The sequence below is a fragment of the Beta vulgaris genome, chromosome 7, assembly GCF_026745355.1.
Source record: "Beta vulgaris subsp. vulgaris cultivar EL10 chromosome 7, EL10.2, whole genome shotgun sequence".
Lineage (NCBI taxonomy): Eukaryota > Viridiplantae > Streptophyta > Magnoliopsida > Caryophyllales > Amaranthaceae > Beta > Beta vulgaris.
Window position 1 is genome coordinate 18,650,688 of NC_079208.1, and position 70,525 is coordinate 18,721,212.

At 35.5% G+C, this 70,525-nt stretch overlaps 2 protein-coding genes across 2 annotated transcripts; one reads left to right on the forward strand and one right to left on the reverse strand.

The window, feature by feature from the left end:
- The first annotated feature begins 31,384 nt into the window (after positions 1–31,384).
- LOC104898822 (THO complex subunit 1) lies at positions 31,385–52,795 on the forward strand. Its single transcript, XM_010685927.4, has 21 exons — positions 31,385–31,622; positions 31,806–31,889; positions 33,618–33,692; positions 34,127–34,220; positions 34,882–35,027; positions 35,152–35,223; positions 39,480–39,552; positions 39,625–39,690; positions 39,770–39,816; positions 42,738–42,809; positions 42,929–43,054; positions 43,203–43,268; positions 44,898–44,939; positions 48,014–48,130; positions 48,403–48,479; positions 49,874–49,940; positions 50,073–50,144; positions 50,272–50,322; positions 51,530–51,589; positions 51,668–51,817; positions 52,174–52,795. Exons 1-21 carry the CDS (start codon positions 31,620–31,622, stop codon positions 52,435–52,437), a joined length of 1,824 nt encoding a protein of 607 aa, XP_010684229.1. The 5' UTR covers positions 31,385–31,619; the 3' UTR covers positions 52,438–52,795.
- A 5,649-nt stretch (positions 52,796–58,444) lies between these two features.
- Positions 58,445–59,207, reverse strand: LOC125491811 (uncharacterized mitochondrial protein AtMg00860-like). Its single transcript, XM_048633893.1, has 2 exons — positions 59,140–59,207; positions 58,445–58,811 (listed from the first exon to the last, which is right to left on the reverse strand). The coding sequence occupies exons 1-2, from the start codon at positions 59,205–59,207 to the stop codon at positions 58,445–58,447; spliced, it is 435 nt and encodes a 144-aa protein (XP_048489850.1).
- Positions 59,208–70,525: the final 11,318 nt, after the last annotated feature.

Here is a 70,525-nt window from a genome sequence, read left to right on the forward strand (position 1 = left end):
ACAATCACTACATCTACTAGCAACTCTAAAACAAATCTGCCTAAAATTAGTTACAGTATCAAGCATAAGGCCCTCATAAACTTTTGCATTTCTTTGAAGCCATATCTGATACATAGCTTCAGCAAACATCATGCAATATAATTGAGCTTTAGCTCCTCTTCTCTTACTCTTCAAGGCTACAACACTAATTTCAGCTGACAAGTCCCTTAGGGTAACCACCACTTTCAGGTGCTGCTAGCAGGCTTTCCAAATATCCCTAGAGAAGGGACAATCAAAGAACAGATGGGATATACTTTCACTAGCTTCAATGCATAGAGGGCAGAAATCATCATTTGTAATACCCCAAGAAAATAACCTATCTTTGGTAGCCAATCTACCATGAAGGATAAGCCAAGTGATAAATAAAGCTTTAGGACTAGCTTTATTGTTGCAAACAATTCTCTTCCAATTTACATGCTCATGCTCACCCTGCAGAATCAAATACAGCTTTTTAATTGAAAACTCATTAAGTTGAAGCATATGTATAGTTTGCAGATCTTGAAATATCCCTCTACTCTCCAGAACCTTCTTCAGGGACCATGACAGCCTATTAGGGACTACCATGGATAGGATGGGCTGCTGTTTAATGTAGTATTCATGTAACCATTTAATCCAAAGCCTGTCTTGTTTTAAACAAACTGCCCAAAAGTGCTTAGAAACTGCTGCTTTGTTCCAGAGAGCTAGATTTTTGATGTTTAACCCTCCACAGCTTCTAGGTAAACAAAGAGAGTCCCAAGCTATGGGAGCTTTCCTGGAGTAAGAGTCTTGTCCAGTCCATAAAAAGACTCTACAGATGCTTTGAATCTCCTTGAACACCTTCTTAGGGAGCAGAAAAATTTGGCACCAGTACAGTTGCAAACCATGAAGAATAGCTTTAATAAGTTGGACTCTGGCAGCATAGGAAAGTTTTTTGACAGACCAAGCCCTAACTCAAGACATGGTCTTCTCAATCAAAGGCTTGCACTCATTGTAAAAGAGCTTCCTGGTGGTGAGTGGAACACCTAGGTATTTGAAGGGAAAACAACCCAGGAGCATATGAACAACAGATTGCAGATCAGCTCTTTGAGTCACCTCAACCCATCCAATAGAGAGATGGCTTTTATCCAAATTTGCTTCAAGCCCAGAAGCTTGGGAGAATTCGAAAAAAAGCATCAAAAACAAGTTGCAAAGAGGTCTGATCTGCTTTAGAGAACATCAAAAGATCATCAGCAAACATCAGATGGATGATGTTTAACTTTTTACATCTAGGATGAAATTTAAATCTAGGATCAGCCTTCAGATTCCCTAGACATCTTGATAAATACTCCATCCCTAGAGCAAAAGTTTTTGGGTCATTTTTGCATACACTTAGGGAGAATCAACTGTATGCGAAGTTTTTGAAGTGTGAATTTCGTTTAGTAAAAGTGTCATTTTTGGGTCATTTCGTCTCTAAGGAAGGTGTGAAAGACTTTTCAAGAATAACAAATCCCATGACTAACTTAATGTTATGGCTGATTTTTGTAGGATGACATTTGACATAATGACACAGGGACTATGACGTTAAGACGCAACGAAGAGAACATGAAGACCAAGACGTTAGAAGTTCGTGACTGATCATCTAGAAAGGAAGGAGTTCAGCGCGACATTTATTCAGCCAAGATAGTCGTTGATGGAAATAAGTTACATAAGGAAAGGAAGAAGATTTCATCGTTGGAGTTTAATTAAGAAGATCTCCTATAATCAAGGGACCGTTATCATTGTAATAATCTAGGAATTTAATAGTGCATTCATTTGGAAAAATCCAAAGGAGAAAAATAGGGCAAAAGGCATACAAAAGAAAAACGAGTATCATTGGACTAGACTACTGGATATTTTTTTGTACGAAGAGCAAAATAGAGCTTAAGCTGTAACGATTGTCATTAACTTATAACGACAGACAACGATAGTAGATTGGTGGATCTACATCCACCAGCGGTTTTTACCCATCTTCATTGGGGTTTTCTGCGTCACCATCTTTGTGTGTTCATCCCCTTTGATCCCCATTACATTCGTTCCTTGCATTGTCATATTCATAATCTGGTTGAATTGTCCCAAACTTTAATTTTGTCGTAAGAGACAAATTTTAGCATAAACAATTTGGCGCCCACCGTGGGGCATAACCAGACCAACTACTGTTCAAAATCCATCAAATGGGAGAAACATCAAATCTCGATGAAATGCAGAGGCAATATGATCAAATGAGAGCAAAGATGCTTGAAATGAAGCAAGCTAATGAGCGGTTAGCTACCGACTTCACGACATCGCAAGAAAAGATTCAAAAATTGCAAGAAGAGTTAGCGTTGTCCGAAGCTTCAAAGGTCCGACGCCGTGCTAATATGAACGACATCCCCTATATGAGGGACCTCTCTGAGTCAAACGATGACGAGCCTGGAAATGACGAAGAGCTCGAGGATGAAGATCCCTTGAATAATGAAGAGAACGACCCTGGCGAAGGAGAAGCAAATCCTATGGCAAAGCGCATGATCCTAATCGAAATGCAGAATAGGCGTTTAATGAAGCTCATGTCGCAGCTCCCCGGAGCTCCGACGCCAAGCATTGTGGAGCATCCTGATGGCTATGCAGAGTCACCGTTCGTAGAGAGAACGTGCTCCCCAAAAAGCTCAATCTGCCCGTCCTCGCTGCCAATTACGACGGTTCGACTGATCTAGGCGAGCATGTCGCCCAGTACAAGCAGCGGATGTGGTAAGCGTCAATTCCTTGGCATCTGGTGTAAGCTTGTATGTGCAAATCTTTCGGAGCCACGCTCACTGGTCCTGCCCTCAAATGGCTTGGATCCCTCAAGCCAGGAAGCATTGGTAATTTTTCCACTCTGGTCAACAAGTTCTATGAGAAGTTTGAAGGCAGTCGTAGCCTAGAAAAGCAGACGAGTGACCTATATGGCGTCGTCCAAGGACCTAAAGAATCTTTTCGCGATTATTATAATCGCTTTAATAAAGAAATGATTAGCATTAAAGATCTTGATACTAAGACTGCTATTGAATGTTTCAGGAAAGGTCTAATTCTGCGGTCAAAACTCTACAATCGTCTGACGAAGTACCCATGTCAAACGCTCGAGGAAGTCAAATCACGAGCATTAGCGCAAATGAGGCTGGAAGAAGATGATGCCATCCTCAATACCATATCAACGCGTCGTGCACCAGAAAATCCCAACGACCGGAAGGCTTTCGTCCCCAAAAAGAATAATTGGCAAAACCACCCCTACAGTCGCTCAAATCAGGTAAACAATGTTGCTGACGTTGTCGATAGTGCAGGTAACGACGCAAGGACGGAGTCACCAACCTTCCCAGATATTGACTCTTAAGGATTCTCCGTCGATGTCGGAGGCGTCGTAAATGCCTTGACCAAAATCGGAGCACCCGTCCGTTGGCCAAAGAAGAGTGACCAACCGGAGGCTCAAAAAGTTTTGCATTACCCTCAGGAGAAGAATTGCCTTGTTCTAAGTTGTATAGGCATTTTCCTTGACTTATAACAGGAACATAATTTCCATCTAACTTAATTGAGTATGAGATGAAAGTCATAGATATCATCCTTGGGATGGATTGGCTTGAAAAATATAAGGGTCATATCAGTTGGGACAAAAGGTAATTTGATCTGACCAAACAAGGTTAGGGTGACTTACATGAGGGAAGGGAAACAAAAGGGCTTACGAAAAATTTCTATCTTGCAGCTACAGTCTTATATAAGGAAAGTGGTAGGCGTTTGCCGTGTACTCCTAACCAAATATAATTAATCTACTTTCATGCACACTAAGCAAGTATAATGGAAGTAGGGATCGTATCCACAGGGAGCAAAGGAACTTGATCGGAAATTAGCGAATTAAGAACCCTAGTATGTGCTAAGGCCAAAGTAACCGAATAGGGGGGATTTGGAACAATGTAAGTGAACTAAACTACTCACAATACTAAAACACGAAGAGATTACAATATAAAAAGGCCTTGGACTTGGTTAACATCCACCCTAACCTACTTTGTGATCACGAAACCTTAACCCTCAACCCTTCCTATGGTCACCTATCGAGAAGTCGATACCTCTATCTTCCTAGATCGTGGTTTAACACACGATCCGCGTGGTTTGAACCGCTCTTACTATGACTTAACTCAAATGAATCGCACTTAAGTCCAAACAAGTAGCATTAAAGTCGAGGAACACGATAGGATTACTAATGTTATCAAAGCAACAACATTCAAGTAATAAGCTATGCTTCTCTAAGTGTACAAGATTAATGTTCAGCATTTAATCAAACACCTAGTATGCTACATGGAGCTAGGAACACAACAATCCGATTATGCACCTAAAACTAGCATTAGATGATTCACACAACAATACTAGTAACGTTCCTAGCAAAGATTATGCAAATATCATGGAAATAAATACAAGAAGCATCACAATGACCATAAGAAAATAGAGAGTAAGAAGTTCTCACAAGTAGATTAGAGCTTCATAACTAAATCCAAGATGAAAGTTTAATTAAGCTAGCAAAGCCATAGAGTTCATTACAAATTCAATAAGAAAGAGTAGATGAAAACCTATGGAACACCCTTCTCTCTCTACCTTTCTTTCGTAGTTAGAACTCAAAATAAAAGCTAACATAACCTGCTTACCCTCCAAGGGAGGAATAGAAAATATAAGGTGCTGCGGCAGGGCTCGCGACTCGCGACAACAGGCAGTCGCGACTCGCGACACTGATCGTGGGTCGCGACGAGCTCTCTGCCTCAAAAACGCACCAAGACACAAAAATATAAGGAGAGAAGAAATAACTTGGCTTTTGAGGAAGCCATGAAGCTGTAGAACTGAAGTGTGATCAATCCTCGGGCGACGAATAACAATGAAGCTCGAACCACAGACCTCGAAACTCGAAACTCGGACAAAGCTCGGAAAACCTCGGAAGATGCACCATAAAGGACTACGAACAAGGACTCCGGGATACAAAAAGTGATCGGAGGGCTAAGATCGGCCCTCGAGTGTGCCACAATGTCAACTACTCCCTAGACTCCTCAAATCACAACATCCTCCGGCAACACCTCCTAACATCAAATCTCTCCTAAATCCCGTCACTAAGCTCGTACCGACACCAAAAACGCCTCGAAATACGCCTAAGATTGGCGGATAACTTGGACACATCAGAAAGGGTACCCATTATTTATGTGTAGTGTTCAAGAAATAAGGGAAGAGGTTGAACCTAGCAAGGTACCAATAGTGAGTGAGTTTCCATATGTTTTTTCTGACGAGATTCCAAGAATGCTGTCAGTCATAGATCTTGAATTCATCATAGACTTAGTACGCGAAACCGAACCAATCTCTAGGGCTCCATACCGAATGGCACCAGTCGAAATGAAGGAACTGAAAGTCTAACTAGATGAGCTATTGTAGAAAGGCTACATCAGGCCAAACTCTTTACAATGGGGTGCACAAGCACTGTTTGTGAAAAGGAAATATGGGAGTTTGAGGCTATGCATTGACTATTAGGAACTAAATAATGTAACTATCAAGAATAAGTACCCACTTCCGAGAATAGATGATCTGTTTAACCAACTCAAGGGGGCTGGAATCTTCTCTAAAATAGACATGAGGTCTAATTATCATCAATTAAGGATTACGGAGAATAATGTCGCAAGGAAAACCTTTAGAACTCGATATGGACACTATGAGTTCACGGTGATGCCTTTTGGTTTGACTAATGCACCTGTCGTTTTCATGGATTTGATACATACAATTTCCATAACGTTCTTGGATAAATTTTTTGTTGTTTTCATTGACGAGATTCTTGTTTACTCTAAGGATACAGGGGTGCATGAGGAGCATTTAAGACACGTTTTGTCAAAGTTAAGAGAGCATAAGTTATATGCTAAGATTTCTAAATGTGAGTTTTGGTTAGAGGAAGTTGTATTTTTGGGCCATGTGATCTCAAAAGAGGGTGTTTTAGTGGATCCCGCTAAGATTTGAGTTGTTACTGAATGGCCTACTCCGAAAAGTGTATTTGATATAAGGAGTTTCTTGGGGTTGGCCTGATATTACTGAAGATTTGTGAAGGACTTCTCTAGGATTTCGAGGCCTATGACTAACTTGATGAAAAAGGAGTGTAAACTTGTTTAAAGTTCAGAGTGTGAGGAGGCATTTCAGACCTTGAAGAATAGGTTCTTTCGCACTAGTTTTAGCATTGTTAGATGAAAGTCAACAATATGAGGTTTATAATGATGCGTTGAAATTCACATGGCTTAGGGTGCGTATCGATGCAAACAAAAGGTTGATTGCTTATGCTTCGAGGCAATTGAAACCTTATGAGGTGAATTATCCAACTCACGATTTGGAATTAGCTATAACTTGTAAGATTTATTCAGATGATAAGAGCTTGAAGTACATATTTACTCAAAAGGAGTTGAACATGAGGCAGAGGAGATGGCTAGAACTCATTTATGACTATGACTTGGATATCTAGTATCATGGAGGGAACGTTAACCTTGTGGCTGATGCTTTGAGTAGGAAAAGTAGTCATTTGATTAACGCAATAAATATTACCATATCGATGATGTGTGGAGTTTCATAAGATGAACTTGAAAGTCATGGAGCAAGGAGGCGTAACAAAACTATTAGGTGCCATATCGACTCAACCTTCTATTCTTGATGAGATCAAGGGAAGTCAAGCTGTGGATGATAAATTAGAGAAAATTAAGGAGAAAATTCAAGAGGGTCAAGCACTAGACTTAATAATATTTGGTGATGGTAGTTCGAGATTCAAAGCAAGATGGTGCATACCTCATAATCGAGGGGATCTTAAGCAGAAACTGGTGGAGGAAGCTCACAACTCACCCTACTCAATGCATCCAGCGGGAGAAAAGTTGTATAAGGATTTGAAGAAGACTTTTAGGTGGTCAAAAGGGTCATAGTCATGAATGAAGGTGATGCTCCTGATTCAAATAGAACTTTAACATCCATAGAATTAACAGAAAAAGTACCAGCTATATCACATCAGATGTGGACTCAACCTCACGATCATTTATTGCAAAGATGTTCCCCTTGGTCTGACTATTTCCATTCCTATTTCTTGGCTTAACACCTCCAAATTGTTGAGTAGGGTTTGACGGGTTAGAAGTTATGGTCTTGTTATCTTGGGCAGGAATGGATGGTTTTCCCTTAGACTTCCAGTAATATTCATACTCATGATAACCTAGCTTTTGACAATACCTACAAGTCACTGGCTTCCTTTCAAAGTCTTTTCTTATGTGGTTCTTGTTACACTTCTCTCCACCTAATTGATTCCTTGAAGTCTGGTCATTGGTCCTAACCCCAAGGTTTCTTCTATCTCTTCTTTCGCTTCCTCCCTTAACCTTTTTTCTCATTCACTCGATTTGGGTAATTGCCATTCCTTTTCCTCTTTTCTCCTGAAGAGTTCCCCTTTAGTTCTTTCCCTCTAACCCCATACAAGTTTGCAGACCTCCCATAAACCTCGTCAAAATTGTTAAAGGTGGCTCCTCCAAGCTTGCCTTGCAAAGATAGGGTCAAGCCTTGCTCAAATCTTTTAGCTTTAAGAGCCTCAGTAGGTACCACATCAGGTTCAAACCTCATTAGCTCAATGAACTTACTGTAGTACTCTAAAATGGACATGGCCCCCATCCTAAGGTTAATGAACTCCATACTTCAGTACTACAAAAATGGCTAAATAGACTACCTATAAGAGATCGGTTGGGTTCCTAACCTGTTTCGTAAATATGTGAAACCAATTATTCTCTAAAATCGGTTTCTTAAGTTCAACTAGTTGACTTATTAAAGTAGTTGTTGAGAGATAGGAAACTACTTTTAAGTAAAATCAGTTTCCTTGATTTTTTTTTTTAAAACTATTTTTTTTTCGTTATCGGAGGTAGATTTCCTTTTTCATTTTCTGTTTTTCTTTAATTTTTTTTTTTGTGTGGAAAATCCAGTCAAGGCTTAATTAGATTAGAATACTTCAAATAGATAGTTGATATTCTTTTTCGAATACTCCACTTGTGTAGAATGATACCGTCATGTGCCAACTGTTAAACCCATAAATGTTAAGCAGCCTCGTCGTTAATTCGTTCATCCGACAGTGGCGGCGGCAACGACTACAAATCTGGTATAGTTTGTTGTGACCCTCCTGATCTGTATTCTAGCCCAGGTCATTGTTCTAATGATCTTGATACTTTTTCCTTTTTATTTTTCCAGATCTAATTTTGCTCTATGGTTTTCTATTTAACCTAATCTAATTAGGATTAGTGTCTTCAACGCAACATCTGGTCTTTTTATTTTTAATGATGAAATTGGTGTTGTTTTGATCCGTGAATTTTGGATTAGGGTTTGTATGAATTTGTATTCATATTGTTTTGATGTTTAGATTAAAGTACATTGTGGTGGATTATTGTTGTCTTCATGAGTTTTCGCTTCCTCAAACACTCAAATTCAAATATTGTGTGAGAAATACAACTGGTGGTTATTGACTTTGCTACTTCAATCACATCATTTTGATCCTCCCTTTTCTAGTCTTCATCACTTTCGTTCTTATGGTGAGTTCCAATTCTTTTTATTTCTTTTTAAATTCTAATTCTTAAATCTCTATATCATTATGTCAAAAATCAAATCTCTATCAAAAAGTGGTTTTTTCCTTATTTTGGATGGGTTACACCAGATAATGATTCAACCAAGTTGTTTACCACTTACCGGGTACGATCTATATGCTAACCAACTCTATAATTTAGTTCAGAAGATCCATTAAATTATATATAATTAACTTGTTTGGCAAGATTATGTGGATTGGATGCACTGGTTTTGATTGTCTACCAAAAGTATCAATCTTCCTAGTTCTATATGATCATGAATAGAATGACTAACTCTGTGATTATTATTTCTTTAGTTTAGATTAAAATTTTGGAAGTTTGTTGATTTTTTTGGCACCATTTTATGTGTTGTTTTTAGTGTGAACCGCATCCTGCAATGGGCAACATACCACGAACATCCTAAATGTCCCCAGTGCAAAAATCCATTTGATATTAAGTGTTCTTTGAAGCCTCTATGTATTGGTAAATTACATCTACTTAGCTATTTTTTAGTTTGATTTTGCTAGCTTCTGTAGCCATCTGTCTCACTTCTTCTTATCTTATTAAATTACTTTATAGAGGCAATAAGGACTTGTGTTTGCTTGCGAAAAGGGTTGGAACCATAAAGAACTACTTTCTAAGTTAAGGCCCTTTTGATTTTCTCTTGCTGAAAACATATCAAGTTTTCTCCCATTCCCATTTTCTATTGATTACCATGACGAGTACTTATCTGTTATGTATGAGTTTGTGTTGCAGATTCTTTGAGATATACATCTACATTGTCAGTGGCACTGGCTGTTGTATTCCTCGTAATTATGGTCGAAATCTCAGGTATTAAGTTGGTGAGCAGGCATGTGATGATGCGTAGATTATTGTTCTACCTGTTCTTGTCACATCGTATATTTGTCACTACAATGGTATATGGGGGTGTTTATCGAGCGAGGCTCGGCCCAAGCTCGTTTAACTTTTCATGGGCTCGACTCGGGTCGTGAGCTCGCCGAGCTTGGGGGAGCCGAGCTCGGTTCGAGCTCGTGATTAGAATTTGTGGGTCGAGCTCGGCTTGTGAGCTCATTTAGGCTCGGCTCGTGAGTTCGTTTAGGCTCGGCTCGTGAGCTCGTTTAGACTCGGCTCGTGAGCTTGTTTAGGCTCGGCTAGGGGTGTTAACATGCCACACTGAAACCGAACCTAACTAGGCTCGAGCTCGAGTTCGAATATAACTTCAAGGTTCAACATTAAGCAAGTCTAAGGTCATAGTTCATTAAACCCGAACGTTTGGTAGTTCGAAGGCCCAATAACTAACACTTGTTATTGCATAGCCAAGAAAGTAGTAGCAGGCCAATGGTAGAGAGTTAGGGAGTGAAAGGTTTCTTTTATAAAGCCTCTAACTCACACCCTTATCCTATTTCATCGATGTGGGACTCTAGAAAGCCAAATTTCTTTCTCACTTGCTTCCATCTTCCCACATTGCTCCCCATTGTCCATGCGTGAATTCTCTTTAGTAATTATTCCCACTTTCTCTTTCTCCCTCCTCTTTCTATTTCAAGTGTGAGTATGATCAAAAAATTACACCTTTATGAAAATACTCTTTTTAATTATTTTTACCTTTTCTTTTTATCTTTCTTCTATTATATACCTTAGTTAATATCTTAAAAGAAATACTTAATATATTTTTTTAAACTCGACTCGAGCTTGAATATAACTTCAAGGTTCAACCCTAAACAAGTTTAAGGTCATAGTTTTTTTTTTTTTGAATAGTAAAATTAATTCATTAATAAAAAGTCATATGACATCTACATAAGCAATCGAATCAAATAAATACATAAGTTGAATCAAACAAAAATTTCCTTCATAAAAACTACGATCGTCAAACAAATCTTGCAATGTGGAACATCTCCCGCTTATATCGCTGGAAAATACAGCCTTGTTGGAGAGACAATCTAACGATCCCTTGTAGTCATGAGGATGATTTCCGTCGGATTCATCTGACCGTATTCGAAAAATTGATAACCTTTGTGATCCCGCATAATTCTTCACCAACAAAATAATTTCACGGCAATCCATTAGATCTAGTATCCCGGATTGTAACCTGTAGAAATTCCCCTCTAAAAGAGGAGAAAAACCCTGTCTTTCGAAGGAGGTCGAAAAACCTTGTCTTTCGAAGGAGATCGAAAAACCTTTTCTTACGAAGGAGATCGAAAACCCTTTCTTTCGAGGGAGAAATCGTTATTGGAAACCTAAAATCAAATAAAAAACAAAGGTGGGAGCTTTCCAACGGTAAAAACCGATGGAAGCCCCTTTAAAAATCAACAATGGAGGCTAGGGTTTTTGAAAGTAGAGAGGAGAGAGGGGAGAGAGAAAAAAAGTTTAAGGTCATAGTTCATTAGGCCCGAACATTTAGTAGTTCGAAGGCCCAATAACTAAAACTTGTTATTGCATGGCAAGGCAAGTAGTAACAGGCCAATGGTAGATAGTTAGGGAGTGAAAGATTTCTTTTATAAAGCCTCTAACTTGCACCCTCATCCTATTCCACCGATGTGGGACTCTAGAAAGCCAAATTTCTTTCTGATCACTTGCTTTCATCTTGCAACATTGCTCCCCATTGTCCATGCCGAAAGAAATACTTAATACAATTTTTAATATATATAAATAATTTTTTGATAGATAAACAATTTTTTAACATAATATTTTTTTAATATAAAATATTTTTTTTAGTATAAAAAAAAATAATCGAGCTGTTCACGAGCTTTACGAGTCGAGCTTTGCCTAGCTCGGCTCGACTCGTTTAAGTCTCGAGCCGAGCCCGAGCTCGAGCCGAGCTTCAATGAGCCGAGCTCTGACCGAGCCGAGCCCGAGTTGCTCGCGAGCTTGTCAGGCTCATTATCAGCCCTAGGTATATCAACAGTCCAACTATTTTCTTGGTGTTTTCTCAACTTATGAAAAGCATAGATAATGTGGAATTTTCAATCCCATGAAATGGAAGTAGTCCGTTTTCTCTTATTGACAAGACTTGCACATTCTTCTTGTCCCGTCATGTAGTCACTAAATTATACTAGTGTTTAGAAGGAGAAATCTTCTTTGAATGTGTTCATTTTCTTTGAATTTCTTTTTACTATTTCACTGTAATACCCTAAATTTTCAAAAGATATTTTATTATTTACTAAGGTTTAATATTATTTCCACTTAAATTTAATTTTATGATAACGCAATTTATTTGATAATTATGTTTATTAAAATAATGATCTCATTTAGTTTTGATTTATTTAACAAGTTTCAATTAAATCATTTACTTGTTTTATTATTCATTTCATTATTTCTAAATAATTTAATTATGGAAATTAAACTCTTTATTTGGTTGTGGATATCCTTGTATAAGTTGTCCATATATTTTAGCAATCCTCATACAAAGCCCATATGCCAGGTACGTAGCACATGTGTTTTTTAGCCAAAAAGAAAAAGGAAAAAAAACAGAGAAAGGAAACTAATTCATCACCATCTTCCTCCCCTTTTTCGTTTCTTTCTACGGCACCAAAAGGGAGCTATATCGTCAACAAAAATTTCAGCCTTTGTGAGTGCAAATTGAATTCCAGTCCATAATATTAGATTTTAGGGGCAAAAATTTCAAAAGTTACCCCCTAAACACCATAGCCTCCCTTACCTCCACCATTAATGGAGCTTGATTGACCAAAGCTCAAAACTCTGACTAAATCCTCTATAAATACTAAACTACCTTCACCAATTTGCTCAAGCAAACAATCTCAAAAGGTTTACTTCAATCCTTTCTCTTCTCCCTTAATTTCCGATTTTTGTTTTGAAAAATAAAGAAATAAAATTTCAATTCACAAACACAATTCCGGCTTGTTTCTTTGAACCACCGCACCACCGGAAACCACCCCTCAAATTACCTGAACCACTCGACCACCAAGTCACGCCAACCACCACAAACCACCAGACTTCCCCCCCCCCTTTGCGGCGCCTCTGCAGCACCCCTGCTATCGACAGCCCGCGCTAGCCTCCCTCACTCACACCCATTGCTGACCCACCTTGCCTGAGCCTGGCCATGCACCGGCCAAAACCGCCTGCACCACAACTCCTTCTCCTTATCCTTCCCCTATTTCGCCTCCCCAGTTCTCCCTCCCCTTCTTTTGTTCCTCCTTTCTCTCGTTTCTAAGTTGAGAAACTGATTTCGTTTTAGAACTCATATTTTCCTTTTTTCTTTTTAGTTTATGTGACTTTTAATTACTTTTATTTGTTTACTTTTATTTTAAAAACAAAGTCAACAACTCTCTTAAGCTAACTTGCTTTATTAAGATGGTGTACTTTAGATTAAATAACTTAATATTTTATAACTTGAAAATATTTCTTAATTTTCCTAAAACAAAATAAGTATAATAAAGTTAGTTTTTCATGTTTAAAATAATTGTCTAAGTTAATAAAAATGAAGTTGAAGTAATTTTTGTGAGTACTTAAAATAATTTCATAAATGATTTGAAAACCATAAACTTTGATTTATAAACTCTCAACGATTCATCTATGTGTATCTAATGAAGTTTTGAGAGAGGTTGCCAAAGAGACACTGTTGCGGGTTTGTGGTTGAAGTTTGAGTCACTGTATATGACAAAGTCTGTGACCAACCGTCTATTGTTGAAATATAGACTTCATGACCAACCGTCTATTCTTCTCTATAATTATGGATTTGCAAAACATCGATGTTGAGATCAATGATGAGGATATGGCTATTAGGTTGTTGTGCTCTTTACCACCTTCGTATAAGCACTTTCGAGATACCTTATTATATGGTAAAGATGATTTAAGTTTGCAGGATGTTAAGGAGGCCTTAACTCAAAGACATTTAATTGACAATAAATTGGTTAATAAATCTAATAATTCTGCTCACACAAATACTTTGGTTGCTCATGGTGGAAAGAATTCAGGCAAAATCTGTAAATATTGCCGACGCAGTTATTGATGATGATCTTGCACTTTAGGGTTACAAGATTTGGGGCTGCGGTTTCTACGATCTTTTTATGTTTGGTGTCCCCTTGAGATCTCTTGGTAAAACGAGAAACCGTGTGGATTTTCTTTTTTGGAGTCTATGATAGATCGTTTTCGAGTTTATAATAAAGTAGCAATCTTGGTTATGCATTAGATTTTGTTCTAGTTATGTGATTTCTTATCTCAAATTTGGTACTTTTGTGTTTATTAAGTACAATTGCAATTTATAAATTATTGTTGTCATTCAGTTTCTAGAATTGCTTTTGAGTTTGTTGTTGAAATGAAGAAGTGTTTGAAGAGAGATTGGTCAATTTGAGGAAGCATGTTTAGCGTTGGTGACTTTATACTCTCGATCTAGGCCATGTGAAGGTTTTATATACGGAGTTTGTTATTGCTTATTAGTTAGATACTGATATGAAGCGAAAATTCGTATATATGTAGTATGCTATAAGCTAACGTCTATTACTGATTAAGGCTTGTTACAACTTATATAAGTTCACTTAAGTGAATACAATCAAATTATTTTATAGCTAAGTAATAATAAATAATTGTATAAGTAAGGGTATAAGAAATCTACCTTAATAGAAGAAATAACCGTAGATTAATATAAGTTCATAACCAATAACTTAAGTATTAATGTAAGACCTATACAAGTAGTAGTAGTGACTTGTGATTGGCCAAATAAAGAAAACACAAATCCTCATCTACCACCGTTGATTTGCTTCACCCACCTTCCACAACCATTGATTTTCAAAACCTTGTCGCAAAAAATTAACATGGTGAAATTTTCGATGAAAACTAAAGCGGGATATCTTCTCGGTTAGCAATGAAATGAAACTTTTAAATAAAAAAAGGAAACCTCTTCTCCTAATACTCCTCTATAACCTTTATTCCATTCATTCTCTATCTCCTTCAACCAGATCTAGGATAAAATTTTGCATTTCTTTCAAGGTTGTTCGAGAAGTGTTTCCTCGTTTTTACTCAAGATTCATGTGTATGTTTTTGTTTTTTTGCAGTTTAATTTTTCATTTAGTTTATAATTTCGTCTAGGTTTCTTACGTTTTGCTTTAATTATGCTTAGATTTGGGGAAACTTAATAGGTTTCTCAATTTTTCAGGAAATTGTACTTCAATCTTTTTACAATTTCTGATAACTTTGACAAACTTATCTTTGAGTTGTTTTAAATTTTATTATAAGTTTGACAATTACACAGATTGAAATTCATCTGGATAGCTCTCGTATTTTAATTGTCAGTTTGGTGCTTATGTAAGTTTTCTTTTCTTGCTTTTTTTGAGTTTTTGTTTTGCTCATTATGTGTTTGTTAAAATGCTTGCATGAAATTCCATTTGTTTTATATTTGGTTTTTGATGGAAGTTGGTGTTTTTGGATTGACAGTGCTGCCTATTTTCTGATTGATACTGATGTATTGGAATTGTGAATAATGCATAGATACAGAATTGTGATATATTACAAATTCTCTGCTTAATTCATGTCTTAATTTCTATTTAATTTCTGAAATATTTTTTCCTCTTGGGAAACCATCACATGTTTGGACTTGACCATTTTAGTTTGTAGAAGACATTGAATCAGTTAAAAAAGGGAGGACATTGAGTGTTTAGATTGTTGTTGTGTGTGTGCTGCAACTATGTTAATGTTAGCATTAACACGTACTTCGTATTTGGTATCTATAAGTATAAGCTCAAGTTCGTTTTTATAAAATTATCCTTACAGTTCTTTTAATCTTTGTGATTGTAGGTGATGTTTGATGAGCATTAGAAATGCAAGTATTGAAGACTTGATCAAAAGACGGCTGAATGGATATTTTGCATACAACTTGTAATCTTTGGAGATAATGATTTAACTTTCTCAGTTTAGATGGCTAGCTAATTATGTGTATTTTCCTTGCCTGAGATTATCTCTATTATATAAGCCAAGGGATGAGGTGTGATGTCCTTTTTTGAAGTGACTAAAATACCCTCTAATAATTTGAAACAATGTTTTTCTTTTTATAAAAAATTAAAAAATTAGAATCAATGAAACTTGCCATATAAGTAGGTCAAAATTGGAATATGCAATAACATTAATAGCTTGACAAACTAGATTGGCACAATCAATTCATGAAACCAATTAGAATCTTCAACCAAAAAAAGTTAGTAATATACCGTGATAACATAATACTTCATATTTATAAAGTTCAAACAATATGGCTTATTAACATTTATAATTGTTAAAGAACTTTACTAAAGTCACTGAAAAGAAAATTATTAATTCATCGCCAAATTTTACAGTGACGGTATTCAACAGTTAAAAATCATTCACCTTTAATTTAAAAGAACCTCAATACTCCCTCTGTTTTTTTTTTTATCATTCTCACTTTCTCTATGCGCGTCTCCCAATTCACTTCTTTAAACTTAAATATCTTTCATTATATATTAGTAAAAATTATAACGATTGAATATTAATAATGTATTAATTGAGACGAATCAAACAAGACCCCACATGACTATTTTTTCTTATAGATTGAAAACAATTGAGAAGATTCTCTCTAAGTATGAATAGTGCCAAGATTCTAAGTGAGAAAGATAAAAAAAAACAGAGGGAGTAAGTTACATCACTATCAAAATAATTTTAAATAAAAAAAGAACATGTCCATTTATATATAACTACATAAGGTTATTGACGCACGCATCGCGTGCATATGCAACTAGTCTCTATTATACAAAAGAAGGGGGAGCTATGGTGTCCCTGAATGAAGAATCTATTTTACCCTCTTGCCTTTCTAAATTACAAACTCACTTACAAAGTAAACTGGGCCTTCAAACAAAAATACCGAAAAAAATTATAACGATCACTCACAAGTCAACTAAAAACATAGAATTGTATAATTTACGTTGTACAGATTACTCAAATGCGAAAACTTTACAAAAACTAAAAAAAATCACTTACAAACTACAACCAATACACTAATACGTCAATATATACTCACAAAAACATTCACAAAAATTTGACTTGAAATCAAAGTGTTCACTTATTTCATAACCAAGAGGCACTACCTTTCTTCAAAAACTTTCGAAATGATGAGTTCAATTTTTGAAAGTACGAGGATTTTGTGTCAAGTTTCGGGATGAAACTTCTTTTAAGGGGGGTAGACTGTAATCCCCCACAATTTTAAGGAATTTTTATAAATATATTTAAGTATTTATGTAATTGTATTTAAATCCAAATGAGTTTGGGAAAATGATTTGACTTTTAAAGAGGGTTGACTATTTTAAAAGTCAAATGAAATTATTTTTCATAGCTTAATAAAATTAGAAATATTTTAATTAAGCATGTTTTAATAAAGGTTTTGAATATTAAAAGTATATTGAAAAAGAAGTTTAATGGAATCGAAAATCCTAAAAGGATATAAAGGGAAAGAGTCATGTTGATGACTAAAGTCTTAAATTGTCCATCTTATTAGTCATCAAGTTTCATTAATTATAATCTCTTTTCCTAAGCCCATAAAGGGAAGCCTTTATATAAATATCCTAAAAACCCAAATTATTTCACCCTACACATTATTTTTCTCTCAATCTCACGTCATTCTCTCTCCTCACTCCTTCGACCTTTCTCTCTCCTCTTTGTTCGTTTCTTCTTCTTCAAGTAACGTTTCTTGTTCAACAAGAAATGTCACAAACCCTTCTCGAAAATCCGGAACTGCTGCCGACGGGTTGCTGCCGTGTGCTGTGCTGGCCGGCGCTATTTTTCCACCATTGTTGTCGGTTGTTTTCTTTCTTCCTTCCTAAGATTCCATTAAAAGATTATGTTTTTATGTTATTTTATTATTATTTATCATGTTTACGAATTAAATTACTGTTTTATTTATGTAAATAATTTCGGATATTATAGTTAATAATATAATAAATTTCAGATTTATTATGTTGAGTTTATATTTAGTTTTAATCATGGAAATAAGAGTTTTTAGGGTTTTTATTTGCTAGAAACTGAAGAAATATATTAAAATCTATGAGATTTGTTTAGTACGTAATTTTAAATACGTTGTATTTATTTTCAAAAGAGTTATTAAATTTTAAAAGTGCTGTAATTTCAGAAAAGTAGTATTTATGGAGTTTTTAAGGATTTTTAATTGCTAGAATAGTAATACTATACTAGGAATTAGAAATAACTTAATTTTGGAACTTAAAAACGATTTTTAAAACGTGTTTTAAGGGGTTTTGATCGTTTTAAAGCTGCTGTAATTTTTGGTTCAAGTTATTAATTTTAGTTACTTTATTTTCTAGGCGAAGATTACGTTGTAGGAGACTTTTAACGATTTAAAAGTGGCCTACAGGCTAGTATATATAAGGTACATACATTATTTACGTGCTATGTGGTTTAGAAGCATGTTCTAAGGAGTATTTAAATATTAGTATCATGTTTAGGAACCTATTTTTTCATATATGTGATTACTGGAATTTATTTTACATGTCATATGCCTGTGTGCAGCATGTGATCTAGAAGTGATTATATTATCAGATTATAATGTTTGTATGGAATTATCGATGCAAGCATGTTAAGTTAGTTTATTTGTTAATTCATATAAGAATTAGTGTATGTTAAGTGAATCATGTAATGCATGTATTCATTAAGTATCATTTTATTATCTCATAAGGGTCGTGGACCTTATTTGGTAAGTTACAAGTTATACCTATACAAAGGTAAAGTTTATTGTTGGCTAGGTTCAACAAGTAAGTTAGTAAAGAACAAAAAGGAATTAAGTAGTCTTGGATTGTAAGTTGTGACCACTTGTTAATCCAAAGATAAAAAGAAGTTCAGTTATGAATGTTTGATTATAAATTATGTGTTACTTGTCTGTAAGTGTCAACACAAGTAATAACATGTAAATAACGTAAAGTTTAACGAGAATAAGTTATAGGCTTTAGACTGGTGCACGTCTAGAGTTGGACACTAAGGGTTGGAGTACATGGTGGTAGCCCATGGCTTTTCTAGGAATGCATTGATCACCATCCCTCTTTCAGTTCAAAGGTTCCTCGATATCGCAGGTCATTTCTGGAATACGTGGTAGCTCTCGTATTTCATATTATTAGATAAGTCAACTCGTCCAATAACTATTCCATTTAAAGGAAGAAATAAGGTTTACAGTCTAGTTCAATAAAAGCTGTCTGCAAATTATTATATGCTTATATTATTATTTATCCTTGCATGTTATTTCTGTAGTATCATGTTTAGGATTATTTATGTCTGATATGTAGTATTCAGCTTTGCTGATTACGTGCTTGTTTGTGTGTGTGATCATGGCTTTGCCTATTGATCCTGTGATGATCCTTCTGGTGAGCAGAGTCGATATTGCATTGACATTACAGGTTCGCAGATGTGCATCGCATTGGGAATCTGGAATGGAGGGACTAATATTTATATACTTAGCTTAGTTTAAGTTCTGTTTTCGTAGGAACATCTTTATTTCAGTTTGTGGTTTATTAAGTTGGTGTGTTTAAGTTTCAAACACTTGTCATTTATTTAGTAAGTTTTAATAAAGTTGGTTTTTAGTAAATTGTTTTCCGCTGCAAAATTCTGAATAAGCCGATAGGTTATCACACGGGCGATAATGCCTGGATAATTCTCTAAGTTTTATATTATAAAGCTATTTCTGAAAAGAGAGAATTATCGGGGTGTTACAAAGTGGTATCAGAGCTTTAGGTTATTTTAAGATTTATAGGCGCCTAACTAGCTAGCTAGCTAGCTTATTAGTTATTTGAAGGAAACCTTAGAATTGCTCCTACGTATTCATTTCGAAAACTTAGACATAGAGTATATTTTTTTTAGAACCAGAATTTTTTTTTTATATACCGAAATTTTTTTTTTGAAAATCTTGAAGGTTCGAAATTTTTTTTTGGAAAATACATTGGTTCGAAATTTTTTTTTCTCGAATATTAAGTCCAAAAAAAAAGTTTTTTTTATTTTTTCGAAAATTCAGAGGTTCAAAATTTTTTTTATTTTTATTCATTTTCAAAAAAAATTTCAGGCACTTAAGTAATATTTTATAAAAGTGTCTGCATTATGTTTCATTCCTTTAAAGTTATATTATTGCATTGTGAGAATGGGTAGTATAGAAAGGGCATATAAGATAGCAACATTATATGCTTGCATTAGAAAGTTAGTTCAGCATCATTATTATTTTTCTTCCCTGCAAATAGTGCATTATTATTCATTCCTTCCTGTGATGATGCATTATATTATTATACTATTTCCTGCTATGATGCATGAATATTATTTTTTCTTCCCTGCTAACTGTTTACATTTTCTTGCCTGCAAAGTGTTATATGTTCAGGCCTTTGTTTTTGTTTACCCCTATTCTTTTGTGGGAACACGTTAGAGAGAGTGCTAAACCAATATGGTTTATTGTGTTGTAGATCTTCAATCATGTCTGCTAATCTAGGAAGCTATTTTAACCCCATCATTCTGAGCGACGATGAAGTCGACGAGTTTCATGCACCTAACGACCATAGAGAGTATACGGATCTTCACTGGACGATGCAATGCATCTTAAGAAGAGGTTTGCCTAGTGATGATGAGATGATATTAGAAATGGACCATGCTCGAGGCACCACTAGGGAAGATATCTATCATGCTTACTTCAGGTATGAATCGGAGACTGAACCTGAAGAGGATGAGGATACCATACCCATTAGAAGATCAAAGATACAAAGGAAGTTCATTGATTATGATGAGGATGGAGAAGAAGAGGATTTTGAGGATGCTACATTCATGCCTGATCAGTATAAGGAAGCTTAGGATAAAGATAGCAATGTAGTGCCATAGGTTATACATATACACTTATATATTTTTTTTATATACAGATATACATAGGATATTAATTACAGGAATAATGTTGGATGTGTGCCAACAAGGACAGAGGTGTTTTATAGAGTTATTGTTTTAGGAAAAATACTATTATGTTATTTTTATTTTTTATATTTTTTCCCTTTTATGGAAGAATAAAGATATTATTTAGTTTATTTGAGGAGTAAGAATTTATTTTGGGGCATGTGATGGGAATATTTTATTTATTTATTTATTTTCATTATGTGATCATACTATTACTTGCTTGTATCTACCTTCATGTTGATATGAATATATTTTACATGAATTATGTGATTATTAGAGAAACACTTCATGTTGGAACTTAGTGGAATTGTTTGTTGAGGCGATCTTTAATGATCAAATCAAATGTTGCCTTATTAGATGACTATGTAAGTTATACTGGAACCTAAGTAGAGTTATATTACTTTCAGGTCCCAGAGTAGAATGGCTAACAACACTGATTTAGCTGCTGCTATTCGCCTCTTGGTGGAGAAACTGACTCAGGAAAAGGTTGAGCGCCCTGAGACTGCTGGTGAAATGTTCGAAAGACTGGCCAAAGTGAAACCACCCTACTTTAAGGGACAATCTGACCCTACCTTCTTAGAGAATTGGATTAGGGAATTTGAAAAGCTGTTTGAGGTAGTGAACTGCCTTGCTAAAATGAGAGTAAGTCAGGCTGTGTTATATCTGAAGGATGAGGCTGACCTATGGTGGAGAGAAAATGGTGCTAGATTGAGTGTTGTTGAGGGATTCAATTGGGAAGCCTTTGTGGTTGTTTTGAGGGGAAAGTTTTACCCTGCCTTCATGAGAAAACAAAAAGCTCAAGAGTTCATCAACCTTAGAATGGGTAGTATGACTATTTCTGAGTACTATAGCAAATTCATAGCCCTGTCTAGGTTTGCACCTGAAGTTGTAGCCACTGAGGAGCTTAAGGCTCAGAGGTTTGAGTAAGGATTAACTGATGAAATTCAATTGGGACTAGGAGGTGAGACCTTTACATCCTTAGATGTGGTGTATGGGAGAGCTTCGCATATCTAGGTTGCAATCAAGGAGAGATAAGAATAATGGGATAGTTGGTGAGAAGAGGAAGGATGTTAATGCTGGGGGAAACCAGGGGAATTTCAAGAAAAACCGAAATGGTAATGGGAATTTCCAAGGGAGAAATAACCAGGATAGTTGCAAAGGAAAACCTGAGAGAATGCATCACTGCAAGTTTTGTGACAAAAACCATCCTGGGAAAGACTGTAAGGGGGAGTCAGTAACCTGTAACTATTGTCAGAAGAAGGGCCATAGGGAGTATTAGTGCTTCTCCAAGCATGGTAAAGGTCTGAAGAGTCAAGGAAATGGTAACCAGGTTAGATCAGGGTCCAATCAGTCCGGAAACCAGGGTCCTAAGCCTGGGGGTCAGCAGAATAACCGAGGAAACTATAGTAAGCCTGCAAATGAAAATCCTAACCAGAACAAGCCTGCAGGAAAAATGTTTGTGATGAGTCGTAACGAAGCTGAGAGGTCTGCTGATGTGGTCAGGTCAGTTGGTCACTGGTAATTTTTCTATTAATTCAGTTTTTGTTAAAACGTTATTTGATTCGGGGGCGACTTATTCTTTTATATCGTCTTCTATCCTAAAGAGTCTAGGGTTAGTAGAATTCAAATCGATTGACTTGTATATTAGTATTCCTACTGGGGAAGTCATATTAAAGCGTACTAAGTTGTTCAAAAACCTGCCTTTGAAGATAGGAGGGAGTGTCTTTCCATCTGACTTAATTGAGTTTAACTTGGGAGACCTAGATGTGATTCTTGGGAAGTTGAGTCTTTACAAGGCTAACATTGATTGTGAGATTCAAAAGGTGGTGTTGAGAAATCCTTCGGGAAAATTGACCTCCTATAGACGTTTTGGGAAACCCTAGAAGTTTGGAGTTATCTCTACTATGCAAGTGCAGAAGTTGATGAGAAAGGGGTGTGAGCTATTCTTCTGTAGCGTGTAGGATGTGAGTAAGGAAGCTGAGTTAAAACTTGAGGATTTCCCAATAGTGAACGAGTTTATGGATGTATTTCCGAGCGAAATTTCAGGTATGCCGCCTGCTAAAGTTGTTGAGTTTACCATAGACTTAGTTCTTGGAACTGCACCTATATCTAAGGCACCCTATAGAATGACACCTCCTGAGATGAGTGAGTTAAAGACGCAATTGCAAGAGCTGTTGGACAAAGGTTATATTAGGCCAAGTGCATCACCGTGGGGAGCTCCTGTGTTATTTGTGAAGAAAAAGGATGGAAGCATGAGGCTATGTATCGACGATAGGGAGTTGAACAATATTACCATCAAGAACAAATACCCTTTGCCTAGAATAGATGACCTATTCGACCAATTGAATGGAGCGAGTGTGTTCTCGAAGATTGACTTACGTTCTGGATATCATCAATTGAGGGTAACTGATAAGGATGTACCTAAGATTGCCTTTAGAACGCGTTATGGTCACTATGAGTTCACTGTAATGCCATTTGGGTTAACTAATGCTCCTGCTATATTTATGGACTTGATGAATAGGATCTTTCATGAGTTTCTGGATAAGTTCGTAGTGGTTTTCATTGATGACATTTTGATATATTCGAGGAATGAAACTGAGCATGATGAGCACTTGAGGGTTATTTTGGAGACTTTGAGGAAGAACCAACTGTATGCCAAGTTCTCTAAGTGTGAGTTCCGTCTGGAGAAAGTAGCATACATTTTTGGGTCACTTTGTGTCTAAAGAAGGAGTCTCAGTAGATCCTGCTAAGATTCAAGTTGTAAGTGAGTGGCCAACTCCAAAGAGTGTGTCAGACATTAGGAGTTTCTTGGGTCTAGCTGGCTATTATAGAAGATTCGTGAGAGATTTCTCGAAGATAGCAAGACCTATGACCAATTTGATGAAAAAGGAGTCTAAGTTCGAGTGGAATGAAAAGTGTGAGGAAGCTTTCCAGATTTTGAAGGATCGTTTAACCTCTGCACCTGTTTTAACCCTGCCTGATGGAAATGAGGGATTTGAGGTGTAACACCCCCAAATTTCTCTCTTTATAAAGAATATATTTTAATATAAACACTTGAGAAACTTGAGAGTATTACCGCCACGTGATAACGTTAAGGCTAAAACTACTAACTACTAAATTAACAATGCAGCGGAATTAATAAAAATAACTTCTCTTTATTGATAAATAAAAATTTATTGTTTCAACTAAGACAAAGGGAAATATAAACATAATGACTACTAAACTAAGTTGTGTAGTACTCCTCACTAGCTCCCCATATGTAGTATGCATCAATCAACCTGAAAAATCTGCTCACCAAAAGGATCATCACAGGGACAAAGCCATAAAACAAACAAAACAAAATGCGTGTCAGTAAAATACTGAGTACATGTATATGCGGAAATTTAAACACTTTACTAAACATCCAAAATATTCATATAAACCTTCCTTGGCTATTTGAAATAACTTGTATAAATTCCTTGGATACTTGTATAATATAACATATATAACTTTAATAAAACTCCTTTTCCTTGCCTAGGTACCTTTCCTAAAGTGTGCACACCCCCCAAGTTTAGTATTCCTTAATGAGTCTATTACGAGGGGAACTACCTTGTCCACATGACTTATACAAAAAGTACATGGGTAAATAATATAATAGCTACCGTTCTTGTTAATAAATAACAAGCCGTGGCCTCTTTATAATTGTGATCATAAAAGATCATATATCTAATAAAAATCTTTCGAAAATAATCCTCCTTAAAAATAATAGTAATTCTTGTATGAAACTTTAGCCATATAAAGGCATAAAATTAATAACTTCTTCCTATGAATTAATCTTTAGAAAACTTTAATGACAATTTCAATAACAACAATCTCAAATTACAACTTAACTACCAATATTGTATAACAAATAACTCAAAGACCTTAATGATAAATCTTTAATATAATAAGAAAACCAAACTAATTATTTGTACAGCTCAAATTCCGTAGATTGCTTACTGCCAAAATATAACATTGGTATTTAGACTACCAAACTCTAAACCTTATTTACCTATAAATCTTAGATGCAAAGAAAAATAATACTACGAATAAATTTTGAAAGTCAGACAACATTGGTATTGCATTATTAGACTTTTACTTTGGCATTTATTAGACTCAATAGTACAATAAGAAAACCAATTAACATAGACTAACACATGTAGCATCGTTATCTTATAATAGTAACACTAGAACTTACGCAAGGCATACATGACAATAAAACTAGCAACTCTAAAAACATAATATTATGTGTGCAGAACAATATTAAAATTTACATATACACGCACCTTTAAAAATAATAACTACTAGGGAGGAAAATAGAGAAGGTAGGCTAAGAGGGAGAGAGAGTTTAAATTTGAGAAAAGAGATTTATTCCTCAAATTTGGTGTGAAGAATATGGTGGGTGGAGACCCCTATTTATACTAGTTGGGTAAATAGGATAAGAATAGGAATAGGAACTAAAAGATAGATTCTTGAGAAAAGATAATTACTTTATGTAGGATAAACTATCTTTTATGATAATATAGCTAGAATAGAGGAATATTCCACAAGATAAATAGTCTAGATGCTAATTACTCAAAAGATAAAACCAACAATTAACCAAAGATAAAGGAAAACAAGATAACCAACTTTTGGTCAATTAGTTTAGCTTCCTGGCTGTACGAGAGCTACGAAATCAACTTTGATCTTCTTCCTTCTTTTTTTTTATTAACCTTTTGTAAATCCTTTTTTGGAATTTCTTTTTAAAATATCTTCTAACTACTTGGATTATAACTTGTAAACTTAGGCCCAATATATAATTTGGGCTAGAATTTATTTGAAAACCTCATAATTTAATACAAAAGCCTATTTACAACCTTAATAATTAATAAAAGCCTTTTTAGTATATAAAACCTTTTAAAAAATATAACTAATGAGTTACTAAAAAATACGGAGTATTACATGAGGTATATAGTGATGCTTCGAAAAATGGTTTGGGTTGTGTGTTACAACAGAATGGTAAGGTAATAGCGTATGCGTCGCGTCAATTGAAACCTTATGAGGCTAATTACCCTACCCATGATCTAGAGTTAGCTGCCATAGTGTTTGCATTGAAAATTTGGAGACATTATCTCTATGGAGCAACTTGTAAGATATTTACAGACCATAAGAGCTTGAAGTATATTTTCACCCAAAAGGACTTGACTATGAGGCAGAGAAGATGGCTGGAGTTGATTAAGGATTATGATCTAGACATCCAGTATCATGAGGGGAAAGCAAATGTGGTGGCTGATGCCCTAAGTAGGAAATCAAGTCATAGCTTGAGTACTTTGATAGTCCCTGAGGAATTGTGTCGAGATATGCAAAGGTTGAGCCTAGAAATTTTAAATCCGGGGGAAAGGGAGGCTAGACTTAGTACTCTTTCTTTGGGAGTGTCAGTTTTCGATGAGATCATTGAGGGTCAAGTTGGTGATGAGCACCTAGACAAGATAAAGGAGAAAATGAAGCAAGGAAAGGAAGCTGACTTCAAGATTCATGATGATGGGAGTCTAAGGTTTAAAGGGAGGTGGTGTGTACCACAGAAGTGCAATGACCTTAAGAGACGTCTTATGGACGAGGGGCATAATACTCCATATACTGTGCACCCTGGGGGTGACAAGTTGTATAAAGACCTTAAGGTTATCTATTGGAGGCCAAACATGAAGAGAGAGGTAGCTGAATATGTGTCTAAGTGCCTAACTTGTCAGAAGGTGAAGATAGACCATAAGAGACCTATGGGAAAGGTTCAATCGTTAGAAGTCCCTGGATGGAAGTGGGATTCTATTTCTATGGACTTTGTGACTGCCTTACCTAAGACGAGAAGTGGAAATGACACCATATGGGTTATTGTGGATAGACTGACCAAATCTGCAGTGTTCATACCCATTAAGGAGACATGGAAAAAGAAGCAACTCGCTAAGACCTATATCAAGCATGTAGTGAGACTTCATGGAGTTCCAAAGGACATTATTTCTAACCGTGACTCTAGATTCCTATCGAAGTTTTGGAAAAAGGTCCAATTAAACCTCGGGACAACATTGAAAATGAGTACAACCTTTCACCCTGCGACCGATGGTCAGACTGAGAGGACTAATCAGACTATGGAGGACATGTTGAGAGCATGTGCGATCGAATTTCAAGGGAGTTGGGAGGACCAATTAGATTTGATTGAGTTTTCTTACAACAATAGTTATCATGCGAGTATAAAGATGGCATCGTTTGAGGCATTATATGGACGGAAATGTAGAAGTCCCATTTGATGGAATGACTTTAGTGAAAATATAGTCTTGGGGACTGAATTCATTGAGGAGACCGTTAAGAATGTCCGACTAATTCAGGCTCGAATTCAAGCTGCGCAAGATAGGCAGAAAAGTTGTGCAGATTTAAAACGACGCGAAGATGAGTTTGCTATAGGTGATAAAATGTTCTTGAAAGTATCACCCACTAAAGGCGTTATGAGATTTGGGAAAAAGGGCAAGCTAAGTGCCAAGTATGTAGGCCCATATGAGATTTTGGGGCGCATTGGTAAAGTAGCTTATAGATTGCGCTGCCAATGGAGTTTAAAAGATGCATGATGTATTCCATATCTCCCAACTTAAGCGCTATATCCCTGATGAGCGTCATGTGTTAGAGCCTGAAAGAGTTCAGATAGATAGTAGCCTCACATATGAGGAAAGACCTGTCAAGATTCTCGACAGGAAAGTGCGTAGTACACGCAATAAAGATGTTCACATTGTCAAAGTTCTTTGGTCTAACCACGAGTCAGAAGAGGCAACGTGGGAAGCCGAAGATGATATGAGGAAAAAGTATCCAGATCTATTCCTTGAGGTGAGTTACGAGGGCGTAACTCGTTTTCTTTAAGAGGGGGTAGAATGCGATAAATTTCGCGCTTTTGTCTATTTTTATGAAATTTTCATTCATTTGTATGCCTATGTGGGCAATTTGCACATGTTAGTGCAAAGAAGTAGATCTCCGCATAAGAAAAAGTGTTCATAAGAACACAAGTGTTTTAAAAATGGGAAAGTGCACAAGAGGCACTACCTCTTCTCAAAAACTTTCGAAATGATGAGTTCAATTTTGAAAGTACGAGGATTTTGTGTCAAGTTTCGGGACGAAACTTCTTTTAAGGGGGGTAGACTGTAATCCCCCACAATTTTAAAGAATTTTATAAATATATTTAAGAATTTATATTAGTCATATTTAAATCCAAATGAGTTTGGTAAACGATTTGACTTTTAAAAAGGGTTGACTATTTTAAAAGTCAACTGAAATTATTTTCATAGCTTAATAAAATTAGAAATATTTTAATTAAGCATGTTTTAATAAAGTTTTAATATTAAAAGTATATTGAAAAAGAAGTTTAATGGAATCGAAAATCCTAAAAGATATAAAGGGAAAGAGTCATTTGATGACTAAAGTCTTAAATTGTCCATCTTATTAGTCATCAAGTTTCATTAATTATAAACTCTTTTCCTAAGCCCATAAAGGAAGCCTTTATATAAATATCCTAAAAACCCAAATTATTTCACCCTACACATTATTTTTCTCTCAATCTCACGTCATTCTCTCTCCTCACTCCTTCGACCTTTCTCTCTCCTCTTTGTTCGTGCGTGATTCTTGATTTCTCTCTCAAAGTTCGTTTCTTCTTCTTCAAGTAACGTTTCTTGTTCAACAAGAAACGTCACAAACCCTTCTCGAAAATCCGGAACTGCTGCCGACGGGTTGCTGTCGTGCTGTGCTGGCCAGCGCTATTTCCACCATTGTTGTCGGTTGTTTTCTTTCTTCCTTCCTAAGATTCCATTAAAAGATTATGTTTTTATGTTATTTTTATTATTTATCATGTTTACGAATTAAATTACTGATTTATTTATGTAAATAATTTCGGCTATCATAGTTTATAATATAATAAATTTCAGATTTATTATGTTGAGTTTATATTCAGTTTTAATCATGGAAATAAGAGTTTTTAGGGTTTTTATTTGCTAGAAACTAAAGAAATATATTATAAACTATGAGATTTGTTTAGTACGTAATTTTAAATACGTTGTATATATTTTCAGAAGAGTTATTAAATTCTAAAAGTGCTGTAATTTCAGAAAAGTAGTATATATGGAGTTTTTAAGGATTTTTAATTGCTAGAATAGTGATACTATACTAGGAATTAAAAATAACTTAAGTTTGGAACTTAAAAACGATCTTTAAAACGTGTTTTAAGGGGTTTTGATCGTTTTAAAGCTGCTGTAATTTTTGGTTCAAGTTATTAATTTTAGTTACTTTATTTTCTAGGCGGAGATTACGTTGTAGGAAACTTTTAACGATTTAAAAGTGGCCTACAGGCTAGTATATACAAGGTACGTACATTATTTACGTGCTATGTGGTTTAGACGCATGTTCTAAGGAGTATTTAAATATTAGTATCATGTTTAGGAACCAATTTGTTCATATATGTGATTGCTGGAATTTATTTTACATGTTATATGCCTGTGTGCAGCATGTGATCTAGAAGTGATTATGTTATCAGATTATAATGTTTGTATGGAATTATTGATGCAAGCATGTATGTTAGTTTATTTGTTAATTCATATAAGAATTAGTATATGTTAAGTGAATCATGTAATGCATGTATTCATTAAGTATCATTTTATTATCTTATGAGGGCTGTGGACCTTATTTGGTAAGTTACAAGTTATATACCTATATAAAGGTAAAGTTTATTGTTGGCTAGGTTCAACAAGTAAGTTAGTAAAGAACAAAAAGGAATTAAGTAGTCTTGGATTGTAAGTTGTGACCACTTGTTAATCCAAAGATAAAAAGAAGTTCTGTTATGAATGTTTGATTATAAATTATGTGTTACTTGTCTGTAAGTGTCAACACAAGTAATAACATGTAAATAACGTAAAGTTTAACGAGAATAAGTTATAGGCTTTAGACTGGTGCATGTCTAGAGTTGGACACTAAGGGTTGGAGTACATGGTGGTAGCCCATGGCTTTTCTAGGAATGGATTGATCACCATCCCTCTTTCAGTTCAAAGGTTCCTCGATATCACAGGTCATTTATGGAATACGTGGTAGCTCCCGTATTTCATATTATTAGATAAGTCAACTCGTCCAATAACTATTCCATTTAAAGGAAGAAATAAGGTTTAGAGTCTAGTTCAGTAAAAGTTGTCTGCAAATTATTATATGCTTATATTATTATTTATCCTTGCATGTTATTTCTGTAGTATCATGTTTAGGATTATTTATGTCTGATATGTAGTACTCAGCTTTGTTGATTACGTGCTTGTTTGTGTGTGTGATCATGGCTTTGCCTATTGATCCTGTGATGATCCTTCTGGTGAGCAGAGTCGATATTGCATTGACATTACAGGTTCGCAGATGTGCATCGCATTGGGAATCTGGAATGGGTGGATAATATATAATTTATATACTTAGCTTAGTTTAAGTTCTGTTTTCGTAGGAACATCTTTATTTCAGTTTGTGGTTTATTAAGTTGGTGTGTTTAAGTTTCAAACACTTGTCATTTATTTAGTAAGTTTTAATAAAGTTGGTTTTTAGTAAATTGTTTTCCGCTGCAAAATTCTGAATAAGCCGATACGTTATCACACGGGCGATAATGTCTGGGTAATTCTCTAAATTTTATATTATAAAGTTATTTCTGAAAAGAGAGAATTATCGGGGTTTTACACTCTTGTTATAATCACTTGACATAGTTTGGAGTATTAAATTGAGTAAAATTAAAATTTAGTTTGGAGTATTAAAGTAGTGAGCTTGACATAGTTGAAAATTATCAAGAAATTAAACTATATGTCATAAATTCAAGTACTACTGAAAATTTATCATGATAAAATTTGTATGTGAATTGGAGTAATATCACGAATGGGGTAATATGTGAATTTGGTTCGGGTATAATTAAAAATCAATTTGAAACAATTTTGGTTTAAATTGGTTTGGTTTCAGTTCAGTTCAGTTTTAGTTTCAGTTTGAATCAATTCAGTCAATTCGGTTACATGTACTTACGAGCTTTTTTCAACAACTTTTCTACTCTAAAAAAAAACACACGATTTAAAATTAAAGAACGTGTAAATTTATATTTATAAAGGAATAAAGGTTATAATGAAAAGAATATATAGGAAATGAACATCTACACTGAAGATAAAAGAACATATACCTGTTAAATTTAAATTTGCAAAATTTAAGGAAGCAAATAACAATAAATTTTTAAAATTAAAAACTCGAAAAATGATAAAGCGACGTAGTTTAGAAAAGGTGCACCATGCTCTACATGCACTTGGGTGCATGTACTTATTTGAGTTAATTCAGTTCAGTTTAATTCAATTGATCGATCAACTTTTCAGTTTTTCACAGTTATTTTTAGTTACAGTTTGTTTGAGTTTAGTTGCAGTTCAATTTTAATTTTTTATTTACACTTTATTTCAATTTCAATTTATCATTTTTTCAATTAATTTAAGTTACAATTACTCCAAATTCAATTTAATTCCGTTCAAATTTCAATTGTTTCAGTTCAGCCAACTAGTTTTTATATGCACGCGATGCGTGCGAACATACGTACAAAATTATTTTTTTAGGAGATGAAAAAAATTAAATTAATTATTACTTATTTCTAATAAATTAGGAATATTTGAATTCTTGATGGTTTTCTTTTTGTAATATTTTTTATTTTTTAAATTAATTAGGTAGTTTTCTTTTTTATTTTTTCATTAAAGGAAATAGTTATAATAGAGATGTTATGAGGGTAAAATGAGATTTCTAATATTTTGGTGTCTTACCCCTCTTCCCATATCGAACAGAGATTTCATTAACCAAACTAAGAGCTTAGCAAAACGGTCTTCTGGACTTGAATGCCCTCAACTTACTTGCTGCCCTCAAAGGTGAATGCAAAGCTTCAATTTCTTTTTCCGCAAATTTCAATACCAAGATCCTTCCCTGTCTTCGAGAGTTCTCATCTTCCAAATTCTAGACTTGAAAAAGCCTTCTTTCAGCAATTTTTTATAATTTTAGCTTTCTGAATTTGAAGCCTATCTTTGATTTTGCAAACGTGAAAAGGCGTTATCTTTAATTATGGTACGCAACTCTTCTTCTTTTTTTGCTTAAATTTCGAGTTTTTCCGGCTTCATTCAATTGTAGCCAGCCATTATAACTCAAGTTCTAAAAGATTATATAACTTTGCGTTTTGAACTTCTGGGTTTCCATGGTTTCCAATATTAATTACTGACAATTTATTTCTCTGGGTTTGATTTTCCTCAGGAAATCTTTAGGAAAGCTTTGTCAAATTCGGAGCCGCCCGAAAAGTTTGCTCTTCAAACTGTTCAGGAGGCCATTAAACCCCAGGTGACTAATTTCCCAAAATATTTAATTGTATTATTCTCTTCGTTCTTTGAAGAACTACTTGGTTACTGTAGTTCTCTTAAGAATGTATCGAAATGGAAAGTGGGTAGTTCTTTATAGAACTGAGGGAGTACTTGATAATGGAATAATTATCACTGTGGTTGTTTTTCTTATAAATATTGATAGATGGTTGGCTTCCTTTCTGATGAATTAATTCTTAGTGACTTTGAACTTAATTCCAATTGCTTCATGTTCTATTTAATCTGCAATGATATAATGTTATCCATTAAGCTACTTTAGAATATTAGTTTCGATATTAATGCAGCATTTACATAAAAGGTGCCCGTTGTCAAGAATTAATCGACAGATATCCGAGTATAGTATTAGTTTATGTCCTATGATTAAATTTCCCAAAATTAAGTGATTGGGAGAGGATTGAAACAATCTTACTCGTGTGGACCCGGTTCACGTTAACATTAGTGTGCACCAGTCAAAACAACTTATCATTACGGAACAATCCACTATATCATGCGAAAACCCACTATATCATTCAGACCCACACTATATCATACAGAAACTCACATTATCATTTAGACACACACTATATTATATAGAAACTCATTATATCATTCAGATACACTATATCATGTAGAAACTCACTATATCATTCAAACACACACTATATCAAGCAGAAGCTCACTATATCATTCAGACACTCACTATATCATGCAAAAACTAAATCATGCCATATGTTATAACACGTGTCATTATATATATTAGATCTTCTTGTATGTTAAAACATTTTAATTAATTCCTCTATTATATTGCATATAATTTTACATTATGTTTTCTGTTAATATAATATACTATAGTTTATATAAGTTCACTATATCTCTGTAGAACACACTATATGAAGTTAATATCTTACCAATCCGGTGCACACTAAGTTAGTGTGCACCTGGTCCATTTGAGTTTTTTTAGGATTTAAATGGAGCAACTACTGTATATGGCATTTTTATAGAATCTTGTCATGTCCATAATTATGAGGAATTTGGACAATGTGGCAACTAATCTTGGACAGATGAAGTATTCAAGATTGTTAAGGGGTAGCATCAAAGTTTAAGGATGTCACATTTTGTCATTTTGATATTGATCTCCTTCTAGGCTCTAGCAATGTCAACCTGAATCTGACAACCCAAACATAGACTCGATCCAGACCCGAAAGGCCGAAACCAGACATATATTGACCCAATTTTTACCCGAGCTGAAATAACCTGAATTTTTGACCCAACTGAACTCAATCCAATTCTCGCCTGAGCTGAAATAGCCCGAAGTTTTGACCCTGACACCCGAACCAAACCGAATGACCGAAGAAATGAATTAAATTGAAACCCGAATGGACTCGAACTGAACGGAAATTGACCCAAAAATTGAACAGACCGCATTGACCCAAATGGAAATGACCCAAACCTCTGAACTATATACCATTTAGTTGCTAATGTAACTTTTGGATTGTGGTTGTAATTTCTCTTTAATTAACGATTTCTGCATCGAGTAATTTGCTCTAATTCATATTTATCAATGTTTACACCCGACTCAAAACATTGGTAATCTGCTATCTTTCTAACCTATCAGTGTTTGCTAAACTGCTTTTTGCTAACTATTACTGGCCATTTCTTCTTATGATATCTATGAAGTTTGGCTCATTTCAGTTAAAATTGTGTTTTACAGAGACAAACAAAATTAGTCCTGGATGAGAATCAGCTGTTAGAAAACATTCTACGGACATTACTCCAAGAGTTAGTGGTATGAATGCATTCAGATTTTCATTTGTAATTTTGTTAGCTCATTACATGCTTCTTATGACCGCATATTCTATATTTTTTTTTTCTTTATTCGTCAATCAATTTGACATTAGCGCTTTTCTAAATAGTTGCAAAGCTGACTAGGCCATAAATCATACAGTAGTTGAAAGATAAGTTTTTCATTTAGATGGAATGTGCAGCTAAACTTTCCGTTAAGTGTCTATAGCTCTATATAGATGATTCGTTCTTCTTCTTGGTTCTTCCCCTGTTACTTTGTCAACTGCTGGTATTTAAATCTTCCATGGGTCGAGAGTGGATTTACTTGTTCCAAAAGGAACACAAACACGTGTCTAGATGATATTTAGGCTGTATTTCACTCTTATTCATTTTTAAGTGTTACAGAAGTTTGACTTGTATGCTTGTGTCCTGATGCAGTCATGTGCAGTACAGTCTGGGGAGCCAATCATGCATTATGGCCAATCCATTGCTGATGGAGATGATTCACAGGGTCAAATTTCTCGCCTTCTGGGTATGTCCACTCTTTTTCCTGGAGATTAGGGTTTCAATTAGTTGGAAGACTGTTTATGGCTGGCCTGTGCATAATCATTATGTGCCGACAATCTTGTAGATTTGTTAATTGTTGACAGGCATTGGCTTTTAATACTTGTTATCTTTGGCAAATTTGCAACAATAATGCATTGTGCCGCGTGATTTTGTCCATAGTGAAAATGAGAAATTTGATTTGGCATTTTGTGATTTGTATCCTGGAATCTTGGAAGCTTTATTGAATTACTTTCCCCATGTCAATATAAAAGTTCGGTTTTGGATATCATGCTTATGGAGAAACAATGCTTATCAAGTATTAATGCTCTTCAATTTCTCTGAGCAATGTGTATGAGGCTTTAGAAAAGTGTTATCTATGAATTTAAATGACACGGGAAATGGCTTATCGGTGCTTGTATTCCAAGAGGATGCAAAAAAACCAACTTAAGCACAATTTGCCCATTTTTAAAGGAAAGGATCATATAAATTTAGACTACTGCAGAGCAAATGGGAACGTATAGAAGGAGGTATGGGTGAGTATCACGTTTTTGTTTTTACTAAATGGTTTGTTTTCTCCGCCACCCAAGTAGTGCTTCTTAATTTAGCTCTCATCACTTACTTTGTGTTTCTTATTCGTTTCAAAATAGATATTGTATTGTATCTATGCGAGAAGGAACATGTGGAGGGTGGTATGATATTTCAACTGTTGGAAGATTTGACAGAAATGTCAACCATGAAGAATTGCAAAGATATTTTTGCTTACATCGAGAGCAAGCAAGACATACTTGGAAAGGTAATATTTTAGACGCACTCACATTTGTGATTCACGTTGTGGGTTATTTCTTCTCTTTGAAATTGTAATAATACTTGCATCACTGCTTATTTTGTTTTGATAAATTTTTTGGTTGCTTGATCAGCAAGAATTGTTTGCTCGTGGCAAACTTGTAATGCTGAGGACATGTAATCAACTGCTTCGTCGTTTGTCAAAGGTTCTGAACTCTGATCCTTGTGGTTCTACATTGTTTTAATGTTTGCACAACTCTTAAGTCTTTGGATCTTTCTTTCTCTTTGTAGTATGTGATTGTTGAGGTGCAAAAAGGGCTCTGGCTGTTTTCTAAGTTGTATGATTGATGAACGGTCTCTGACCTTAGCTTTTTCAAACATGCAAAATAACTTCATTTCCTTGATTATTTGGATGTTTGTGAGGGGCAGGGAGAGGAGCATTATACGACCATATTGTAACTGCACATAACTCTAGTAGCTTGTAATTCTGTTTCAGTAACAAAACCTGGATTAGATTCGATCCTATAGAAATAAATATAAGACGAGAACTACCGAGTACGTCACGGAATGAGATTAGCGAACATCAAAAATGAATTACGAAACACCAATTGAGCAAATTGCAATTCTTCTCCATGTCTCTGTTACATTTTTGCTTGTTTTGATGTGTGCTTGTTCCATCTAGAAGGGGACAGTGGTGGCTTTTCTGTTTGCTGGAGACCCTTCTATCATAGTTTGTGTTTACCATAAATGATTTGCAAATTACACTTTAGCATACATGCCGCTGCACCTATTGCTTTATCACACAAGAACATGTTTCTGAGCATCAGCTTCAAGTTGGATGTTGATTTAGGGATAATGTTGTCCTAAATTCATCAGTTTGCCAGGCATATGAGACAAGCGCTTGGAATGCGAATTCTGTCCAAAGTCTGGAGTTGTCTATGTCTCCAGTAGCCTGATTCTATGCTCTGCAGTTTGTACTATAAGCATCTAAAGTTGTCGAGTAATGCTAACCTCCAATTGACGTGTTTTATCAAAGAGGGAAGGCAGGCATAAGTGTCTATGATGAATTTTGTATGCATTAGTGAGCTATATTGAGGGAATACGGTGAGAACATGATAGGAGTTGGTCAGATAATGATACAATAGTGTCGCTGCAATCCGGAAGAAAAGAAAAATAAGTGCAAATCTTGTGTATATGAATGATGTTAAGGAGACTATCTTAGTTTTAGAAAGCGCGTCTAACCACAAGCACAATGAGGCTCTAGCCTCATCTCTTCAAGCACACCTAGATGCAGTGAGGACAATGAATTGCATTTCAGCTTTGTGAGGGACAAATCAGACAATTGCTAGACGCATCCCCTCTATATTTTTCCCTGTTCTTTGTTTGATTCGTCTCTTTCTCCTCATTTCACTTTTGCTTAAAAAAACCCCATCGTATAACATGACAAAAAACAGAGAAGATTTATGCAAAAAATGAAGTGAAAATAATCTACAAGATATATTGCGCAGAATGTGCCTCATGTGCATAGTGCGAGCTCCTTTGCCTCGCGCGTCTGAGCGTGCTTTACGAACATAAGTAATACTTCTCTCATTTTAGTTGGTCCAGTTCTTTTGCTACAAAGGTCAAATTTTGTTATATATTATTGTTTTATTAACTGTTACTCCCTCAGTACGTAAATAGAGTTTCCATTTTTCCATTTATGTCAGTCTCAAATGGATTTCCCATTTCCTTATATGGTATGGGTCTGCCAATTAAAATATTATTTAGCTTTCACTTTTTATTATATTACCCAGTTCCCCATAAACAAGATGACTTTGTAAACCGGCCCACATTCCCTCTCCTCAATAAACGATTCATGATTATTGTACGAATTTCAATTTTTAATTCTGATTTAACACAACTAAGGTCCCACTTTTGATTTCTCCTTATTACTTTACCCAATAGAAAGGGGAACTATATTTAGGGACGAAGGGAGTACATATTAAAAACATTATTATGTGGGATCTTTTAAAATTTGTTTCGACGCGTCTTTTTCAAAGTATAACTAACTTTTTTATAATTACTTTAGGGTGTAATTGAAGATACTGATGGCAAGAATGTGCATAGGAGACCGTAAAAAAGCAAATAAAACAACTGAATAACGAGGAGGCATTAATAAATTGGCATATCCAATTTTTTGGATGATGTGCTCATGCAAATGGGTGTACTTAAATCCAAATATATTGGTTTTGTTGTGCATGCTGATTTTGAATATGCTTATGATCATGTTTCTTGGGATTTTTTTTAATGTCAATAAGTCAATTATATGAGGTTTTTTTACTTTTTGCGAATGGAGGGAGTGGGTTCATTTTTTATATCCACAAATTGTTTTTTAGTGTTAGTTTATGACAGCCAGCAGGTTTTCTTTTAGCTCTTGTGAGTTGCACCAAGGCAATCCCTTTGTCCATTTCGCTTCACTCTTGTGATGGCATCTTTGAGTAAATGGTGACTGAAGCCATTGAGGCTGGATTTCTGGATGGCATATGCAACTGAAAGAATGCTTCTCGACAGCTCCACATCTCTCATCTCTTTGCTGATGACACACTGGTACTGTGCAAACATGAGGAAAATAACTCCGGCTATGTAAGATGTGCTCCTTTTAGTTTTGAAGTAACTTGAGGGTCTAATGATCAATTCACAACAGAATGTAATAGTTTCAGTTGCTGATATTCAAACTTGGAGTCTTTAGCTGATTTATTTGGGTTTCTATCCAAGTGCTCTTTTCAAGTTCATTGCTGTTTGGGACCTTATCGCTGAGAAATGTTAAAGAAACTTGCAGCTTGGAATCAGAGCTTTTGTCAAAGAGTTCATAGACTAAACGTTTATGAGAAGCACCCGTTCCGCAATGCTTATTCACTCGATTTATGTTCCCTACCTCAGCCATTGTGGCTTCTAAGCTAGATTGAATTGATTTGAACTTCCTGTGGGCTTACAATATTCTTTTTGAGTTATCATTGGGCGAAGTGGGAATATGTGTGTCACCTCAAGGAGGTATGAAGTCTTGGGATTAGGCTCATTTGTATGATGAATGAAGCTCTTAAGCAGAATTGGCTTTGCAGATTTCAGAATGAAGACGTTGTAGAAGAACATCATCAAGCTCAAATACACTGGTCAGCAAGATCTCTTCTTCTGCTGGCCCTTATAGTTCATATGCAAATCAATTGTTGGAGGGTTGCATATTATTGGAGTCCTTGAGTCAATTTCAAGATAGAGAAATGAGAATGCTTGGAAAATCAAGGGTTCTGTTTTGGCATAACATTTGGTGGGATAAACCCTCGAAAAGCTGAATTTCCAAAATTATTTACATTTCAGATTTGCTTCACTTAAGGATGTTACTTTAAGAAGTCTTAGTTCGAAATGGTAAGCACAACTGCTGGAACGTTAATGTCTTTCGACTTTCTAATGATTGGAAAGAAAATATGCTCTCGAGGCTTTTGGAACATTTTTTTGTTGTGGAGGTTGATTGGGAGGGGAATCACAAGTTGTTTTGGTGGCCTGACAAGAGGGGCTCTTTTTCTGTTTTTGCAATATCCTTGAATATATTTGTCACTGGTGTTCCCTTGTAATGATTTTTGGAAGCCGAAAAGTCCGTCTAAAGCTTGTTTTTCTTAGGAGGCGGCATGTTAATTGTCATTTACCCTTTTATTTCTGGGTTCATTGTGGGCACGTATCGTTGGCTTTTATTGGGATGAGTTGGGTGTAGCCTTCTTCTCTGGAAGATGTTTGTAAATCTTATTGAAGTGTGGAAGGTGGTTCAGTCAGCAATCTGGAGGTGCACTTGTAAAGAATATCTACAGGTTTTTGGGGGATAGAACTTCCATGCGGAAGGTATCAAGTTCCTTTATTGTTTAGGATTTTTGTATAGCTAGAGTCAAGTATTATGTTCCGAATGATACTTGCCTTTTCTTGATTTTGTAGATCAAATTCTTCATGATAGCTCGAGAGCATGAGTTTATTTATAAGTAGCCATCATTTCGTACTTGAGTAAAACCCCCTGTCGTGTTTCTAATATGTATCTTCATTACTTACGAAAATGAAACTGAAGTATAATATTTATTGCTTTTGAAGGAACTGAGCATCTTTCACTTGCAACTGTGATTAGAGTTTGTTGAAAGTCAAGCTGCTTTTTCTCATTAATTTTTGTAGAGGAATTGATAAACTTTAAGTACCTAGATATTGAATTTGCATTACCACTGTAAGAAGGCTTGAATTTTTGTAGAGGCACCAATTAAAGGATCTTTCTTCCGAACTTGTTTGGAGGCTGCCTGGTGATAAAACTCTATTTTGCTGAGCAATGGAGCTTAAATTAACATGTTTCTGTCGATCTGAATGAAGTTTGAAGTAGGTTGTTGTATCAAGGATGAAAAGTGACTTCGTACAATTAAATGTGATTGCTAAACTATTGGAGGATAAATCATTGCAGGCAAATGATGTGGTTTTTTGTGGACGGATTCTTATGTTTCTGGCACATTTCTTCCCACTGTCTGAGCGATCAGGTTTGTGCTTGTTGTATGTTATGTTTCCCTTGACATCGTGGATTCGTGTAACTCTCTTTCTGATGTATACAGCTGTGAATATTAAGGGAGTTTTTAATACATCCAATGAAACAAAGTATGAGAAAGAAGCCCCTAAAGGTATTGCCACACTGAAAAGCATTGGATCTTTTTATATGTGCACAAATGCTGATGGCTTTTTTTTCTTTATTTCTCTTAGGCATTTCTATCGATTTCAACTTCTACAAGACATTCTGGAGTTTACAGGTGAATAAAATATGATTTATAGTTTTCTTAAGTGGCAATGTATTATAGTTGTTGGCTGAGAAATTCTTTGCCCACCATGTGAGAGTTTGTTTCTTCTTGATACAGGTCCTATTTGGTCCTTTAGTTGAACTAGTATCTTCAACATTGTATCAAAGCTGGCAGCAAAATATGGAGACAAGTATAATTTGTATGGAATACTATAAAGCTGGTGGCTAAAGTCACCAAGTCTATAACTATGAAGTATGAACCTGAACCCTCTAACCTGTACAAAAGAAAACGTCTAGAAGATAAGAACTGACTATGAAGAATTGGATTCCAGCATGAGCCTATAATGAACTGGTTAAAGGAAGGGATAATATGTATGGCATTTTAAGTCTTGAAGAATATATTAAGAAAGGCTGATCGTTAGTTAGAGGACAGAGAGGGAAAAGAGAACCACATTGTCTACTAATAGAGAAGATCAAGGAGAGTATCATGGGGAGAATTCTTGGCTGTTATTCCATATTTCAGTTGTTTCATTTTGGGAGAGAATCAAGTCTCTTGAATGCTTCTACGTTGAATTTCAGTTGGGTGCCACCTTACTGATCCGAAATCATCCCCTCCTCTTAATCATCATTTCACTGATTATTACATTTTTTATGAGGAAGTTTGATTGGATAGCATTAATGCCAAGTTGAACTATAAGATTTTCTAGGCTTGATATGCTTTTTGGTGATAATTCTCAATTTAGGAGTTATCTTTGACTGTCTGCATTTTTAATCAGCCTCATTGTATTTTTTGAGGATTTCTTCCTAGGTTGAGCTTTGAAAAGATTAAAGTGGTTTCTATTTGTGTTTTGGGAAGACCGTAAGAGGTTTATTTTCTATTCCTGAGTGAATTTCTTGCTGTTTGAATTAATTCTTGTAAAGTCCATATGTCAATGTTAACAAATAATTTGACATCAATATGCTGGTTTTGTTTTCCCTGGAGGTCAAAATGTACACAACTATCCAGCATTGCGTCTTTGCAGTCAAGACTACTGAGGATCTATCTCAAAGAACTCCATGGAGAAAGTGGTTTCGAAGAAGTTATGAGTTTATTATAATAAATGGGAGGGATAAAACATGTAATTAATTTCCAAAAGTTCTTGCGTCTTCTCAAGGGTCATCTCCTAGTTGATCTCTCTGTATATGATTCTTTCACATTTCGGCATTTCCTTAGCTGGGTATCTTAGTCCCTCTCGATTGCTCCTCCCAGTTGGTGATCGTTCAAATTTATTTCATTTTCTCTGATCATTGATTTTCTTCTATATGGTAAGGTTTCATATCTGATAAAGTGTCCTCATCTTCATCACCATGAACTTATGCATTTTCTACCCTTGCCAATAGTCCCATAAAGATGAAGCTGCCACAGTGTTCCCCTGGTTTATAACTAAAACCTTCTTGTCACACGAAAGTTCTTTTGAAGTGCTCCTCTGTATCAACCATGTTTTTGTTTTCCTAGTACATTGGATGTTCATTCCCCTATATTGTCTTTTCCAGAACTTGATGCAAGTAGCCATCACTAAAGTTGTCTTATAAAAGTGCTGTATCATAGTTTTACTCAGTTTGAATTGTCCATTGAAGTTGTAGTGTCGTATTGGTACCTTTGTTTCCACAAAACTGATATCTTATATATTATTATCATGTAGCATGGTATATTACCTCAGATCATCTTGTGAGCTTAGCCTTGACAAGGTGATTCTGTAGAAAAAAAGAGCTCTTGACCCTTTTTATATAAACCTGGTATCATTTATTAGAGAATTGTATAAAAGGGACACCAAGGGTGTGTCGACCATGTACAAAAAGGAGGGTTAGAAGCATTAAACCCATGTTTGCAAGATATATGCCATATACCAGTCTTTCCAACCAGAAAAATTTACAAATCAAGTGCTCATGTCCTTTCATAGAGGTTCTAATACACTTTTAAGTTATCCTATACAAACATCTCTACTAACCCAAGTAGCTACCCTGTTGGCATGTATTACCTCCACTAAATCTCTAGTACTTGATAGTCAACATCTTCGAATTAAAAGCCTGGCAGATTTTCTTTTATTCATCTCGATAATGTTCTATCATTCCTATTATATATTTTTACCCTAAATTCATGTTGGTTCAAGGTGTCCTTCCTTATTTTCATAATGTTATAGGTTTACTGAACAACTTAGTAGTTATAGTTTTACACTTGAACACAACTTTGGACAACTTGGTTAACCGAAGTTATAGTACTTATATTCTGCTTCATTGTAATGGGCTAGTAGCCCTAGTCCAAGACTTCGAGTTTGATATGCCGTAAATGTAGGGCATGTTTCTTCTTTGAAGTGTTATAGTAGGAGTGTAGGACATATAGAAGTAGAGGTAACATTTTAGTTAGATGTAACCTTAGGAAGTTAAATTTTACTGTTAAATGCTGCAGCTTACTCATGAGGCTTCTTTTATGATTTCTATGGTAGCTAATAAGTGCCTTCATTGCTTGTTGTACCCCTATTGCCAGTACAGAAGATGTTGAAGAAGATAAATTGCCATCAAGCCACTTTTGCATCACACTTTCATTTGTTAGATTTAGTCAGTTGTGTGACTACTAGCCTATACATTTTTTATTGGACCTTTGGCCGTGGTTTATTTCCGAATGTGATACTAGTGAGTAGTGATTTATAGATAAGCTGAAAATGGTGTGTCAACCCAATCTACTTGCTTATCTCAGCTAAAATTGCCACTTAAAACTGATGCAATGCGATGGATTTGAAGTTCAGCCTTTTTCAAGTTTCTGAACTGTCTAAAATCTTTCAAGCTAAAGAACTGCTCACAATTTCATGGCATTACGCTGTATATGATGATTTTGATCATCTTCTATTTATATTTTTCTTCATCGTTCTAAGCACAAATTTTCAAATTGCTTTTCAGGAGTACTTCTGTAATCCTCCATCCCTGACTCTTAATCCTACCAAATGGCACAGATTTACATCAAGCTTAACGGTAGCACATATTTATTCAATTCTTCTTTATTTTATGATCAAGCAAATTAGTGTCTTGCTTACATGAATTTTTTTGATGCTGGAATGTCATTTTTGTATCTCTTGACTTGTCCTCATTAGGTTGTACTAAATACCTTTGAGGCTCAGCCCTTGAGTGATGAAGAAGGAAATGCTAATAATCTTGAAGAAGAAGGGGCAGCATTCACTATCAAATATCTTACTAGTAGTAAATTGATGGGCCTGGAGGTAATTTTCATTACCAAGTGCTACGATTTATTGAAATTTCTTAATTTCATAAAGATTGCAGCCTTGTTGAATTACTCATGAGTTATAAATTAATATTTTCTCCATCTCCTGTTGTGACTCACTGATTAATACTGTTTCTTTGCTGCAGCTGAAAGATCCTAGTTTCCGGCGTCATGTTCTTGTACAATGCTTGATATTATTTGACTATGTGAAGGTGGGTAGTAGGTACTTACTCTAGGCTATGCTTCAAAGCCATTCAACAAGGTGTATGCAATATCATATAAAGATCATTCAAACTATCATGCAGAAGGACTAGCTGTGTAGTTATGTCTTACCTTAGCTGTGTAGTTATGTCTTACCTTATGAAATTGGATGGGACTTTTCCTTCTTTCGTTTTCCTTTTCTCTTCTTGTGAGAGGTGATGGGTATTAGGGGAAGAGGGGAAGTCTTGATTTTCTTGTACAATTTATATGAACTCTACATAATTCTACGCATATTTTGTCTGAGAGCTGATCATCTACTGGGTAATGGCATGGGCTTGTAAATGCTAATTTGTTTCTGAAGGATTGGTCTATTGCTAGTTTCATTCTATCCCCCCTCCTAACATGTGTAAAGTGTATAAATACTTATCTTTCTGCACATCGTTGATCATTATATTGCTTTTATTACATATTGCTGTCTGAAACTAAGCTTCCTAGAATCTTGCTTTAGGTATCTTCTCTCTTAACATTTCTTTATGTGGAGGAGGCATTTCATCGTTGATTGCTTCTCTTATTATTTACTTTCCCTTTTGGACTCTATCTTATTGTGATCATTATTATTTATTTGATTGTGGTTTCTATTGACTTTGGCCTGTTTGGCAAATAGAGTTTAGAGCTTAGCTGTTACATTTTAGACTTTAGAGTTAGAGTTAGAGTTTAGAGTTTTACCTTTTTGTTTAGTAGATTTGACGGTAGATTTGACTAACTTTTAACATAAATATGTTTGGTAAAACTTAGTTGATTGCTAAAAGCTGATTACCCTTTCTATAAAAGGACATTTATGGACATATTAACTGATATGTTAGTATTATAATTATGGGCAAAAAAGTCATTCAAACATTCTCTTACCTAATCATATAAAGAAAAAGCTCCAAAAAGGAGCTTTTTGATTTTGAGAGTTTCACCCAAAACTCTCTCTTGAAACTCTCTTTACCAAAACTCTAAAAGTGTTCCAAAACTCTCTTTTTACCCCCAAAACATTAATTGCAAAAACACCCGCTCTATATCAATGCGATGTTTCTTTAAAAATCTGGGGATTATGACCTTTTACCCCTTTCTTCTTCATCTCTTTAGTTTCCTCGTCATCTTTTAAGAATGAGCTTTGAATGTGGAGGGCGTTTTAGAGTCTTCAGGGAAAAATAGGATATAAGGGCTTTCAAATGTGGAAAGAAATTCCAGTGGGTGTGAAAAACTTTTCTTTTAAGGCCTTTTGTTTTTGGCAAGAACCATATATGCATAAATGTTTTGTGGACAGCGTGAACATTGTGGGAAGCTTCATGTACTGTTTTGTAATTTTGTAAGGTTTGTGCATCCTTTGCGTTATCTTGATTTTCTTTCTTTTCCTGGTTTAAAAAGCATGAGCTAAAGAGCAAACTTGTATTATGCTATGTGGGTTTCAGTACACTGGCATTAAAATTCTATTGTAATGTCAGTTTCGATAACAACAAGTGCATTTCACCTTCATCCGTTTATGCCTTTATTTATGTCTTGAGTTTACCACTCTTTTTTGTGGAAATCTTTTTTACCAAGAAAAGAATGCTTTCCCTACTATTTACAATTTTCTTTCTCATGCTTTTCCATAGGCCCCTGGAAAGACTGACAAGGACCTGCCATCAGAAGCAATGGTTAGTATTTGTTAGATTTTGTAGCATCTTTTCCGTTCTTTTCTTTGACTCTAAGCAGTGACATCTGCTCATGTTGCTCTCATATGATGATAGTAGATTGGAGTATGAATATTTTCAGAGATAAATATGGGTGTTGGGTTTATATTAGTATATGAGATCGAACGTAAAGCAGTATAGGGTCAGTAGAAAGAGAAACGGACTTATCCTCAAGCTTGTTCTACTTTCGTGCTCTTGTATCCTTTTCGGTGGTATTTCCTTCCTCTGAGGTTCACTAGGGCGTGGCATTCAGTTACAGTTAGCACATGAAGGGATGGGGGAAGGTTTATTAATAGAATTGTTATCCCCAATATAAGAGATGGACAAAGACAAACCAAGTTTTGAAATTAGCTAAGCTGTGTGGAGGATTATTTTGAGTGAGGCATCTTTAACTAGACACTTGTTGCAACTTTCAGTTTGCCTGTCGAGAATACGTGTTTATCTTTATGTAGCATCTAGCTTGTTCATTTCCCATGTTGTGATTCATATAGCTCTTTCTTGGTGTGAATTGCAACAAGTGGGAAGCTAACCACTTCCAGCAGCCTATTGCAACAATTATAGCAATGAGATTTTAAAATGTTGAGCACCAAGAAACTGGCATAAAGTCTTTAACCAAAGTGGGGAGATCTAGGAACGAGGTTGGGATATTTTACTTTATCTGCCACCTGACTCTCAAATGGTTTATATGTTATGGGATCTTCAACAACTTTATATTCAAATAAATCAATAAACTCTCAATTGGATGATATGAGGAGCCTTTTTGAAAAGATCAGCTCTCAAACAGTCAAACCATCAAGTTAAGTCGTGCAATCTCTTCTCAGATCAAAGGTGTGCCCATATTAGCCATTGCCATGATGATTAACTGGACTGCTATCTCATTGTTGTGACATATCTTGTATTGTGCATGCTGCCATGTTGCTACCGAACCTATACTGAAACAAATACCATTATGTGGTCTAGTTCTGTTTGCTTTACCCCTTGCTTATCATTGAGGGAAGCTATTGTGTTCTGTAATCTTCTTTTTCAGCATAGGAGTGCATGGAATCTCTTATTTGGACTGAATATGCTGAAGGTCAAAGCATTAAAGAACTCCCAACTTGGTATTGCACGACAGTAATGAGTAACCTATGTCTGTACTCGTCTTATAACATGTGCCTTCCATATATGGATTATGGAAGGAATGCATTGGATAATATCATCACGGGTTTAAGTAATGGATTGTCCACATACAAAAGGGTGCTAGGGGTAAAAAGAAAAGCAAACATCGCCCTACATTGCCCAAAAGCCAAATGGATGTATGCATAGTGTTCTAGAAAAATCTAACAAGACTAATACTGCTGGGTCCAACCATACAAAAGCATGCTAAAACGAGAACTCAAACATGAAATAAAAAGGTTTTGCACTTGTAAAATCTCCAACTTTCTCTTAATTTGACATGTACCACTAAATTGCTATAGGAATCAACTGATTGTTTTAGCTATTGGCTTCTAAAATATTAAATTCTACTTCTATCATCATTTTCTCTTCAATTTGTATACATTACTCTACCTTTTCTCTCTCTCTCTCTCTCTCTCTCTCTCTCTCTCCATGAACTTCTAAAATATTGAATTCTACTTCTATCATCATTTTCTCTTCAATTTGTTCTACTCTTATGTTCAAATACCTGACTTATGTTCAAATAGCTGACTTATTTTCTACTATTCATAATCGTACAAATCCGTACTGTGAAAACAATATGGGATGGAGGCAGAAATTAGCTCACAAATACCCAGCAAATTGACAAATATTCCCAGAATTAGACAATTAGTAAAGATTAGATTACTGTGCTGTTAGAGGTGAAAGCCAAATTCAATTTTAGATAATTATATATATTGGCAGTTAAACATAGGTTTTTTTCATTAAAATGACATTCAATCTGCTCAATCCATTACATCTTTGTTAACCAAAGGAAGAGGCACTTCACAGCATCAATATTCACCCTTCCCCATCTTGTAGGAAGGGGAATTCTTCATATGCAGGGCGCTAGAAGCGTAAAACAATTCACCTGACCTACAAAAATATTAACAAACTCAAACTATAAATCTAAATAAACAAAAAAGACCTCATATCATCTCCACACGTACAAGAAACCTTAAATATAACTCTCCAAGAGTCCAAGTACTCATGGAGAACAGTTATGCTTGAAGATTTTCTTTATAGCTAGACAACATAGATAGTTTCAGACGATAACCCGTTGTGCTTTAATAGACTTCCTAGAAATTTGAGGGCATCAGTAAGTTATGTATCAGAGCCATACACTGATATGTGAAGTGAGAACACCAAGTTCTTCAGTATGTCAATGAACACTTTTAGGGATTTCCCTTATAAGCAGAAATAGGTAGCTTCCATTGCATCGACATGTCTGCAGGAGGGGATTCTATCTAGCAATCAATATGCTCTTGAGACTAGCTCTATCATTCATAACCCCTTCCTTCAAAGAACTTTAACATATAAGCCTCACAAAGCTTTATAGAAAAGGTACTATGGTGCTGACTATGTTGCTGGGAAATGCCGTCTGGGCCTCACATATCAGCTAAGATGTTTCGTTAAAAGTAACGATTTGGATCATATCATAAATTGGATCATGTGGACCTCGTTACTAATCCAAACTACAAAGTAGGATCCCAATTCCAAGGAGTAACTTATCTAGTACATCTTCTTGGTGCATGAAGGGGTTGTTTTTTACGCATGTACTTGAACTGAATCTTGTGATGTTCGAGCTCCTGTGCTTTTGGTTCGGATTTCAGTTTTCAAAGGTCGTAACGTGAGTATTAAAAGTTGACTGTTCACAGTGAGGAATGAGATTCAACTCTGACTCTTATTTACAAGGGACCTTCAAATTAGATTTCTTAGAATTGTAGCCTTGAAGGTGTAGTTTCTTTACTAAAATATATATTAGGGGTTCCCACTTGCCAGTTTGACGTTATCTTTGCATTGTAAAAAGTTTTGAGATGCTAGTACTAATGTGATATATATGATAACTCTTCTGCTGATTGTAGAAAGAAGAAATAAAGACCTCTGAGGAGCGTGTAAAGAAGCTTCTTGAAGTGACACCACCCAAAGGAAAAGAGTTTCTTAGCAGTATTGAGCATATATTAGAACGTGAAAAAAATTGGGTGAGCATATATTGTGTTCTCTCCTGACTTAGCTTATAGTATAATTTACTTTGTGTAACTGATGTTCTTCATGCAAGTAAGGAGGAGTTAGTGGTAAGCTCCCTACTTTAGTGACTTTGAGTTCAGAGGTTTAATTTCTGTTTCCCTCACTTACTGCCCTTCCCATTTCCTTCCCCAAATTGAATGCACTCTTGTTACAACGGAATTTCCATGTCTCCTATGTAACTATCTCCAGAACAAAGAATTTATTCATATATATATTTTGCATCCAGGTATGGTGGAAGCGTGATGGTTGCCCACCGTTTGAAAAACAACCCGTAGAGAAGAAGGTAGATGGTGTAAAAAAGCGGTAAGAAATTATCTTGTGTTTGATTAATTTAAAATGCCGTATCGGAGAGTGGTATATTTTGATCGATTATCCGTATGTGTCTAGACATTATGTACACTATTCCTTTGACAAGGGAAAGAGGAAGCATTTGCTTAAATATGATTGCTTTGAGTTTGATGTAAGTTTTTCTTTTTTGTGGTTTTTGTGGCCATGAGAGTACATCATTGCTGACTAATGATGTGAGCTTTTTCTACAGTACCATTATTAGTTTGTTGAGAAAATGATCGTGCATCTTGCAGTAGAAGATATTCTCATAAATTTAGAATGAGTAAAATGTGACTCATATTCTTGGTGGGCTGCCAATCCTCCTCTTTGTAGGGCCTCTGACGAACTAGGAGAGGAAAGCATTGATAATGCATCTATGAGCGTCTAGATTATCCTATCTTCATCTCTAAAATTGGGAAACGAATTAAGCTAATGTGTCGCATTCTTTCTTGTCAACGTGTCTCATCGATAACAAAGCCTTAGGGCTTGTTCTCTTCGATATAAAACAACTAAACAGAATTGAATTGAACTGATTGCAACTGAACTTGAACTGAATCGAATTGAATTAAATTATAACTAATAGAAATGAAATTGGAGTTGAACTGAACTGAACTGAACTGATTGCAACTGATCTGAACTGATTGCAGCTGAATTGAAAATAAGCCGAGGAGAACTGGCCCTTAGTCCCAAAATGATTTGAGGTCGGTTAACTTGAATCGTCATAGGAAATCGTCACCGTGACAAATGAAACAAGAAAAGAGCGGGGAGTTAAAAAGAATAAACAAGGAAGAGGGGAAAAGTGAAATTAGTAAAAGTAAAACAAGAAAAAGAATTTTAAAATAATAGCATAAAGGGTAAGAAAAGACGGAGTGAGAAAAAACAGCTTTGTTGGTGAAACAAATGAAAAGGTTATGAGAACCTTAAGAAAGAGAATATTTAAAGAATCGTCAACCTGTCTCATAAGAGAAACAATTTCCAGAGACTTGCACCATCAAGAGAGTAGAAAAGAATGGCAGATTGGAAATGAGATACAACTAAAAAAAAGAATGAGAAAAGCGGTTTTTGCACAAGCTTTCACATAGCTAATCTATCCCTTAACAAACATGTATGTAGTCATGGTAAGTAAAACTTACATGATCCATTCCAGATAATCTATTAGTAAGTGTTATCGCTTTCCAACTTTATCTGAGACTACTTTTAATTTTGATTATCTTTTTTCAGAACAAATTTGTGGTCCCAATGAAACAATTAAAGCTTCTTTATGTTTCAGTGCATAAATGTCTCGACCTGGCACCTGATGAGCTGGGCAACTCTTTGTTAGGTTTTTGTTCATATGCTAATCTCAATGGTTATTTTTCTCTGTCCTGCAGTCGGCCAAGGTGGAGATTAGGGAACAAAGAACTCTCTCAGCTGTGGAAATGGGCTGATCAGAATCCGGTCTGTTTGTTATGCATAGACCTACAATAATTTCACAGAGAGTCTGTTTTACAATGCTACTTTTTTGTTTTTTCTAGCTATTTATAATCTGCTTATATGCTATAACTAATCTGCATCCCTTTCTTTTCCTAGAATGCTCTCTCTGATCCAGAGCGAGTTCAGACTCCTGCTGTCACAGATTACTGGAAGCCAATGGCTGAAGATGTAACCTCTACATCTTTATAATTATTTCTTTATTCAAGAAATTTCCTTTTGTCATTTTCTTTCATTTATGAATTCTTAGCTCTTTTCAACCCTTGAGATGTGATGAATTTTGTTTTGGTGACAACAGATGGATCCATCTGCTGGTATAGAACCCGAATATCATCACAAAAACAACAAGGTATTATTCGCTTACTTTGTCATGATCATAGTTGAGAATAGAACCTGCATGTTTTTGTTTGCACCAACTCAGGGATATGATGCATATAAGTTTAGTGATCATAAGTTATTTGAATCTACAGTCCATCTGATTGGACTTTATTGCTTTCCGTTTGTTTCAGGATATGTATAGTCTGTCTCTTTAAATTTACGTCAAAATTCAAATATTTTCGTGAACTGGAAAAATTGATTCTAATCTGAAGAAGAAATACTCGAGGAAGAAAAGGGAAGAGATACATCAAAATTCAAATATTTAATGCCTTAGTTTTCTTGATATATTGTAATCTAATCATCGGCACTTATTACGACGACCCTAGGGTTCATTTCTAAGTTATGTAGCCTCTCTATACGTTGGAGCTTGCTTCAAGTTCTATTTGCCTTTGAATAAATTGATGAGTTTGAGTATTACTCCTGTTGTGGACCAGTTGGTGAAATCCTTTTGTTTTTCTTTTTTCTTTTTAAGTTTGTGTGGAAGTTACCATCTTTTGATATTAGCTTACTTCTTACACTGATTTCCCTGGTAGTACTTTCAGTAATATGAGTTCATATCCCCTCTATTTAACCAGAAAAATCAACACCAAAAACGTCAAGTGGTTAATCGTTTGAAATAAATTATTGAAAACCTTCACTTGGGCCTATTATTGTGCTAAATTAATATAGAGGGGAAGGATACACTAGGGAGTACAATGCGTTTCAGTTCTCAAGAAGCTTGGGAAGGAAGATAGAGAGTTAGTAAGGGAAAGAGAGTCAGTATTATAAAGAGGTGGAATTAGGAAGAGTAAATGCATGGAAAATATGTTAAAGACTTTCTAGTAGCTCTTGTGAGAGTTTCATGCCTGTTGAAAGCTTATGTAATTGTGCCATTGAATTAATCCAATTCTATTTTTCGGTCCTTAATCATCTGAATCAGCTGGGGAAATTCTTAACATATTGATCTTTTAGTGAAAGCCATGTAGGAGTATATTCGTTAATGTTAATGAGGCGTTGAATGATTGGTAAATATTTGGATAGGACGGGTCTATATGGTAAAAAGATTGTGAGAAGGTTTGCTAGGACTGGTTATTATCAATGTCATACTGACGGATCTATTTGGTAAAAAGTTTGTGATAAGGTTTGCTAGGACTGGTTCATTATCAATGTCGTACTGATTTGTTCGTTTGACTGTGCAGGTTTATTGCTGGAAGGGTCTCCGTTTTTCTGCTCGACAGGACTTGGAAGGCTTTTCAAGGGTATGATATATAATGATTATCTAGAGTTGTAAAACCATCTTGGCAAATGGAAAATGACTTTTTTTTTTCTATCCGTAGTTCACTGAATTTGGTATTGAAGGGGTTGTGCCCCTGGAACTCCTGCCTCATACAGTAAAGTCCAAATATCAGGGAAAGCCGAATGACAAGGCTAAACGTGCAAAGAAGGATGAAACCAAGGGTTCTGTACCTCCATCTGAAGATAATCAGGTATTTTAACCTGCCTTCTTTAAAATCTGAATCCCCCGATGCTCAGTGTTTCTCCTATGTTGGTTGGAATGTGTAATGTCCATATGCCTTGTACCTAAATTGTCAACGGAACAATTTATTGACCATATGACCACATATTGAAGTACAGATGTTTACGTTTGTTTCAAATGTGGGACAATTTGGAATTAGAACTGATGCGCCTACAGGCTTAATATCAGCATACGTAGTATCTTTCCAAACAGCATATGACATCTCCGATTTGATTTATATCTGGATGTTCTCTGAAGTATCAGTATATGTTTTTTTCTGATCATTGTATTTCTTTTAACTATTTCGTATATCTCCAAAACTATTAGAGGGAAACCTCAGTGAGTGAGATGGATGGTGAAGGAGGCCGAAACGATCTTGATGCCCCAGCAGCTGCAATGGATATGGATTCAACACCTATTACTGGAGAGAATTCTCTAGTTGGCACCCCGACACCCGATGAGCTTCAAAAGCAAAGTTCTGAATCCCCCGATGCACAAGAAGCTGGGGAACTTGAAACTGAAGCAGAAACTGAGCCAGGGTTGATTGATGGAGAGACAGATGCTGATCTTGATCTCGAGGCAGTAGGTTGAATTTGCTCTTCTAGATGCTACATCCTGTTGGGCTTTTTCAAACTGTAAAGACTTACTGTTGGCTGGAATTATGAACTGGAACTACATTAACTCTTCTCACATCCATATATCAGGTAGTTAGAATGAATTATCACATCCATTATTCAGGAATCTGTAGCTAGCTGAGTAGAACTTTCAATTTCATTTTTATTTTTTTATTTTTCTGTTTTGCTTTGCCTGCCTCAATGGCGTAGGTTTGACATTACGTTATGTTGAGAATTGAAAGTTGAATAGAAATGTATCTATATTCCAGACTTTAAGCCTTTTTTAAATTAATTAGGTAATTTTAAAAAGGTAATAATCAGTTTATTGAATATCATTTGCAGCAATTCAATGTTTCTAACCCATTAGCTATAATTTTAGAAAAAAAGAATAACCCCATTAATTTTTTCTTTTGATGTATGCGGAAACAAGAACTAAATACTAGAAAAGGAAGAGAAATTAGAAATGCATTGTTTAGCCATCCGATGAGCTTCAGATACTGAGTTCCTGTGTTCCTTACGTACAATGTACCATGTGAATATAGCTGCTAGGCGCTAGCTCTTTGATAGCATTGATTGTCCAGCATATATGAATATTTCTGGAGCTAGAACCCTGCAAAAAAGAAACTTAGACATCCGTTATGATAGTGAGATGAGAAATAGATCTTCTTTGCGCCCATTTGAGAGCATGTAAACATGCGAGATCCTCAGTTGGGAGCGCTGGCCGCTGAGTGTGCTTATACCAAAAGTACCGCTCCTTGATATGTTGCATGGGATTTTTGTTTAGCAGCTGTGCTATGCCCATATGTTGGGAATCCTTGTGAAATATCCCGATAATTCTCTATTTTTCAAAAATACTTGTCAAATATAAAACTTAGAGAATCATCAAAGCATTATCGTCTGTGTGATAACGTATCGGCTTATTCAGAATTTTGCACTAGAATACATATAATTAAACTTTAGAATTAAAATATAATAAATAACAAAGTAATTTAAAACTAAACAACATTGTTAACTTTAACTTCAGACCAAACTTAAATGTAAATGTATCTACTAAAACAATAAATATATCAATATGCTACAAAAGCTCTTTATTTTAGAAAGCCCAAGATGCATCATCTGCACACCCATAGATGTCAATGCACTAAAGAATCTGCTCACGAAAAATGAGTCATCACATGATCAATAAGACAAAGTTATGATCAACACATACAAACAAAACATGTAATCAGCAAAGCTCAGTACTACATAATAAATAAATATTCCTAACATGATACTAATATATAATAATAAAGAATAAATAACAACATAACTTGCAGATAACTTTTACTGAACTAAATTTTAAGAACCTTTTAATTACTTTAATAAATAGTCACTAGATCGAGTTGTTTAACTAAAACCAACCTTCACCTAGGAAGACGAAATACGGGCGCGACTCTGTATTCCATAATGACTTACGATATCGAAACATCCACAACTTTATTTCTTTTATCTTAAGATTAAATAAGTGATCATACAACTTACAACCCAAGATTAATTTCTTTTTTATTCCAATCCTTCTTATTTGTTGAACCTAGCCAACAACAACTTACCTTTCAAAGGCATAAATTTCAACTTATCAAATAAGGCCCACAATTCTCATAGAGTAGTTAAAATAATAATATAAGGGAACACATGATTCAATCACGATCAAACTAATAAATATATTAATTCCCCCATGTGAATTTTTTGCATAAACCCGGGATTTTACGACGTTAAAGTGTAATTGACTAAGCAGAATAGAAGTAAAATATACAACTTTTTACCGCCTACTATTGTATAGATTTTTAATAGATACATAACTCTGGTTTAAGGGTTAAGTTGTTTCGTCTTCAATTTTGTATTTATACCGGAAATTATGATCAAGGATTACTATATAAATATAAATTGTCATCGACTTCAGAGATTCCTCCTGAAACATTTTTCAAATACAAAAGCTCAGTTACTTCCCACGAATTAGTGAATTAAACATGATTCTTTTTTTTTTTTTTTTGAATTGAAAGCAACAGGGCAATTTTCCGAAATTTTATTGTATTGTAAAGTAAATATAAAATATTTATCCAAATAAAAAAATGAGGGGGATATAAACAAGATGCAGGGTCGTTTGTCTGCTTGGCTAGTCAAACACGGGCTAGTTCATAGATCGTTGGTCTTAATAAGAATTGTGTGACATAAGTAAATTGATCCAGTTGAGGCCTAAAAATGTTTTATTTTAAATGATTCCCCGGATCTTTTAAGTGATTAATAAATAAAGTTTCCAACCAACATACTTGCATCAATGTTCCATACAAACATAATATAAATCTCATAATTAACTCATACTTCACATGTTCGCACACAAGCATAAAACATGTAAAATGCAACATCATAACAATCATATATGAACCCACAAAGTTCCTATATATGATATTATATAACTTTCCTTCCTAAATCATGATACTACTTAGGTATGTACATACCTTGTGTAGACAAATTGATTGGCCACTTTTAACAACTTTAGAAGCCCTCTACAAAGAAATCTCCGCCTAAAACAACCAATAGAATTTATAATCAATACTCCGAATAAATTCCAGAAACTTTAAAATACTTTAAATTCTCTATAAAATATTTAAAAATTATTTTTATCATTAAAACTTCAATTACTCATATTCCCTAGCATAGTATTACTATACTAGTCATGAAAACCCATAAACTTCCATTAATAACAAACTTTCTAAAATTCCAGCAACTTATGAATTATTAAAACTCCCTTTAAACATGCTTAAATTCATAAGTTAAATCAATTTCATAGTTTATAACATGCTACTATGATTTTCCAATATTAAACACCCTAAAAATCCATACTTTGATAATCAAAATTCCAATTTAAACATAATAATCAAATCTGAATTTTTATTCTTTCAATACATAATTTATATAATCATAGATTCATCATTAAGACAGTAAATTGAAACTTCTAATCATAATTAGTACTAAAATAAATCATAAAAACATAATTTTTAATCAAAACTTGAGGAAGAAGAAAAGTAATCAAACCAACACAAGAAAGAGAACAAGGAAGAGGACGCTAACCAAGGACCAGCAGCAGCGGCGACACCTTAGTGACAGTGGTCGGCGGTGAATAGTGGCGGTGGTGGGGTTGCGGTGTTTCTTGGTGAAGAAGAAAGTGTTTCTTGAAAAAGAAGAAAGAAGGAAGAGGAAAAACACGTGAAAGGAGGGGGAGAATTACTGGCCAATTTTCTTGAGTGGGAGGGAGAAAGGAGAAAATTTGTGTGAGTAAAATATTTGGGTTCAAGGTATTTATAGGTAAGTTTTCCTTTTGGGTTTAGGAAAAGGCAATTGGATTTTAAGTAGGATTGAATAATGATAGGATTGATGAATAAACTCCTAACATTACTAGAAACTCCTTTTCCTAGTCTAGTTAGTGTTTGGGTTCCTCAAGTCCATTTAAAATCCTTTTTCAAATCAAAATAGTATTTCAAATACTTTTCAAAACATGCCTTAACAAAATATTTTAACTTTCTTAAATCCCTAAAATAATTTCCTTGACTTTCAAAATAGTCAACCTTTTAAATAAATAAATAATTTTAAACTAAATAATATTTAAATATATAAATATATATATACTAAAATATATTTATAAAATCCATATATTTACGGTGGATTACCGTCTACCCCTCTTAAAAGAAGTTTCGTCACGAAACTTGACATAAAATTCCCATATTTCGAAAAAGTTGATCTAAATTTTCATTTGAGAAATACTTGCGTTACTTCTTAAACACGCTTTTCTATGTGGAGAATCTATTTATTTTCCACCAATATGTGCAAATCGCCAAAATAAGCATAAAAATGCTTATAAAATCTCATAAAATAGGTAAAAAGCGCGAAATTCTATCGCATTCTACCCCCTTAAAGAAAACGAGTTACGTCCTCATAACTCACCTCAAGGAACAAGTCTGGATATTTCTTCTTCATTTCATCTTCGGCTTCCCACGTTGCCTCTTCAGACTCGTGGTTAGACCAAAATACTTTCACGATATGGACGTCCTTATTACGTGTACTTGCACCTTCCTGTATAGAATCTTCACAGGTCCTTCCTCATATGTGAGGCTACTATCAATCTGTATCCTCTCAAGCTCCAAAACATGACGCTCATCAAGGATATATCGCTTGAGTTGGGAAATGTGGAACACATCGTGCATCTTCTTAAACTCCATTGGCAATGCCAACCTATAGGCTACTTTCCCAATTCGCTCCAGAATCTCATATGGGCCTACATATTTGCGCTTAACTTGCCCTTTTTCAAAATCTCATGACACCCTTAGTTGGTGATGCTTTCAAAAACACTTTATCACCTACTGCAAACTCATTTCTGCGTTGTTTTAAGTCGGCATAACTCTTTAGTTTATCTTGAGCAGCTTGAATTCTAGTTTGAATCAATCTGACATTTTTGACGGTTTCCTCAATAAACTTTGTCGCCAAGACTATATTCTCACTAGAGTCATTCCGGCAAATGGGACTTCTACACTTTCGTCCATATAGTACCTCAAAAAGTGCCATCTTAATACTCGCATGGTAGTTATTGTTATAGAAAAATTCAATCAAGTCTAATTGGTCCTCTCAACTACCTTGGAAATCAATAGCGCACACTCTCAACATATCTTCCATGGTTTGGTTAGTCCTCTTAGTCTGACCATCAGTCGTAGGGTGAAAGGCTGTACTCATCTTTAATGTTGTCCAAAGATTTAATTTGGCCTTTTTCCAAAATTTCGAGAGGAATCTCGAATCACGATAAGAAATAATATCCCTTGGAACCCCATGTAATCTCACTACATACCTGATGTACGTCTTTGCAAGTTGCTTCTTTTTCCATGTTTCCTTAATAGGTATGAATACGTTGGATTTCGTCAATCGGTCCACAATAACCCAAATTATATCATTGCCACTTCTCGTCCTAGGAAAGCAGTCACAAAATCCATATAAATAGTTACCCACTTCAATCCAAGAACCTTTACGAATTGAATCTTCCCCATGGGTCTCGTATGATCTATCTTAACTTTCCGACAGGTTAGGCACTTAGACACATATTCAGCTACTTCAAGCTTCATGTTTGGCCACCAATAGATACCCTTAAGGTCATTGTACAACTTGTCACCCCCAGGGTGCACAGAATATGGAGTGTTATGTCCCTCATCCATAAGACGTCTTTTAAGGTCATTACATTTTTGTGGTACACACCACCTTCACTTAAACCTCAAACTTCCATCACCATGGATCTTAAAGTCGGCTTCCTTACCTTGCTTCATTTTCTCCTTAATCTTATCAAGGTGCTCATCCCCAACTTGACCCTCTTTGATCTCGTCAAAAACTGACAACCCCAAAGATAAAGCGCTCAGTCTTGCCTCACTTTCCCAAAGATTCAAAAATTCTAGGCTCAACCTTTGCATATCTTGACACAACTCCTCAGGGACTATCAAGGCACTCACGCTATGTCTCGACTTTCTACTCAAGGCATCGACAACTACATTTGCTTTCCCCTCATGATACTAGATGTTTAGGTCATAGTCTTTAATCAACTCCAACCATCTCCTCTGCCTCATATTTAGGTCTTTTTGGGTGAAAATGTATTTCAAGCTCTTATGGTTAGTAAATATCTTACAAGTTGCCCCATAGAGGTAATGTCTCCAAATCTTCAATGCAAACAATATGGCGGCTAACTCTAGATCGTGGGTAGGGTAATTAGCCTCATAAGGTTTCAACTAACGCTACGCATACGCAATTACCTTCCATTCTGATTGTAACACACATCCCAAACCACTCTTTGAAGTATCACTATACACCTCAAATCCCTCATTCCCATCAGGCAGGGTTAAAATAAGTGCGGAGGTTAAATGTTCCTTCAAAATCTAAAAGACTTCTTCACACTTTTCACTCCATTCAAATTTTGACTATTTCTTCATCAAGTTGGTCATGGGTCTCGCTATCTTCGATAAATCTCTCACATATCTCCGATAATAGCCAGCTAGACCTAGGAAACTTCGAATATTTGACACATTCTTTGGAGTTGGCCACTCACTTATAGCTTGAATCTTAGTAGAATCTACAAAGACTCTTTCCTTAGACACATAATGACCCAAAAACGCTACCTTCTTCAAACGAAACTCACAGTTAGAGAACTTGGCATATAGTTGATTCTTCCTAAGTGTCTCCAGGATAATTCCGAAGTGCTCATCATGCTCTACTTCGTTCCTCAAATATATCAGAATATCATCAATGAAAATCACCACGAACTTATCTAGAAACTCATGGATAAACCTATTCATTAAGTCCATAAATATAGTAAGAGTATTGGTTAACCCAAATGGCATTACAGTGAACTCATAGTTACCATAATGCGTCCTAAAGGCAGTCTTAGGTACATCCTTATCAACTACCCTCAATTGGTGATACCTCGAACGCAAATCAATCTATGAGAACACACTCGCTCCATTTAACTGATCGAATAGGTCATCTATTCTAGGCAAAGGATACTTGTTCTTGATGGTTATATTGTTTAGTTCCCTATAGTCAATACACAACCTCATACTCCCATCCTTTTTTCTTCACAAACAATACAGGAGCTCCCCAAGGTGATGCACTAGACCTAATATAACCCTTCTCCAGCAACTCCTGCAATTGCCTCTTCAACTCACTCATCTCAGATGGTGCCATTTCTATAGGGTGCCTTAGATATAGGTGCAGTACCAAGAACTAAGTCTATGGTGAACTCAACGGCTCTCGCAGGTGGCATACCCGAAATCTCGCTCGGGAATGCATCCATAAACTCGTTCACAATTAGGACATCCTCGATATTCACCCCAACTTCCTTACTCACATCCTGTATACTATAGAAAAATAATTCACACCCTTTCTTCATCAACTTCCTCACTTGTATCGTTGAGATAACCCCGAAGTTCTTAGGCTTCCCAAAACGTCTATAGGAGGTCAATTTTCCTAAAGGGTTTCTCAACACTACCTTCTAAACCTCACAATCTATACTAGCCTTGTAGAGACTTAACCAGTCCATCCCAAGAATAACATCTAGGTCTCCCAGAACTCTATTGAATCAGATGGAAATACACAATCTCTTATCTTCAGAGGCAAGTTCTTAAGTAATTTGGTACACCTTATGATATCTCTAGTAGGTATACTAATAGACAAGTAAATTTCTTCACATTCTACTAACCCCAGACTCTTAAGGACATATGACGACACAACAGAATATGTCGCCCCCGAATCAAACACTCTCTCAGCAAGGACGGAGTTAATACAAAAAGTACCAGAAACTACGTCGGCAGATCTTTCAACGTCGTTGTGACTCATCACGTACAATTTACCTGGAGCCTTATTCTGGTTGAGGTTCTCACTAGCAGGTTTACTATAGTTACCTTGGTTGTTCTGGGATCCTACAGGCTTAGAACCTTGTTTTCCTGACTAGTTGAACCCCGATCTGACTTGATTACCACCCCCATTGCCATTATGCTCCTTCTTTTGCTTGATAAAGTACTCATACTCTATATGGCCCTTCTTCTGGCAGTAGTTACAAGTTACTTGGTCTCCCTTACAGTCTTCACCAGGGTGGTTGTTGTTACACTTCTTGCAGTGATACACTCTCTCAGCTCGACCCTTATTGTTGTTGTCCTGGGTGTTCCTCCCTTGGAAATTTCCATTCCTATTCCTGTTTCTCTTGAAGTTATCTTGATTTCCCCCAACATTGAATTCTTTCTTTTTCTCACCTACCACCGCAATCTTTTTATCCCACCTCGACTGGAGTCTATAAATTCGGGCGGCTTTCCCATACACGATGTCTAGGGATATAAAAGTGTCACATCCTAACTACCTTAGCTATATCTCATTAGTCAACCCTTGCTCAAACCTTTGAGCCTTCAACTCCTTAGTAGCTACAACCTCAGGTGCAAACCTCGACAGTGCTATGAACTTACTGTAATACTTAGAGATGGTCATATATACTACCATCCTAAGGTTAATGAACTCATGGGCCTTTTGTTTCCTCATAAACGCAAGGTAAACTTGCCCCTTAAGGCATTCACTAAAGCATCCTAAGTGAATCCTTCCACATCACTGAATCTAGCTCCACTTTCTCTCCACCGTAAGTTAGCCTCATCCTTAAGGTATAACACAACCTGACCCACTCTCATACCCTCAGGACAGTTAACAACCCCAAAGATTTTCTCAAACTCCCTAATCCAGTTTTCTAGGAAGGTAGGATCAGCTTGCCCCTTATAGTATGGTGGCTTAACATTAGCTAACCTCTCAAACATGTCCCCATCAGTACCGGGACGCTCAACTCTCTCCTGAGTTAATTTTTTCGCCAAGAGGCGAATAACAATAGCCAGGTCGTTATTGTTAGCCATCCTACTGCGTGACCTGAAATTAATGTAACTCTACTTTAGGTTAAATATAACTTATATGCCAATCTCAGAAGGCAACATTTGATTTGATCAAACAAGATCGCATCAAAAAACAATTTCTCAAACAGTTACAAGTACAACATAAAATGTTCTCTAGCAACCACATAATCATCCATGAGAAAATATTCACATCAAAACACACACGTGGAAAAAAAACATGAATTTAATCACATAATGAAAATTAAATAATAAAAAGATTCCTAACATGTGCCTAGAATAAATTCTTGCTTGTTCGAATAAATAAATATTTAACTTTTATTCCTCCAAAAGGGTATTATTAAATAATTATTGTAACTATAACAATATATTTTCCTTAAAGCAAAGGTACTATAAAATAAATCTAATCACTGTTGGCCAACTATCCAACATTATTATATACTATTTTCTTTCTTTAACATAAATACATAAATAGTGATCTAAGGTGCAACATTATCATTCTTGTCCTTATAGAGAAATCTCCGCCTAAAACAACCAATAGAATTTATAATCAATACTCCAAATAAATTCAAGCAACTTTAAAATACTTTTAAAAATATTTAAAAGTTTATTTTATCATTAAAATTTCAATTACTAATATTCTCTAGCATAGTATTACTATACTAGTCATGAAAACCCATAGAACTCCATTAATAACAAACTTTTTAAAATTCCAGCAACTTATAAATTATTAAAACTCCCCTTAAACATTCTTAAATTCATAAGTTAAATCAATTTCATAGTTTATAACATGCTACTATGATTTTCCAATATTTAACACCCTAAAATCCATGCTTTGATAATTAAAATTAATAATCAAATCTGAATTTTTATTCTTTAAATACATAATTTATATAATCATAGATTCATCATTAAGACCGTAAATTGAAACTTCTAATCATAATTAGTACTAAAACAAATCATAAAAATGTAACCTTTAATCAAAACTTGAGGAAGCAGAAAAGTAATTCAACCAACACAAGAAAGAGAACAAGGAAGAGGATGTCGGCCAAGGACCAGCAGCTGCGGCGCCGACAGCTTAGTGACGGTGGTCGGCGGCGAATAGTGGCGGTGGTGGAGTTGTGGTGTTTCTTGGTGAAGAAGAAAGTGTTTCTTGAAAAAGAAGAAAGGAAGAAGGAAGAGGAAAAACACATGAAAGGAGAGAAAGAATAGGTGGTCGGTTTTCTTGAGTGGGAGCACTACTACAAAAAAGGGCAAAAATAACTGTTAAATAAGGCTTTACATAACAATTTTGAGGTGTTATCCAAGTCAATGTAATGTAAAGTAAACATAACACCTGACGAAAGTGTTATGTTTGCCAGAGAAAACATAACAGTTATTTACAATACATTTTATGCCATTAGATAACACATTTTATAAATAAGTGTTATGTTTGCTATTTATATACAACACTTATCCTGAATAACTGTTATGTTTTCCTATAATATATATAACATATATTACCTATAACTGTTATCTATTATATATTTTTTAAAATAATGAAATTATCATTTCACGCATATATTATTGGCCGTAGGCAGCACGCATACATTGACAGTACAATACCTGTATCTGTTGTATAATAATACTCAACCCATAAGATCTTAACCAATAAATTGAATTGATACTCCAAACTTCAAAAATTCTTTATATTACAAAATAATTCAACTAATATTCATAAATATAAACTTCTAAATTAAAAAAAACTACTATATATATACATATCAATATTAATATAAATCATAAACAAGATCAAATTTATCCTATATATAGCCACATCCACATGATATCAATATCCAGATCCAAAAAAATAATGTATGTCCAAAAGTGGATTAAGGTTAAAAAAATTAGGCGAAAAGTTATAACTCATTCATCATTTGTGCTTCGTGTTGATCTCCGACATATGTAATCCACAACTCCCTGAGTTCATCAATTTTCTCCTGAAAATAGTTTGGACCAATGCCTTGATAGTACTACAATAAAGGTAATTACAAAATAAGTACTCATATACAAAAACTTGAAAAGTAATTAAACTTTATAATTAATCATGCACAAATTAATATATATATATCATAATCACAAATCTCTCCTCTCACTTTTTAATTTCTAGAGACCTATCATGCATTCATGCTAATCCCTATTCCCTACACTACAACATGCAATTACAACACGATGATCACCACTCAAACCAAATCATCCTTCAGCATCACCTATTAGCTACAACAACACATCATCACACACTAGTCACCTAATCAAAAAACCACGCCACATCACTTGGCATCTTCATCAATAATCCCACCTATACTCCATACAAATCCTACCCCGCACACTATCACGCCCATGATCTTCATCACCGACCACATAATATTCATCATCTAACCTTCATCCTTATCAGGAATAATAATCAAGTATTTTCAACCAATTTATCCAAATTGCTCTTCATATCTATAATATAATATAGATATTAATCTACAGTCTAAATAATTCGTAATCATATAGAAATTTAAAAAAGCCAAATTATAACTAATGTTCAAGTACCTTATCAGGAATAACTAGTCGTCTCAACTGTACCGTCTCAAGCATGTAGCGACACACATAATATCCACAGTCTAGAGTACTAAGCGGTTGACGAGGGCACTATACACAAGAAATCACAAATACTTTAATGTAGACAATGAAAAATATTTTTGTGTTATCAAAATAATGAAATGAAAGTCAGATACCTCTATTTGATTCCATCTAATTTCGGGATTCTTTTTAATCTTCTTGATATCTTTTCGATGGTACGTGCTAAATTTGATAATTCTCCTATGTGTTCATAACAAGTTTAGGCAAATAATAAAATAGTATATTAGTAATAAAATATTAAATAGTCATTCAAGACTTACTCATTGATGATCTTTTTAGCAAATGGCCGAACTTCATTTTCTACTCTTGCTGGATCTAACCAATACACCAATCCGTTCCAAGGACTAATAATAGCTAACATCCAATGTTTACTATATAATTGAATAAGTTAAGATGAAGAAAACAAAATCATTACAAATTTAAATAACACCCTAACTTTTGTACTCAAATAATAATTCATAAAGACTAAACACAACACTTACTTCTCATTATATGGTGCAAAAAAGAGTTGATTGATATTTTTGCCATCATTAGATGCAAAGATACAAGCCAAATAATCAGATCGTGGATCTCCTTCTTCAGTTGTCGTTGGTATCAAAGGACTTTCGCCCCTTTGCCATTAACCTGAAATGATGACAAAATTAAATATCATAATGATGTACATATTTAACTTTAAAGTCCTTTAATCAAAGTTCTAAGTAAATATTTAACTTTAAAGTGCACTAGGATCAAAGCATAGGATCTTGCAAAGTTGACTTCATTTTGCTCTATGGAGTACATTTTGCTTACTTTCTAGGAATTCACATAATGAATTTGGTAACACATAAAGTTCTTGGAAGTTTACTGTAAATGTTGTAGGTTTCTAGCCACAATCAGAACCATTCATAAAGAAAGACGAACATGACAATTTTTAGGAAACAAAAATAATAAATAATAAAGCTATCAAGTAGGAAAATATCTCATGATCACATGATTAAAACTCACGCCCAACGAAATTGACCACTAACAACTACTATGCTGACAACTACTATGCTAACAACTTTGGTTAACTTCCTGAGAATCCTAATATCCACTCGGTTACTAAAAGACGACTCATGCTCCTAATTGTAAGCTATAGAATTTTGGAATCACTTAACTCAACTAACACTCTGATCTATAACTCTGTAAGAGGTGTTAAATTTTGATGTATATTCATTATGCAGACCTATACTGAGGTTCGTGAGAAAGATCACTTTCTACAGTACTGGGATTACGTTAAAGAACAAAAGCTTGAAAAGGCTAACAAAATCACAAAAGACGAGAGTGACTAATACTTCGCATCAGCAGTGAGTATAGGTGGTTTGACTTCTCTAGAATGTATTGCTATCTTCAGGCACAAATTTAGCCCAATGCCATGATTATGAGACTAGCTACCTCTTCATCAGCTCGCCAAAAATATAATATGCTCTCTCTCATCAGCAAGCATGGACCGATAAATAATATATCAAATGTAGTTTTTATCTTCATACTGCCAATATTTGTTGGGTTATCCAACCTCTTCTGTGTGAGTTTTTTCTTTTTCATTCTTCTTTTTACGCGTGCAATATACTTTTGCAACTGTATGCAGCTAGCAATCATAATCTTCTAGTGAGCTAAATAATGGTTTGGCCTAATACCTCATGTAATGATCTTGCTGATATTGAAAAAGATGCCACCAGGACTTGGGTGATTGACAAGCCTAACATCACAAGGACCCGAAATAGGCCAAGAAATGAAAATTCTCTAGAAGTAACACATTCAAAAAGATATAAACTAGACCAAGAAATGAATATCATATTATTGACAAAAAAACTACAGTTTATATTTTCTTTGACCCAATCTCCACAAAACTTTCTCAAGAAATATCCAGCATCAAATCAGATGCTGATCTAAACTATAAAGTATCCACACGAATTGTTGATGCTAATCTGAACTGAAATTAAATTGCATGTAACCTACAATGTTACCAACTGCTCTAATAATCTCATTCACGGTGATAATTTGATCACATAAGAGGGATTCAAGACCGGTTCTAGTAGTTATAGGGGCATAGATAGATTTAGTGGTGATGATGCTAGAGAAAAAGTCAATGAATTTATCAGTAATTTCATTTTTGTTGGTACAGATTTTCCTAACCTCATTTTTAATTTGGATAATCTTGTTTTTATTTCTTCTAATGGTGGTAGAAAGATGGAAAAAAAAAAGTATTTAGATCCCCCTCAATTGACTAATTACTTATAACCCTCAATGCTTAGAATAACTCTTCTTGATTTAGGATTTCTTTATAGTTTTTTAAATAGATCTTCCTCTAGATTCGACAATGAAGTGTTGTTTATGTTGTTTTCAATGGCTGTTTGGGTCCCCTGAATTCTTTCAAAAAAATTATGTTCTTTTTATTAAGGGAAACTTCCTTAGGTACCCTTGAGTTTAGCGTAATATCCAAATTACCCATCACATTTGGGAAATTCTTTAGATAACCCTGAGGTTTGTATTTGGGTGTCAAAATACCCTTACTATGGAAGGAACGCTAACGCTTTTAGGTTTTTCCCTCTCTCTCCCAAATTTTCCGTCTATCCTCCCATCATCCTCCATTGATGAACCTCCAAGATTTCTCTCTCCTCCCACCATCCTCCATTTATGAAATTCTAAACCTCAAAATTTTCTCTCTCCTCCAACCATCCTACCTCTTTTTTATCGGTACCCAAAACAAACCCATTCACCACCTGCACCGTCACCTGACTGTCGCCCCATCGGCGAACATCACCTGCACTGTCACAGTGCCGCCAAGTCGTAGCACCACCCACCCACCTCCCCCTTTCTTTTTCATTGCTCATCCCGTCATCTCCCACCACTCTCTCCTCACTCTCTCTCCTCTTCGCAGACCACCAGCACCACCAAGCTCTTCTCGCCACTGTTGCCTCCTCCTTGTCATCCTATAGCCGCTGCGAACCATCACCCCTCTTGCCAGCCGTGGAGCCTTAAGCAAGCAGGGCGAGAGAGAAAGAAGAAGGAGGCAAGCAGGGCTCTAACAGTGCTCCGAGGGGTGTTGTTGTTCTTGCGGTGCACTGACGAGGGTGCGTAGGTGGTGCGTTGGTTTTCCGACGGTGTTTCAAGTCAGAGAAAAAGAGGAGATGTGGGGTGAAGAAGATTGGAGGAGAGATGAAGAAGACGAAGATGGAGAGGAGAGAGGAAAAAAATTAATGGAGTTAACCTGCCGTCATTAGTAAGGGTATTTTAGACCCAAACACAAATCTCAGGATATGCGAGGAATCCCCAAATGTAAGGGATAATTTGGGAATAACACTAAACCTTAGAGGTACTTGAGGAATTTTCCCTTTTATTAATGTTAGGGAAGTGATTTTTAGCCCAATGCATTAAGGACATAGAAAGCTCAGAGAGATATGTTTTTATAATCATCCTTATCCTTAGGCCAATTTTCCTCTATAACTAATGAGTCGCATTTGTATAGTATTTTAGGTACATTTTGGTTGCATTTTTAGGCTTTTACTTCAATGTATTTGCATTAGTTATGGCTTTCGTGCTCTATTACGTCCCGTTTGTGCTTTTTTTAAAGTTTCAAGTGCTTTCATATTCATTTAGATGCTTCCAGAGTGTTTAGTGCCGATTTTGATGGTTGTTGAATGGCTTATGTGGAAGACGAAGTGTTTGAGCCGAAAAGGTCGCAACACCATCTAGCACCTAAAGTGTATAAATCACTCGTATACATACCATGCACCCACATAAAGAAGATGCAAGTGCCCTTCAAGACTGCTAGCCCGCAGCTGGATTCTGTGCCTGCGGGACTTTATGCGATGCACTATCCCACGCTCGCAGCTGCTACCTTACACCCGCAAGACTTGACACGCTATGCAGCCCTACCCCTGCATGTCTTGGCTTGTTTAGGCTACGAAGTGTCCGATGGCCGGTTGGCGATTCCCGCGCATACATGCTTAGCTCGTTAAGGCTTTGAAGTGTCTGTTGGCCAGCGAGCAATTCCCACTCTAGCAGGATTATGCACACCACCCGAGCCTAAGGCAGCTAGCGAGCATCTCGCATTGATGCGTGTAGATGTTCGTCGACTTATAAGTCGGATTTTATTACTTCTATCCCTTATTTTATTTTATATTTTATTGTATTTTAGAAAATAGGGAAGTGCAAAAACTCAAGAGAACTTTTTATTTTCTTATTCACGTTCTTATATGGCTTAGTTAGTTCTTGTAAACCCTAACTATTTTCTCCATTAATTAAAGTTTCGGGTATTTTGATTTCTCTTCTTCTTTTCATTGAATCATGTTATTACTTTATCATTCTTTCCTTTTTTTAGAATTATTATTCGTCATAGTTTTATTCACATCATGAATTTAGGTTTAATTATTGTAGTTTTGTTTGATTTAATTATGAGTGAGTAGTTTAATTCAAGGGTTTGAAGGAATTCATTAATGTTTAAAGAGATTAATTTGTGAAGTGTTAATAATTGTTGGAATATGCTATTTCCTATTTTTTGAATGTATTGCTTGTCAATTCGGTTTGGCCAGACTTGACTCATTAAGTTAGGCAATGTTAGATTATGCGCTAAGAGGTAGAAATCTAAATTTTAGGCTTCTATCAATTGGTAAGAAATTTCTAATAAATAGCAAGAGTCTGTTTGGTTGGTGTTCTAAGGGGGACTTTGATTCGAGAGTACTTGTTTCCCTAGATAGTTTTATTCTAGTAATTATTGTTTGATTCATGCTTTCAACCCTATGATGCATTTGTAGTGAACATATGCCCTAGCTTGATCATTCAATTTGTCATTGTTCATTCTTGGACTATTTTTGCGTTGATTAGTTCGTAGTTAAAACCCACAACTATTTGGTTACCCTTTAGTCTAGTTTCTATGTAGCAGTAAAGAGCAATGTTTCCCTATAGATACGATCCTGACCCACCCGGGAAATTTGGGTGGTGGTTCCCCCTCTGAAGCTTATTAAGTCAGGTATCACGAGTGTAAAGTAAAAGTAAAGAGAGAAAGTGAGAGAGAACTTCTGCAAAGTATGTGCACACTTTTCAAAAAAGTTACCTTTCTCCTGATTTTCAAGGGCTATTTATAGTGTTGGGGTCTTGAATGCTGCCATTTGAGGTCACCTTAAAATGAGAGTACCTGATTGGCCAGACAATCAAACTTCGACATGTGGCAGGCAATGATTGGATGGTAAACAGTAGCCAATCATATGCAACCGTTTTTGGGATTTGAGCCTGGATATTATATCAGGCCAAAAAGGTTGACTTTTACCCTTTCTCAGGAAAACTCGGAGTTTTAACCTCTCCTTTTTACTCCTTTGGGGGGGGGGACACGTGGACGCTCTGGATGGATCCACGTGTCTCCTGAGGAGCCGTTTGATTTATTTAGGCTACAATATTTTCCCGTAAAAGGGGATTTTACTGTTGGCGCCAAGACGATTAATACCCTTTTACTTAAGGAAGTTACCTAATTTTCAAAAAGAGGCAAAAATGCGCCATTTCGAAGGTTTTATCGGTCATCTTTAATCGGTTTTTAATTTAACGGTTACTTTTAACCGGTGTTGAAGGTTTTTTCACTCCCTTATATATATGTGCTTTTGTCCATTCTGAAATTATTCCACACGTTGAGAGAAGTTTTTAGAGAGATAGAGTCTGCCTTATTTCTGAATTTCTAGAGAAAGCGTGGGTTTGTCCAGCTTCCACTTTCTCCAGCGAATGTCCGAGTCGCTCATTAGGTTTCCCTTTTTCTTATTTTCTCTCCTTTGTTTTTTACTTTTTTTTTTATAGAAAATCAATAAAAATGAATTCCTCTTCTTCGTCAAATAAACCCAGCCGTTCAAGAGTTTTCCTTGACGCTAGAACCGATAGCTTTTATTCTTCGGCACATTCTAGGGTTAGGTTTATTCTGGCCGGTAATGCATGTCTTTTTTATGGAATTGGACGACAAAGTCAGATGATCTAGTCTTTACCAGTGCAGGGTAATCTGACGCGCGTCAAGCAAACTGCCTATCTTAGACGTGGAATTCTACTCCCGACCTCTAGCGTTGAGATGGAGGCATCAATAGGACGAGTTCCCGAGGACGGGGAATGTGAGACTCAGAGTGCACGACCAGTGCCCGAGCATTCTTCTCCTTGTAGCGTCCAAGAAGAGGCGATGGAGCAAATAATCCCAAAAGCTAATCCGTCTGGGAGGGACATTTAGATGTGTGAAAATGATAATAATGAGGGTGAGTCTAGCTCCTATGATGACTTGGACCACCCCTCTACCATTTCGTCATAAACTAGAAGACATTTAGGTCCCCTTTTTGATCCACAATTTATTTTGGCCAATAATAACTGGCTAGGGAAAGTGGGCACTAACCCTAGTCACCTGTCTTCCGTTATGCCCATGTCGGGCTACACTTTTGTCATTCCATATAAGGATGATACCATTTTGAGCTCCCCAAGCGGCCACTTTGTCGTTTATCGACTAGCCTTTGACGCGCGTTTGAGATTTCTCCTTCACCCTTTTGTCGGCCGATTGCTACAGTAGTATCACAGTGACCCCGTACACATAGCAGAATATTCTAACCTTTCTTGCCGTCTGCGAGTTGTGGGGTGTTTCTCCTTCTTTGACGGCCTTCACCTAGATACATTATGTATCTAAGGTCCTGCGAACAGTAGAAGGATGAAAATCACCTTAAGCGAATAATAATGAGCATTCTTCTCCTTGTAGCGTCCAGGAAGAGGCGATTGAGCAAATAATCCCAAAAGCTAATCCGCCTGGGAGTGACATTTAGATGTGTGAAAATGACTATAATGATGCTGATTTTCATCCTTCTCACGTCTTGGGATAAGACGTCAAGATGCACGCGCGGAAAGCCGAGTTCCTATTCGTTCAGGCTCCCAATGAAGTCGTTGCTAGGCGCTACTGTTGTAATAGCCGGACAGCAACGAACA

Excerpts from the sequence above, each read along its gene's own strand:
- LOC104898822 (XM_010685927.4), top strand. Across the intron at positions 39,691-39,769 it reads TGAGAAAGAAGCCCCTAAAG|GCATTTCTATCGATTTCAAC; the intron begins GTATTGCCACAC and ends TATTTCTCTTAG. Across the intron at positions 51,590-51,667 it reads ACTTGGAAGGCTTTTCAAGG|TTCACTGAATTTGGTATTGA; the intron begins GTATGATATATA and ends TTCTATCCGTAG.
- LOC125491811 (XM_048633893.1), bottom strand. The coding sequence starts at position 59,207 with ATGGCACCATCTGAGATGAGTGAGTTGAAGAGGCAATTGCAGGAGTTG. Across the intron at positions 58,812-59,139 it reads CTGGAGAAGGGTTATATTAG|GTTTATCCATGAGTTTCTAG; the intron begins GTCTAGTGCATC and ends CTTAATGAATAG.